Here is a 72,089-nt window from a genome sequence, read left to right as displayed (position 1 = left end):
CATTTTTTTAGAAAGAATACTTGATTAGTAATGTTGGGTAGGTCATATTGCTTCATTGTTAAGCACATAATTTCACGTCGTCTCACTATTAGTGATACTAAAAATTTGGTCACCTGGTTAAAATGGTGACCTTCCAGTCTCAGCATGGAAAAAGATACATTTCCCTTTGCAGTTTGCAAATAATCTACAACCTGTTCTCAAAAACTTTTCATCTGATGGTTTCAATACCCATTTTAGTCCTTGCCTGAATAAGTTATTTCACTGGGACCTGCAAAAATGCTGCCCCAGCTATTATACTCTACATTCATTAGCTGGCATTCTTCTGTAAAAAGAACTTTCTTTTAAGAAAACTATTTTAATGAATCTCTCGGTGGCCAGTTGGATAGTGGTTTGCTTTCAGTTTTGTTGAAAGCCATTAGAAAACTCACGATTTTTAATAGGGTTTGTCACTCATTATTGGGGCTGGTCACTGGTATCTCAAGAGCATCCCCAGTATTTCCAGGTGTTCCTTTGATTCCCAGGAGCTTTTTAAATTCAGGCTGTGTACCACTGTAGGATAAAGGTGAGTGAGAGTTCACCTTCTATGGTAGAACGGAAGGAAAACTAGTAGGTGGGAACCAAGAATCAGTATGGCATCCTGACTGCACAGGTTTTCAGGAAAATCAGTTTTAGAAAACGTACTTGTGGGGTACCTGGGTGGCTCAGTGGGTTAAGCCTCTGCCTTCGGCTCAGATCATAGTCTCCGGTCCTGGGATTGATTGAGCCCACATCAGTCTCTGCTCAGCAGGGAGCCTGCTTCCCCCTCACTCTCTGCCTGCCTCTCTGCCTACTTGTGATCTCTCTCTCTGTGAAATTAAATTTAAAATGATCTTAAAAAAAAAATCATACTTGTGGAAGTTGAGGATCTAGAAATTAGTTCCCATAAAACTGTGTACTTTGGGACCTCTTGGAAAGTTTTTGTCTGCCCCAGTCTGAAGACCTCTCTAGAGTGCCAAACACTCTAAGCAAATTCTCTCATGTTTGGTTGATGACAAGTAAAGGCATAAATAAAGGAATTTCAAGAATGACTTTCAAAAGAACAGCCTGGATTTCAAGGCTTTTGTCTTGCTGCACACTCCTGTTTTGAATTTCAGAAGCTGAATATATTAATTCCTTCTTTCTTTCCATTCTTTTTGCAACTTGAAATAGTGCCATACTCCCTATTTCCAAGGCAAATTGATTCCCAGGCAAAGGAGAAAAAAAATCACATAAATCATTTTCAAAATATTACCCCAATTACAGGTATTGTGGAGTTTTAGGAGTTTGGATGGAGGACACTGTCCTTTTATTTTCTTCCAAATGACCAGGAATAAGATTGGTGATTACAAATTTAAGATTTTTTTAAAGCAGAGTTAGTATATTATACCACATGTTTTATAAAAATCCTTAATAATATTCTAGATTATGATTCTTTGAAAAATTATTATTTATCATTAAGCTGTGATGTACACATTCAATCATCCTAAAAGGAATGAATAATTTGGTCTTTTTTTTTTTTTGTCTCAAGTAATTTGAAACAATCTTTTTGATTTCTTCTATCGGAGGCCCTTAGTAGTGAACCACATCACATTACACTGACAAGTTATTTTAGTCTACTCCATTTAGTCTAGTCTAGTCCATTATTAACGATGCAGAATAGTATTGTATAGTGTGCCTGCTCTGCAGTCAGGTTAAATAGTTCCAAAGTCTTGTTCCACACTAACTAGCTGTGCAGTTCAGAGTATCTTCCTTATCCTCTGGAAGCTTCAGTCTCATTTATAAAACAGGAGAGCTCCTTATAGTATCTGTCTCACAGTTTGGTAGGAGGACTGACTGACATGTGCTAAACACCTGGGACATGTTACATATTAGCTGTTTGTGTTGTTCTTGTCAATACTACTGGCAAAGAAAAGGGAGAGGACATTGAAGTCACCATCCTGCTGGCTTTCTAAGAATTTCTTCAGACACCTCTCCATCTTTCCTGATAAATGAATTTTCTGAAAGCACCAAGCATCAGAATTAGCAGAGTTGAAGTCCTCTATGAGTCTTATATAGAAAAACTGGAATTAATCTGACTTTTCTTCTAAAATAAAAGAAGTAAATATGTCTTAAGATGTGAATGTTGAGCGAGGAAGGAACTTTGATTTCTTGAAATTATACTCCAGCTCCCCTGTGAAATCTCCCTTTTTTTTTTTTAACAGAATTTGCATTCCTGCATATTGAAAGTATTTTTGCTCCCCAAAAATAATATTTAGAATTGCCATGGTAAGGACTCTGAGTTAGAAACAATCGGTTTTATGCCAGCCTAATGAGACAAACGTAGAGCTTAAATCCTGATTTGGGGGAGTCCAAAATCTATCCAAAGGATTGACCTTAAACTAATCAAATTTATTTTTATTCAAAATAATTCAGCAGCTCACATTAAAAAATATTTGTCCTTTCTCCCATAACATTGTAACATTGTAAAGCATTCGCAAATTGTTCCTTGCATCAGCAGTCAGGTGTGGTTCTAAAGCATCTCCCAATTAAGGCTGTTGGGACTTGGGTAAATGGTGTCATAAAAGTCAGAAGCCCTAACGTGAGGGGAAATTGGTTGCTATGTCCTTTCCTCCTACTCTGGGATGGCACTCCACAGTCTTTCTGTGAAGCTGGCATATTCATTCAGTTGCACCTAAATAGACCTTTAGGGGAAAGAAGCAGTGGAATATGGGGGAGTGACCATCGCAGTGTCCAAACTAATTTCCAGAATGCTTTTGAGATTTAGGGTCAGCAGCAATTCAGTAAGGAAAGGGCTTACTGAATTTTAGGTAAATTTGGCTCTGAAAATGCTAATTGAAAGCCCTCCTCAGCAATTCAGTCTTTTTCCCTCTCCCTTTCTTTAGTCAGCAGGGTCCCATGGTGACCGGTTCTGAAAGAAATCATCCCCTTCAGCAGTTACCTAGCACCATGGCAACAGGGACGTCAGCAAAGCAGGATAGACCCTGCACAAAACAGCTTCCACCAGACTCCCTCCCTGCCTCTCTAATTCAGCTCTGCCTGAGGCCTAGGAATGGGGCTAAGGACATCTTGACATATATACTAAAAAAAAAAAATCCTATGTGTTTCTGCATTTTGTTTTGTCCATAAGCATAGATATATGGGCATATAGTAAACTGTGTTGTGAGAATTTCCCCTTCCCCCAAAACATGGAGTATATCTAAGGGGTGGGGATGGGTGGTAGAATGGGGACTGGGAGGTAGATAGGCATGGGATTTGGGGTTTAATGATATGTAAAAATTATATTTATAAGGTAGCAATAAGTTGATAGTAGGGGCAGTCAGAGCCCTAATTATACAGCCTGATTTATATTTGGACACAAGACCTCAGAGAAATATTTTAAAAATATCTTTATTTACCTGAGGATGAAATAGACAAATGGTTTTAATGAATGCTGAAAGGGATGTAATGCTGTCCTTGGTGCTGAACACTCAGTTGTCTCAGACTTGCTAAGGGGGCTCCAGAGGGGAGTGAGGGAACACCTTATCGTGTTAGGGTGTTGATGATAAGAAAGAAAGAAAGAGGCTGGGAGGAAAGTAACATTTCACTTCCTACCAAGCAACCCTGAATGTCCAGAATAAAATGTTCAGATGAAAAATAAAACAAAAAAGAAAGTGGAGAATCCTTGAGGTTTGGTTTAATTTTCTCCTTTTCATATGGAGATTTTTGGTCAGAGCCAATCAGGTCAGAGATTTCTGCTGCTTTTGCTCCTGAAAGGAAAAGTGGGGGAAGGGAGATAGAAGATGGCCACATTCTCCCCTTGAGCCACATGATCCATTTCCCATGTGACACATTCCAGAGCCTTGGAAAGGAGAAGGGAGGGGCACCAAGAGAGTGGGGCTGGGGGCGGGAAGATGGTTTAACAGTCAACCCAGCACAGCGTCATCTTGTCTTCCTACCAGGAAGCAGGCAATGAGCCAAGGGGAAGGCAGAGGACAGAAATGAATGTGCTCCCAAGCTTTCCCGGTGGTGTATGGCATTCTCCAAACTCCTATGCAAGGACTATTCCTGACCGAGAAGACCCAAGGAGACCGTCTCTGAAATCAAGTCCAGATGAAGGTATGTGCCGAGGATCCCGTGGTATCGTGGCTGAAATTTGGCTTACAGGACATGATACCTTCTTTTTTCCAGGCAATTCGGAGATTTTTTATCCTGGCTTAGATTTGGTTAGGGGGCTTTAGATTTGTTACAGGTCTAGAAAAGATGCTTAGATAGTTCTGTAAAATGAATTGATTAAACAGAGTAAGTGCCCCTTGAAGAAAAATTGATGGAAATTATGTATAGTGATAATTAATAAAACAAAGCACTAATTGATGAAAATGATTTTTTTTCTTTGAGTCCTGGAAAGAGGAAACAAATAATATTACTGAAATCAACTAAATTTTTTTGTCACTGCCATAAAATCTTGTTTTCTCCATTTTTAGTTGCTTATTCTGTGCCGGTGTTCCCAGAGGTGATTGGCAGTGGCTTAGGGAGCCTGAGTGGGCAGGCATGCTGTTTCTTTGTGCTGTGCAATTGTCTGCCTTCTGATGTTCCTGATACCAGAAGAGCTTATGATTATTTCCGTCTCTGGTTTGGGATAGTAGAGTGCCACGGACTTCCAAATCTTACAGAGTAGCTCTCAAGAAGGCTCCCAGGAAGTTCTCAAAGGAATCTTCCAAAGTTACAGGCTAAAATAATCTGTCATGTACTCAAATCTTGGTATCTTTGACCATTTCTACCCAGCACAATGAGGGAAGCTAGCAAATTCAAATTTTATTTCATCTTTAACAAATACTTAACAAAGTTCTTGCTGTGTGTGAGACGTCATTATAAGCACAAATAATCCGTCATTTAATCCTTATAGTAACCCTCTGGGGGAGGTATTAGTACTCACATTTTGGTAATGAAAAAACTAAGGCACAGAGAAGTTAGGGAATATTCCCAAGATCACACAGCTAGCAAATACTAGAAACAGTATTTGGACCCGAGAAACTTGACCTGAGTCCATGAGTTTAACTCCTAACCTAACCTATGCTTCTTCCCTGTTTGTGTTATTTCAAATGATGTCAGCAGTTGATTTGGCTACAGATTTTGTTCAGCTGACGCTACTAGAAGATCAAATCAGCTTGCCTGGCTGAAACAGAGCTCCAGTGGAATCTATATTTATATATTAAATTATCCCAATAGTCATCTTCTGTACCCCCAAATACCCCAGTAAGTAATTGCCTGTTCTTCTCTTCCCTTTGAGCTGTATAGATGTCTAGTAGTAAAATACTGTGTTACTATGGTGACCAGATGATGTCCAAAGGCAAAAAAGAAATCTAGAATTACATCATGGTTGATTTTTTTAAAATTGAACTTAACATTCTTTCATCCGCTGAACCTAGTAACAATACCAGCCTAAACATACTATCTTTAAAAAGCACTTACTTGGTTTTCACAATAAAATAAATAGATTAACAACTTCTAAAAATTATGAATATGAACTGTGGCATTGAATGGACTAGATTTGTTGCTTTAAAATAATATTACCATACTTCAAGGGAATAGATTACTCTCTTTGCAAATTATTTTAGGTTTTAAGGGAAAAAGAACTTTTTTTTTCTTAACTTCTAGAAATTTCTGAAATACAGAGATTTCTTCCATGCTCTGTGTAGTTTCCCTTCTTGACAATAAATGATGACTGATCTCATTCTTAAATGCTATAGGAAAACTAAGGGAAGTTACTAGGTTAAAGGTATAAGTAGAAAAAAAAGGGATAGAAATCTAAAATTTGTGAGATTCTTTACTAAATGAGGTATTTCCCTTCACGGTTTCACTGAAGAATACTTTGAAGAGTGGTTAGGTCCCCTACAATACTGAACTTGGGTCCTTTATATTAAACCCTGGATCCCTGCTGAAATCTGTTTCCCTGGGACAAGTACCACATTTACACAATTATAGTCTCCTGAAGTGAGCTTCTTGAGCAAAGGGACCATAGCTTCTATCATCAGGTTTCTAGCACTTAGCACTAGGCCTGGTTTATGGTAAGCTCTCAATACCCATTTGTGGAAGTTCTGTAAAGCATTCTGCCGGGGCCTGTATAGGGGCCCATGCCTGTTTTGTTCTGCATGTGCTCATAGAGAGGACAGTGTAGTAGGAGAGACCTGGGCAACAACCAGAATTATGTCTGAAATTTATATATGCTAGTCTGACTGACTCTGGAGCAGTAGCACACTAGAGTTCAAGAAGTATCCATAAATTCTTTCCTGGGGATTATGAATCCCCCTGACATTTTATTTATCTTTAGAATGAAGTTCTCCTGGTATTTGTATTTATATCTGGATGTAGAGGCACCCTAACAATCTCATTTTCTTGTGGCGTTTGCCTGGCACCATCTCCCAACACTTGAAATAGTTCACCTTGGGTTGAGATTGAACGTGTGGAGGTCAGTTCTTGCCCCAGGCAGGCCTCTCCTAATCAGCTGTGGCTCCCAGTCCTCAGAATGATGAACCAAGAGCTCACAGGACTATAGGACTCCTCCCCAGAGAACCCTGGGATCCTTAGTATTAGAGTAGATTGGAGCCAGGCTGCCTTTCCCAAACCATGGCAGCTAGGACTTGAGTGTTAAAGATTGTCTCAAGGTATCTGGAAATGTTGCTTAGGATTTGAATTCAAGTTAGCAGGCTAACTGGGGTTAGAGTAGTCCTCTCTCTTGGAGCTCCTGTGTAACTCTTGATCTTGGGCTCATGAATCCGAGCCCCACACTGGGTGTAGAGATTATGTTAAAAAATATTGGAGAAAAAAAAGTCACTTCTCTTGATAATCACAAACATACCTGTTATATTATTCCTGTCTAATTAAGTCACTAAGGAGAGGAAGAATAGGGTTTGTAGATAAGGTATGGGTCCTTAAATCCTATCCACTCATCCTCCTTACCTCCAGTGTTACCTGCTCAGTGAGTTGTGCAGAAGAAACAGCTCTGCAGGCAACCCAGTACAGCTGGGCACGAGCTGCATGCCCACCACGCTCCTGCAGGGCTACCCAAAGAAGCCAGCCTGGTGTCCTCTACAGGCTGAGGTCTGGAAGCCTTGCTGGGCTTCCTACTCTTCTCTCTCAAATATCCCAGCTCTGCTCAACCAGCTGAACAGGAGAAGATCCAACAGAGAGAGAAAGTAGAGAGGTGTCCCTTTACAGAGAGGCCTTGCCAAGTGTGCTTTCCACTTGGAGACTTGGAATGAAAGACAAGATAGAAAGGGGGGCAGTGAGCATGGGGAGCAGATACGAGAAAGTGAGGCCTGGGTCCTGCCTTTCAGGCACAGTCATTTGCCCACTGCCAGTAAACTCTGCCACCCGAGTCAGGCCTTGCCAGCCCACTGACTGGATCATTTCCTAGCATATGCGTACATAGGGAAGGAGGAGGGGATAGACAGAAGAACTAGAGTATGGACTCAACTTCTCCTTTATGAACCAAGGCAAAAAAATGACATGAGCTGAGAGGTGGTCTCTCCAAGAGGACAGTTTCAAAAGTAAAATAGGGGTACCATAATAAATATATTTTCCTGTTTATGGGGTCATATTCCCTCAGCTAAACTTTTGAAGCCATCATCTCATGGAGCCTCTCATTTGGCATACTTTCCTAGGCACTAGATGTCTGCATGTGAAATCCTGATAGAGATTCTGCGGTATAGGTTATTAGCCCCAATTTCTGATCAGAAAACTGAAGCTCAGAGACATTAACCAACCTGCCTGAAGTCCCACACAACAAATAGAGCCAGGATCTGAATTCTGTACTCTTTCTGCTCTGTGACAAGTAAAGTTCTTTCCTCTGCACTCTTTAAAAATATATACATTTTTGGATATTAGGTTAATATAAATACAGTTCTAGAAAATTTGGGAAATGAAGAGAAATGGAGAGGTGTGATGAAATTAGGGGCACCTGGATGGCTCAGTTAAGTGTCTGGCTCTTGCTTTCAGCTCAAGTCATGATCTCATGGTTGTGGGATTGAACTGCACGGGTTCTGTGTTCAGTGTGGAATCTGTTTCAGATTCTTTCTTCCTCCCTCTTCCGCCCTTCCCCATTCGAGTTCTGTCTCGCTCTCAAATAAATGAAAATCCTAAATAAAACAAAAACAAACACACACAAAAACACAAGGACCCAGTCAGTTGTGCGACTGCTTCGGCTCAGGTCATGATCCCAGGGTCCTGGGATCTAGCCCCACGTCAGGCTCCTTACTCATTGGGGAGTTTGCTTCTCCCCTGCCTGCTGCTCCCCCTGCTTGTGCTCAGTCGCTCCCTCTCTCTCTTTGTGTCAAATAAACAAAAAAAATATTTAAAAAAAACAAAAACAAGAAGTGTAATAAAAATCAGTCATGATCTTGCCACCTAGAAACCACCACTGTTAAAATTTTGGTATATTTCTTTCTCAGTCTTTCTCAGTGCATTCAGTGATAAGGAAAGTAAATATTTGTTGAGCACTCCTTTTATTTCAGACATTGTTCTTTCTTGCTTCATTTCTTGCATCATTTCTTGCATCATTTGTTTTATTCTCACAACAAATCAATGAGGTGGGTACCATTATTATCCTAATTTCATTGGTAAAGACAATAAGGACAAAGATGTTAAGTAACTTGGTAGAGGTTACACAAGTATTAAGTGACCTGAAACCCAGGCAGGCTGCTTTACAGGAGAGTTTCTCAACCTCAGCACTGTTAGTACTGGGGCCAGCTACATCTGTGTTGCAGGAGGCTATCTGACTTCACTCTAGAATGGTTAGCAGCGTCCCTGGCCTCTACCTACTGGATGTCAGTAACACCCTCCTTCCCCAGGTGTGACATCAAGAATGTCTTCAGACATTGCCAGATGTCCCCTGGGAGGCAGAACGACCTGTGAACCACAGCTCTAAGAGCCCATGCTCCTAATCACTGCATTATATAACCTCTTCATGTTTAAGATCTGCAAAAAGTTATTTTCTTCCACATCTAAAGAAGGAAGCATGCCTTCAAGTTTGGGTGCAGCCTATGAAACCTTCTGGAATTGATCTTTATAGATCATAGGTAGGAGATTAGTTACTTCCAGAAAAATGCTCCTTAATAGACTTTTATAATAGGTTCATAGTATCCCATCATTGCCCAGTTTGAAAAATAACAATATTTCTGTCTCTTACAGTCTCTTCCTCCGTTCTCTGTGATAGGCACCCTTAGCCTTCAAGAATTCAGATTTCAGGGACACCAGGGTGGTTCAGTCAGTTAAGTGTCTGACTCTTGATTTCGGCTCAAGTCATGATCTCAGGGTTCTGAGATTGAGCCCTGCTTCAGCCTCCATACACAGTGGGGAGTCTGCTTAAGATTCTCCCTCTCCTGCTGCCCTTCCCCTAGCTTGTGCTCTTTCTCATGTTTTCTCTCTCAAATAAATAAATAATTCTTAAAAAAAAAAAAAGAATTCAGACTTCAGGTGTATACTGTACACTTACAGTATAGTGTACTGTGCTTATCAATCATGGTGTCAAAATATGTCCCAAACAAAGGATGTCTGTTGCAAATAATTGCTTGCTAATAAATCAGGTACCAAGATTTGCTAGTGATTTTTTTAATTAATTAGGACAAAGTTAAGGATATTTACATAATAATGTTCTTTTCCACATGCTTTCTTAGGTTGAGGACCTGGTGTTGGAGTTACAGGTCAAGCTCCTAGAGTTGCACATAATTCTGGGTATATCTGTAGGAGTGTGTTCCATGTATGAACACATTTGTCACATCTGTCTCTGAGGAAGAAAGGCTAAAAATGCCTGGTGTTGATGATTTGGGTCAACCATGACTGATGCGCAGAGGGGATTAAAGTAAGAAGCCCTGAGAGAAGAGAGCAATATCATTTTAACTGAATGGATGTCTAAAAATATACAGTACTAAAATATATATTAACCATGTGAAACATGCAAATACACATTCAACATTTTTTTTTTAAAGATTCTGATTTGTTTATTTGAGAGAGAGAAAAAGAGCTAGAGAGAGCATGAGAGGGGAGAAGGTCAGAGGGAGAAGCAGACTTGCTGCAGAACGGGGAGCCTGATGCGGGACTTGATCCCGGGACCCCGGAATCATGACCTGAGCCTAAGGCAATGGCTTAACCAACTGAGCCACCCAGGCACCCCACATTCAACATATTTTCAATGACAACTGACTACATACAGTTGCATAATTTGTCCATGAAAAATGCACATGAAAGCAAATTCAAATCTAACTTCTGCTCTATGAACTTAAAGGTTTGCTTTCTCAGAACACCCTGATTGACCATAGTGGTGAGGATCAAAATTTACCCTGAGTGTTGCTGTGAATTTGCTGTGAGACAGAATATATTTCTGAAAATCAGAGTTCTTAGTAACTCTCTGTGTAGTGTTTGTACTCCGTGCTTAACAACTTCACCTTCTTTTCAAATTCCTATAAATTGCATCTCTGTAGTTCTTTGCTTTGAGTGTGACGTGTCTGGTCTTTGCCTCCTTGCTTCTTTCTTATTTAAGTTGCGCAACTAGAGATGTTGATACTGAAATCCGAGCTTGAAAAATGAAACTAAATGCTTACCTCCAAAACAGCTGTTTGCCTCTACTTTAGACTCAGCACACAGCTATTAAAAAAATGTCTGTGGTAATGAATTAAATTGAATTTGGGGAGGTGCATATGCCTTGGCCAAACTGTCTGCTTCTGAATTCGAAAGACTCCATACTGGAAAGAGAGGTATGGGAAATAGGTAGAGGATAGCCAGGGGTTCTAGTAAGTGTCTCTCCCCTCAGAGAAGCTTGGTAGTAGATAGGAAGGCAGACAGACACAGCTGGCAAGTCCTCTTTGACCAGACCACTTCTTGCAGGGAATCTTCAGTAAGAGATTGTTGGCACTTCCAGAATAATTACTGGGGTTGTTGGGGAGGGCTGCTTAGCTGGCCTCTAGGGAAAATTCATCCCTCCTTTGGAGACCCATACTCTTGATCTTGGATATCAGAAGCTCACAGAAGCCCCAGCAGCCCTAACTAGCTTCCCTCTCCTCCCACCAAAATGCACTCTAGGGGTGAGCTCTCTGCCAGGTGAAAGTAGTGAATTATAAATTAAACAAATGTGTGTTGCTCATCACAATGTCTGCCTATCAGTTTTAGTTCATAATGCTAAAAGGACTTCAGAAATCATCTAGACCAACTCACATATGTTATAGCCATGGAAATGGAGATTCTGAGAGGTTGATTTACTTAAGGTCCTTACTGTGATACAGAAGCAAGACCTGTGTCTCTTGTCTTGCTATTTAGTACTTATATTCAGAATTAGAGCCTAGGTTTCTTAGCCCCCAGTCCCATGTTTAAGGTAAACCAGAAAGCACTATACTGTTCGAGCTTCTCAAGGTTTCTGATATTCCAGATGCTGGTGGGGTAGTGGAAGGTAGTGGTAGGATGGCTGGTATGAATTTTAATGTTCACACTGAATTATCAAAGAAATGGCTATATCGAATTAGTTTTTATTACTGCAGAACAAAGTAGCACAAATTTAATGGCTTAAAATAACAGTTATTTCTTATATCACAGTTCTACAGGTCAGAAGTCTGGGTGGGTTGGCTGGTTTCTCTGCTTTGAGTCTCATAGGCTGAAATCAAGGTTTTGGCTGACTGTGTTCCTTCTCAGAGGATGATTGCAGGCTCTTTGCAGTGGTTGGCAGAATCCAGTGCCTTGTGGTTGTAGGACTAAGGTCGCATTTTCTGGATGGCTCTCCGTTGAGGCCATCTGTAACAACTAGTGGCCTCTCCCTGGTTATTGCATCGGAGCTCCTGGATCTCAGAGCCAGCATGTCTGCTCCTTCTCATGCTTGAAATCATTCTCTGACTTCTTTTGCCTCATCTCTCTGCTTCTAACCAGAGGATCCTGGTTAGAAGCAGAGGATCCTCTGTTTTAGAAGAGAGGATCCTCTGTTTTTAAGGGCTTGTTAGTTTGTGGCCACCTGGATAGTCCAGGATAATCTTCCCATTTTAAGTTTCATAACCTTAATTATATATGCAGAGTCCCTTTTGCTGTGTGGCATGGACATCTTTAGGAGGCCAGTCTGCCTACTACATACATTACTTCCTTTAAATAACAGCAGGGTTCCATCCTTTCAGGCTACTGGGAAAGTCAGTGACAAGCATTTCTGGGATTCTCTTCCTCTTCCTAGGTCCTGGGGCTTGCAAACCCAGCAAAATATATGGGTGGTCCCTCTAACCTTGGATCCCCTCTGATCGTGGCAGGGTGTAATTATGGTCTGAGATGGCGTGTATCCTTGAAAGCTGGGAGATCATGGCTTTGGTACCTGCCCTGGGGCAGTGGACTCTACTTTCTGCCAGGAAGTCTTTGGATCCAGCCCCTCTGCTGCACTCCTCCATTATCACTTGTCACTTACCTGGAGTGCAGTGGGGAAGTGAGGCAAGGGTCCCAGGCCTACCTTTTTCTTCTTCTTTTTTTTAACAACTCTATTTGTATAGCATAACACCCACTCATAATAGTGTACAAGGCAGTGATTTTTGTTATATTTACAGAGTTGCACAACCATAATCGAATTTCAGAACCTTTTCATCATCCCCAAAAAGATCTCTCGTGACCATCCAGGCCTGCCTTTTGCATGACTCCAGGGGCCACAGCCACATCCTGGTTCTAACATCCTTGTTTCTTCCTCCTACACTCTGTAGAAATCCCCCTCAGAGAACTCAGCCTCCAGAAAATGAAAGCCAAGGAAACGGTTGTCTTGGGCCCAGCGATATGACTCTCCTCCAAGACAAGGCAGCATTTAGGGTCTGGGTTCATTCTCAGAAGGGAATAGGGAAGAATCTCAACAAGAAGCACAGCACAGATCAATACCCCCAGTGACTTATCTCGCTTCTGTACGATGTGCGGGAGTCATCCAGTTGCAGTTATTATTGGACAGCCCTGACTCCGTGAAGCAGTGACCTGCAGGGGAGTGAGTCAGACCTCCTCCTTTCCCCCCGCTTCCTTCCTCCTCTAAGCAGAAACGAAGGCATTCTTTGCTTCCTGCTTAAATGACCCAATGGTGATGCAGTGTGAGTGGGATGGGAGAATAGAGGAACACATCTTATACAAGAGTGCAAGGAAGTTTCCAGAGGCACTTTGTCCCTCCGGGGCCCACTTGCCCCTTTTTTTCTCTTCCCCACCCCGTCCCCCACCATGTGATGGGTTCTTTGGACTGCAGAGAAGTCTGAGTTGCCTCAAGGGAAGCAGCCTATAACAAGCCCTAAGGCCAGGCCTCAAGGAGTCTGAAACTTTGTTCAGGATCTGAAAGCTGGCTGGGGATCCAAGGCAGCTTGGTAACTTGGTTTCCTTGTCCTGTCATCTGTCTGCAGGAGGAGTCCTAGAGAGTCTACCATAGATGGCCCTGTTCTTCTCTGTCTTGGCTCCTACTGCTCCCATTGCTTCCTTGACCATCCAGCCCCAAAGCAGGCCCTCCTGCCATGCTCTGCTCTTCAGCTCTTTTCTGCTCATTACAACTTACTGTCTTTATTTATACTTATTTATTACTCTTCTCCACATCCCTCCACAATAGTCATAATTAGACTGTGATCTTCATGAAGGGAGGGGCACAGTTTTATTGGCCATTGTATACATGGTTCTTATTAGCACAGTACATTCTGGCACAGGGTAGAATCTTAAAATGTATTTATGGAATGATGAATGAATTAATGAAAATGAGCAAATAATCTGAATAGACATTTTTCCAAACTTTGATATTCATCTGCCAACTGGATAGCTCTACTTGGGTATCTAATAAGAATGCAACTCACCCAAAATAGAATTATTGATTTCCAGCTCCCCAAACTTTCCCCCCATCTCAGAACCTCAAGCCCAGGGAGTCATCCCTGCCCCCAAACCCTGTCACACATCAGCAAATCTTGTTGGCTGTCCCCAAAATATTTTCAGTATTGATCTACTTTTCTCCACCTACATCGCTACTAGGTCTAAGCCATCATTATCACTTACTTAGGTTATTGTAATAGCATCTTAACTGATGCCCCCCACTTCTCTTAGCCACTTACACAGCAATTAAAGTTGTATTTTTAAAACAAATCAGGTCATACTCCTTTCACGCCTTTGCATAAAACCTGCAATGGATTTCACTGCAGTAGGACTAATACCTGTGCCCGACAATGCCGTGTGATCTGATTCCCTGCCCAGCTTTCTGATGATTATCAGGAGCCATTTCCTTCCACATTCATCTGCTCCAGCTTATAGCTTATTCCTGCCCCAGGGTCTTTGCACACATTGCTTCTGCACAGAATGCTCTTCCAGTTTTCATATGGCTGACTTCTCATCACTGGGGTTTCAGCTCTAGTATCACTTCTTCAGAGAACCTTTCTCTGGCCACTCCATCTGAAATAAGACCCTGCATCAGTCTGGATGGTTTTAGAGGCAAATAACAGAAAACTCAGAGGGGCTTAAAACCATAACATATTGCTTATTTAATGAGTCTAGTGATGGATGCACCACAGTGTCAGGACACTGGGTAGTATCTTTGTGAGTCCCAGGATTTCCTTGACCTTCTAAGATACCACCCAGTGCCCTGACATCATCACATGACAAGTTTACAAAGGTGAGAAGCAAGGGGCAGCCAGACCCACAAGAGAGAACACTCTGCATGCCTCTTTCCTCTTACCAAGAAAGAGACATTTTTCCAAGAGCTTCCCAACACCCTTCTAGAGATTTCCTCTTGTCTTTCCAGAAGCAGAGGATGTTGATGTGACCATCCCTAGCTGCAAGGGATGGCGGAAAGTGGTTATGTTGCCTTTTCAGCCACTTGACAGAGGAAGGTAAGGGAGAAGTTGGGAATGGCCATTAGGTGACCAACCAGTCACCTATCATTCCATTTCCCATGGACCCTTGGTACCTCATCCTGCTTTATTTTCCTCCATAGCACCAGCCATTTCTTTACTGTGCATGTATTTGTTTGTTTTGCTGTTATTTCTCTACTCCCCTTCCCCAGAGATAAGCTCCATAAAAGCAGGAACCTTGTCTATCTTGTTAACTTCTGTATTTCCAGTAGTTAGCACAATCCTGTTCATACTATGTATGAAAAGAATATTAGGTAAATGTGAAATAGAAGATGATTTTACATATACCGTTGTAACAACATAGTCATTTCTTAGGGTGAAGTTTCTTAGTGTTTATTTCTCTTTTTTCCCCACCTTATTTGACTTTACAGATTTTGTGGGAACAGTAGAGAGAGGGACAAGTTTAGTATTATTAGGTCTGGAGCTGCATTCCTCCTATGCACGACTCTACTAAGTGGCAATAGGGTAAGAAATACTGGCCAGTGTCCTTTATACATACCCACGTTGGGGTGCCAGTATGACCTAACATTTTCTCCTGCAACACTGTTTGTAACGAATTTGGAGAGGCCTGCAGCTTGCAGCCAGCAGAAACTTTGCAGAGTAAAGCTTGGACTCCCAAGCATTACATTTTACATAGGAATTACGTACATATTACATTTTAATTGGGACCTTGACCTTAAAAGAGTGATATTCTTTTTTTTTTTTTTAAAGATTTTATTTATTCATTTGACAGAGAATAGGCAGAATCAGACAGAGGGAGAGGGGGAAGCAGGCTCCCCGCTGAGCAGAGAGCCCGATGTGGGGCTCAATACCAGGACCCTGAGATCATGACCTGAGCCAAAGGCAGAGGCTTTAACCCACTGAGCCACCCAGGCGCCCCAAAGAGTGATATTCTAATGGTAAGAGGAGTTGGGATAGAAGCCTTCCTTGTTTCCAGAAATCACTCCTATGATGCTGACTTTTTATTTCTGATACTTTAAAATTCGCGTGAAGGACAAAGAAAGGTAAATGTTGTAGAAGAGTAAATGTAGTTCCTTAGACAACCAGTCTCCAAACACAAAGATGGTGTACCCGGTCTGATCTCAGGAAACTGAGCTTAATCCCAGTTGGGAAACAGATTGAAAGGCACAGATCTGGAAATACTATGGAAGAATATTTGTATATATTTCATAATCTATAATAGGAAAGGGGAAAATAGCATTCAAGAAAATTCTAGGCTTATTAACCTGTGATACTAAGAGTCTCAAATGGTGGAGGGAAGTTCTTTTCATTGGAAATACGAGGTTTTTAGCAAGTATTCAAAATTACCTAATGGAAGTAATTTAGCAGAGTAGATTTTAGATGCTTTTGAAAAACATTCAACTCATTATATTACATGTTTTGGTTTAGGGTATAGAAAAAAGTTTTATGGGCTAATATGTCACTAAAAGAAATCATGCCCAACTTGGGGAAAGGTTGTGTTGATTTATTTGGACCTTAGTGATTTTCCCCTTAAAACCAACAATGTGAATGATGATTAGTTACTAGGCTCCTCCCCCAAAGCCACTGGCTCTTAACATAGTTAAATTATGTGACTCATGTTAATATTATCACTATAGTACGTGATGTGTGATGTGGTTACTAAAATTTGCTTGTCATAGGGCTTTTAAGACTTTTATGGGCTAACAATAGTAAGAGGGCTAAGTTTAAAAATTTTTTAATAAGTTTTAATTTAAATTCCAGTTAGTTAACATAGAGTATAATGTTAGTTTCAGGTGTACAGTATAGTGATTCAGCACTTCCATACATAACCCCGTGCTCATCACAAGCGCATGCCCTAATCCCCATCACACATTTCACCCATCGGCCACTCCCCTCCCCTCTGGTAACCATTAGTTTGTTCTCTATAGTTAAGGGTCTCTTTCTTGATTTGTCTCTTTTTTTCCTGTGCTTATATGTTTCTTAAATTTTACATATATGTAAAATCATACGGCATTTGTCTTTCTCTGACTGACTTATTTTGCTTAGCATAACACTCTCTAGCTCCGTCCATGTCATTGTAAATGGCAAAAATCCATTCTTTTTTATGGCTGCTGTTCCATTACACACACATGCACACACACACACCCCACATCTTTTTTTATCCATTCATCAGGTGATGGACTTGGGCTGTTTGCATAGTTTGGCCATTGTTGATAATGCTGCTGTAAATATTGGGATGCGTGTTTCCCTTTGAATCAGTATCTTTTTATTCTTCGGGTAAATACCTAGAAGTGCAATTGCTGGATTATGAGGTAGTTCTATTTTTAACTTTCTGAAGACCCTCCATAAGAGTGCTAATTTTTTTAAAAAAAGATTTTGCGAGCTAGAGAGCGCGTGTGTGCATGCGCGAGCACAAGCGGGGCCAGGGGTGGGAGGAGAGGGAGAAGCAGACTCCCTGCTGAGCAGGGACACCTATGTGGGTCTGGATCCCAGCACCCTAAGATCATGACCCGAACCAAAGTCAGACTTATCCAACTAAGCCACCCAGGTGCCCCAAGAGTGCTAATTGTTTAAGCACGTGCTCATAAATTATCTAACACTGTGTTATCTAACACAATAAGTGTTATCCCTGTACAGGGATATAATTATCTATAATTTATCTAACACTGTGTTAGATAATTTATAGAACTCTACAGGTATAACACTTATTGAGTATTTTCCTCGTACCAGGCAGACTGACTTGTGTTAACTCATTTAACTCCTATGCACATATTATCTCATGTAAACTTCACAATAATCAAGTGAGATAGGGACTAATTATCCTCGTTTCACAGATAAGAAAACTGGAGCTCAAGAGGGTTAGAAAATGTGCCCTGGGTGACACAAATAGTGTGTGACACTAGTGTGTCACACTTCAGCTGTCTGACTTCAAAGCCTGTGTACATATCCACTTCACAATATCCCTGTGTTGTAAGATGAAGAATAGATGTTTTTTAGCACAGGATTACGTTCTGGGTGTAAGTTTGCTAGATTTAGCTAATAAAAATAGAAGACACCAGTTGAATATTGTATGGTCCATATCTATGCTAAGAAAGTGTCATTGATCTGGAATTTGCCTTGAACCGGGCATCCTGTATTTCATCTGGCAGCTGTACCTGGGCGGCCCATTGTGAGAATGTGTCTTATCCTCCCTGGTTTTCCTGTGCCCCCACCAAAGTCATGAAGCACTTGGCTCAACGTGTACCCTAGAGCCGCAGCTCAGGGCCAGAGAGCAAGAGAGCCACTCGGGAAGCTTCTGATGCCTTCTGTGGCCTCCTTTGATGTTTGTAAATTCAGGGTTCTGGGAGAGGTCGCCCTGTAAATCGCATCCTACTGGAAGTGGTAGGCTGGTAAATGTGGGACAGCTGGGTGCACAGGGAGCAAAAAACCTCATTTGTGGTGTTTGTCCATTTCCATGGTGTGACTGTTCCAACCGTGGCTGATTTATGCCAACAGGATGTCATTGGAGTTGGGAAGAAATGCACACAGCTGGTTCTGGGGAGCTCAGGCAAGCCAGTCACCCACCCCTGTTCTGGGCATTTCTTCTTTTCACATATACGCAGAGCCTCCATCGTCATGAAATGTTTAAGAGAAAATCTCTACCACCGTGGTATTCTCTAAGTCATATCAATTAAAATTTAAAGGAGGCAATTTCTTACCTGGGCTAGTACCACTGATCAAACTTCTCCTCCCTTCAGTTCACACTGGTTTAGTTCGGCTTTTATCCTGCGTTTAAAGGCTATAAGAGTTCATCTGTCATAATGAATTTCCTGTAGTTTCAGGGGCTATTCTGAAGAAAGGCTGTATTTCCAGACCAACATGTCTACTGCACTTTTGATGCCAAGCCTCTGTGCAGTATGTGGTGGGAGTGATTTTTTTCCCCAAATGTTCACTATGTCACATATTTCTGAGCTAGCATATTGAACAGATGTATCTGTGGGTAGGCAAGAGGCTGTGGCAGAATAATTTTACATTCCTCTCTTTGATTGAAGAGTCAAGAAAGACCTATCCCCGTACAACCGTTTGACCCTCTGAATTCAGATCCTGCCTTTTGTGGCCTCCTCACACATGAAGCCCCAGGGGTGATTAAGTGCATGGACTTTGGAGTGAGGCAGTCTGGGGTGACTCCTTTATAACTGTATGATCTTGGGGAGGAACTTAGTTTATTCCATCTATGAAATAGAGCTAATAATATTACCTACCTCAAAGATACCTGACATAAGATAAGCACAAAATATCTATCAATTCTCCATAGTGTTAATGTTATAACTGCTGTCCTTGTAATTAGTCTTATTGGTCATTAGTAAACAGCCTTATCATAGGTGTTGGCTTCGGTCCAGCAGATGCTTACTGTTTTACAGAAAATGCTACAGTTTTCTTTTTTCCAACCAAATCATATAAAAATTCAACATTATAAAAATTCTAGTTTGACATTAAATTTTTGAACAAATGTCAGAAATGAAAATGGTCTTCCTATGTTGTGAGAATGTCTGTGAATCTTTATAATTTCATGAGGGAAAAGACATTCGTTGTTAGGATTCTTGGACTCAAGAATAAGCCTAAACACCAGTTGATATGCTTGGCCAAGAATCGCCTCAGGCAGATATGTGATGTACCTGGAGTCTGTCAGCCGAGCCCCTCTGTACCTCCTTGTGGTCCTTTCATGTGCGTCTCATCATTCATACATTTATCCACCTCTCAGGGTGATTTTCAGAAAGCTAGGGTCATACTCCTGGGGTGCTTGGGTGGCTGAGTTGATTAAGCATCTGGCTCTTGATTTCAGCTCAGTTCACAATTTCAGAGTCATAGAGTCAACTCCGCACTGGGCGTGGAGTCTGCTTAAGATTCACTCTCTCTCCTTCTGTCCCCCCTTAAGGGAATGAGTAAATGAATGAATAAATGAATGAATGAATAATAAAATAATGGGTCTTATACAAACAGAGGATGAATGCATGCCAGAGATTTGTGAACTTACTCCTGAAGGAATCGGTGACATCATTAGGCTGGTTCCGAGAGCATTCGAATAAATAGGTATTTATAGGGTTTTGTTACTGTCTTTTTTTTTTTTTTTTTAAAGAAGGTGGACATAAGATTGCTAGGTAGACACAAAATCAGTTAATGTCCTACAGAGCAATAAGTTCATAAATTTGGGGGTTATTTTTTCTGCTGGACAGAAATCTGCACGTTAACACGTACCTTCACATGTCTGGGCTCTCGTCATATAGTAAATAGCAAAGTCAAGCATGGATGCTTTCTCCCAGAGAATTAAATAATTCTTGGGGGAAGCCAATTTAACAATATCTTAGCATGGCATTAGGAAGATCTGCTATACTCTCTTTGCCTTATTTTCAAGTATTAGATACTTAAAAAAAATTTTTTTTGAAAGAGAAAAAGTTGGTGGAGGGGTTGGGGGAAGGGAGCGAGAGAATCTTAGGCAGGTTCCACGCCTGTGCAGAGCCTGCTGTGGGGTTCAATCTCATGATACTGAGATCACGACCTGAGCCAAAACCAAGAGTTGGACGCTTAACCAACTGAGCCACCCAGGTGCCCCTGTATAGAGATATATTTTAATAAGGGTCTTCAGTCCGTGGGGTGTGTCATGTGGCAGTCACAGAACTGGATGGGAAAACATAGGTTGAGCAGGAAACAGGTCTTTCCTGTTGCTGTTAAAATTCCTGCATATGGACGACCCAGACATAAAAATCAGTTAAGCAGCCCTTGTATTTCAGAAACTCTACTCTGAAGAGGGATTTATTTCCAAATCAATGAAGCAGGGAAACCTTTCTGAAATTTTACTTTGGGACCCTAGAACTTACTTATAATATGACATACTATTTTTTTCTGGAGTGGGGATTGTAGAAACCTGTCTGAGGACCCCCTCAGCTACCTTCACTCTCCTTCAATGGGAATTCTTCTGCAGGTAAGAGTTGTCCAGGGGGACTTCAGTTTCGCCTGCCCTGCTCTGCTCAGGATTCGTTTTCCCTGTCTCCATGGTCATCAGTGTTTCAGCTCCAGAGAAGACACAGTCACTCTATCTCTGGTTTAATTCTCCTAGCAGAGCCCCCTAGAGCAGGAGTCACGCATTTCAGTTCTTTGTCATGGATTTGATTCAGTAAATACTTAATAAAAAATTATTAATGTAAAGAAGAAGAATAACATTCTTCCTCTGGGAGCCCCCAGCTTGGTGGGGGAAAGGCAGAAACATGGGAACGGTTCTAAAGCAGGAATTCCTTATCTTGGCTGCACGTCAGGGTCACCTGGGGAACCCTGAAATTTCCCACTGCCCAGGCTGCTCTCTGGACCAATTCAGTTAGACTCTCTGGGGGTAGGACTAGAGCAGGGGTATTTTTTTTAAAGCTCTCTCGGGGCACCTGGGTGGCTCAGTGGGTTAAGCCTCTGTCTTCATTGAGCTCAGGTCATGATCCCAGGGTCCTGGGATCGAGCCCCGCATCGGACTCTCTGCTCATCAGGGAGCCTGCTTCCCTCTCTCTCTCTCTCTGCCTTTCTGCCTACTTGTGATCTCTGTCAAATAAATACATAAAATCTTAAAAAAACAAAAAAAGATAAAGCTCTCTGGGAGGGTCCACTGCGTTGCTGAGCTAGAGAACCATTGCTGTAAAGCAAAACACACTTGGAAAATGCTGAAGTGCTGTGTGAACAAAGATACCACAACCGTTCTGGATATGTTAATATTCTCATCCACTGTCTGATCACATCGCAGCCCATGAATACAGAAAATATAACCTCTCATTGTAACCTTGGGGGAAAATTAGGCCAGTCTGATTGTCAGGCATTTAAAAACGATAAATTCTGGAAGGTATGATTGGCAGAAAATGAGGTCTCTAAAGGGAAAAGGGCCCGAAAAAGATCAACCCAGAAAGATGACCTCCTCCAACACCCAAATCATTCCATGTTCTTACTCTCTCCCTTGGAATGTTTTTCCATTCCCTTGTCTTCCTGAAGAAGTCCTGGTCTCCTTGCCCCAACTCGGACCTCACCTCCTTTGTGAAATCTTTCCTTCTCCTATCCTGTGCAAAATCGGGACCTTGTTTTCCTCTGCCACTTAGCTCCTTGTCTTGTTGTGTCAGTTTTAATTATTTTAGGATTTAGTTATAATATGATCAAACAGCTTGTGTATACATTTGCCTTCTTCTTGGCCTTACTTACCTTTGTTTCCCTAGTACCTAGCATAGTGTCTTGATTTATGGAATGAATAAACAGAGCTGCAGCGATTTTGCGTAGAGTCAGAACATCTGTGCCATCATCAGGGGGAGATGTGGACTCAGGAGCTCCTCAAGGCTCCCTTGTCCAGTTTCTGAGGAGCGGGACCCTCTGCTCCCAGTGGTGGGGCTAGAAGAGTGGGTAGACACACTCGCTGGTGACATGCAGCTGGAGGAAGTAATGGCGGATGGGAGGCCTCACGGTGCCCAAGTTGTGGTGGTAAACTTGAGTTTCATCTTTAATGTTTAGCTATAAGAAGAAGAGAGAAACAAGTCAGTTCACAGGTTTCAAAATAATGGGTATTGAATACAGAATAGTGCCTGTGGCACCAACTCCTGTTTTATTTAGGCCGCAGATATCCAAAATATTTAGAACAGCCCTTTTTGCCTGGGAGACTTGCTCGTCTCCTTTAAACTTTAAATCTTTATTTTATTTTAAGATTTAATTTGTAAGTAATCTCTACACCCAACATGGGGCTTGAACTCATAACCCTGAGATCAGGTTGCATGCTCTACTGACTGAGCCAGCCATGTACCCCTAAATTTTAAATCTTTAAAAAAATTTGGGGGACATTTTGTAGGCTTTACACAAATGAAGGTGAAGCGATTACTTCAATTTTATAAGTACAAGGGTCATGCATTCCAGATTTTCTAGGACAATGCTAATTTTAGATCTCATGTTCTGTTTTCAGACTGCATATCCTGATTTTTTTTATAAGGAAAGTATGGTTGCTATTCTTACAACTGACTCTCAACCAGCCAGACATGCTTAAAGGACTTCTAATAGTCAAATGTCTAATTATCTTACATTTCTTTTGAGAAATCAAGTAGGGCTGCCTCATGGACAAAACAAACAAAACCCTGAAGATAATATGGGACTGCCCTGAGCTCCAGATTTTCGTTGAATGTGGCTTCTTGGTGAGGACAGTATATATTAACACTCCTCTCCTTGCTACAAATAAGCGCAAAAGTCCTTCGAGGAAAAGCAGGCCAGTAGGAACTGTTCTTTCATTAAGAACTGTCCTCAGGGCACCTGGCTGGCCCAGTGGGTGAAGCATGCAACTCTTGATCCTGGGGTTGTGAGTTTGAGCCCCACATTGGGTGTAGAGATTACTTAAAAAAAAATGAAATCTTAAAAAAACCCCAGAAAATGTGTTCCTTAATCCCACCTCTAAAACTTCAGAAATGTTTCTTTGTGAGGCTAGTCACAGTAACCCACCAGGGGGGACCCTGGGCCCTGATGCTGGATGCTGTCCTCTTATCCACAGCCCCCATGGAATTGCTCTGGTTATTTTGGATTTAGGGGCCGTGCTTTCTCTTTTCTGCTTAAGAGATTCAGACCAAGTTAGACCTTAATATTCCAACTGCGACCCAAGTCACCCCAATTTTAACTGAAAAGCTCACAAGTATATAATCATTTTACCTATTCAAAAGGATAATTTTTTCTCTCACCAAGTAGCTCCCCCCAAAATTAAAATAAAGGCTAGGCTTTATAATATTCTTCTATATCTAAGGATCATAAGCTTTTGAAAAGCTAACTGTTAATAGTTGGTTGCTTTTAGTCATCTGGAGACCATAAGCTTCCCAGTAACCTGGTTACATTCTTTAGAGGATACCTTGTATGTTCTCCTGTCAATATGTCCTTTTATGAAACAGTAACAAGCAGACGGGCCTCAAGATATGTCATGGATAAGTGGCAAAGCTATTAGAACATGAAGCACATCCTCTTTGGGAAAAAAGTAAGCCATTTTCAGAGGTCATTAAATTAGGCGCTATTCTGGCTCCTGTAAGGGTTACATACGGTGGCTCTGTGTACTTCCCTCATGCTTCTGTACTGGAAACTCTGCAGAAGGAAGAACGGGGCCCCTTCCAGGAGCCAGCCAGTCTGTATGCACAGATTCCCGGAAGCCATTTCCAGAGCTGACATCTGTGTGTTTCCATCTCCTCATGTTTTCCACTCACAGCCCCATTGCTTCAGTGTCACGACCTTTAAAAACTTCTCATCTACTGACCCCCCATTCCAGCGGCTCTTCATTTGGGGGGTGGTGCCCTCGCCGTGAGCCAGATCCGAGCATCTTCACCCTTCGTGGTCCCTGGTGAGTGAGGGCGACATGGGTATGTTCAGGGGTGGGGCTTGGCACGAGTTCTACCCCGTTTGACGAAGGGTCAAAAGAGGGGGAGTCCAGAGAGAGCCTGAGCTGGGATCAGCTAAAACAGCTCCTGAAACGAAAGAGAGACGGAGCCCGAGCTGTTTCTGGATAGTAGTCCTGTTTTCCTGCCAAGGCATAAGTCCTCCTCCCTGGTGAATGACAACCCACCGAAGTGTCCGTTAAGATTGGTAGGCTTGGGGGTCACTCTGTATGACACCATTTTAACAGGAGGCCTCCTCCTTCTTTTCTTATCCAGAACTGAGAGGAAGCAAGTGAGTATGGTTTTTGCTTCCAGAATGGAGAACAGCAAGCCACCCTTGGTTATGCCCACACTGCTGGTGCCCCTGCAAAACCACAGCTGCACAGAGGTCGCCTCCTCCCTGCCACGCCGTGACCTGACGGAATTCCATGAGGCGCGTGGCTGGACGAGCAACAGAACAGACGTGGAGCCGGGGCTGAAACCTGGCGAGGTGGCCACGGCCAGCATTTTCTTTGGGGCCCTGTGGTTGTTTTCTGTCTTCGGCAATTCCCTGGTTTGTGTGGTCATCCACCGGAGCAGGAGGACTCAGTCCACCACCAACTACTTTGTGGTCTCCATGGCATGCGCGGACCTCCTCGTCAGCATGGCCAGCACGCCTTTCGTCTTGCTGCAGTTTGCCACCGGCAGGTGGACGCTCGGCAGCATCATGTGCAAGGTCGTGCGGTATTTCCAGTACCTCACCCCAGGCGTCCAGATCTATGTTCTCCTCTCCATCTGCATAGACCGGTTCTACACCATTGTCTACCCCCTGAGCTTCAAGGTGTCCAGAGAGAAGGCCAAGAAAATGATCGTGGCCTCGTGGGTCTTCGATGCTGCCTTTGTGACCCCCGTGTTCTTTTTCTTTGGCTCGAGCTGGGACAATCACTGCAACTATTTCTTCCCTTCCTCCTGGGAAGGAACTGCCTATAGCGTCATCCATTTCTTGGTGAGCTTTGTGATCCCGTCTGTCCTCATCATCTTGTTTTACCAGAAGGTTGTGAAATACATTTGGAGAATAGGCACTGATGGCCGAACAGTGAGGAGGACCATGAACATTGTCCCAAGGACCAAAGTGAAAACGATCAAGATGTTCCTCATTTTAAATCTGTTGTTTTTGCTCTCCTGGCTGCCTTTCCATGTGGCTCAGCTGTGGCACCCCCACGAACGAGACTTGAAGAAAAGTTCCCTTGTTTTCACAGCTATCACGTGGATATCCTTTAGTTCTTCAGCCTCTAAACCTACGCTGTATTCCATCTATAATGCCAACTTTAGGAGAGGAATGAAAGAGACATTTTGCATGTCCTCGATGAAATGTTACCGAAGCAATGCCTATACTATCACAACCAGTTCAAGGATGGCCAAAAAAAACTACGTTGGCATTTCAGAAATTCCTCCCACGGCCAAAACTATAACCAAAGACTCGATATATGATTCATTTGACAGAGAAGCCAAGGAAAAAAAGCTCGCTTGGCCCATTAATTCAAATCCGCCAAATACTTTTGTGTAATTTCGCAGAATTCTTTCAATTATTGTTATGTGCCAGAGATTAAAAAGCTTTAACTCTAAAAACAGGAGCTTTTTATATGTTTTTTTTTTTTCCCCAATCAACTTTCTGAGGGAAATGTTTTATTTTGTAAACTGTGGTTTTATTTTGGCTGCTTTTTGTTGTAGAGGAAGCTTTCACCTTGAGCTATGGTCAGTAGTCCCTTTACTGTATTAGTTACATTCATAAAAAAAAGGTAATGCTTTCCTACTTTTTACTTACCCTTATTAGGTCCAAAAAGCATAAACCATACACACAGTCTTTGATTCATGACTCAACTTAGTTTTATTCTGTCTGCTTTTTCTCCTCCCTTCTGAAATTTTTTAACTGTGGGTTTCTGGTTCCAAATACAATCTTCTGTGTCACACATTTCAGAGACTAGCATTACTCTAAGTAACACTGAGGGAGTGTTAATATTGTATATATTTTTACATTACCTTCTTCCGAGAAACCACTGTCCATATCTCCTATAGAATGTACTCCATAGGATGAAATAGGTTGGAACTTGCTGGGAAGTTTGTGATTGAATTTCAGTCAGGATTCTTAGGGAAAGAAAATTGATAATCAAGTTACCTAATTTCCCACTTTCTTTCTCTCTCTCTCTCTTTTTTCCATTCCCCCTTAACCTAAGCAACTGATGATGCCCTGAAAATTCTGAAGTCATAATGTTTTTTTCTCACATCTGTATCCCATCTAGGCTCTGTCTGGGATGTTTACTTGTCTTCTTTGAGTTAAACTCAAGCCAATGAGTAGGTGTCCTTGCTAGACAAGCCCAGAAAATGCCAACAGGAGAAACAACAGGTGGTATTTCTCTGGGCTCTGCAGTTCAGGCAGAGGTCTTTGGGTGCCCAGCCTACCCTACACTGAAGACAGCAAGAACAAGGAGCACCTTCTTCACTGTCCTAGAGACTCAGACATGAGGCCATTTCCCCAGCCAGCACCTCTTTCCCCCCATCTCTCTCCAGGTTACATCATCACACCCTTGCCAAGCCCAGACTTTTCTTTGCCTGTGGTATCTTGAGGTTTTCTTCTCTGCTTGTTGGGTTTTGGGTTATTTCAAATGTAGGGCCAACACATTTTAAAAACGTTCTTATTTAAACAATAGGAGGCTTATAGACAAGACTCAAAGTATGCATTTTCACATCCCAGTTAAGAGCTGCAAATAATAATTCCAGTTGTTCAGTGATTTTACCAACACTATCCCCTTTTATCCTCTCAAAAGAATTCTGTGACACACTTGGCATCTCTGCTTCACAGATGAGATGTTGTGTGAGTCGCCCGCATTAGAGTGTGACAGGGCTGGTCATCACACACACACTCGGGTCCTCTAACTGCCAGTATGTCACTCTTCCCATGACATTACAGAAGTCTCTCTAAGGAGCATGTGAGTGACCAACCCCAGCCAGGCCTCACCGGGCCTCCTGGGTGCCACCTTGGTGGAAATCTAAAGAAGGTCTAAGAAAATCCGGCCAGTTTAAAAGGAGCGTCTAGGCAAAATTTGACAAGCTGGTCCTCACCTTTTCTTTGGCCATGAATAAGTTGATAGGTTCTTGGACTTGTGGTGTTGAGCGTCAGAGATACAATCACAGAGAAATGAGACAAGACTAGATTTGGTATTCAGGGCCAGGAACAACCTCCATGAAAGAGCTCACGTACAAAACGTCTGCAGAGCCGATGTTTTTAAGTGGAGGTGCTTCCTTCAGTCAACAGATTCAAGAGATAAAAAGAACATCTCGAATTTTTCTTCCTTCTCTTTTTCCTCCTCATCTTCTCACTTACCGCATCAGCAGATGGCACTCTAAAATGACAGACTGAGCTAGACAGTTATTTCATTGGCTCTTGGATTCTGAGGTTCAGACCTGTTAAAAAAGAAGACCCTTGTATTTTTGTCCATTTTTGGGTGCATACTTTTATTTTGGTCCCTTCAGATGGCATATTTTTTGAAGTTAGATTGTAAAAAGTTAAATTTAATTCATCTCAATTTTATTTTGATATATATTTTTAGGTCTCAGGTTAAACTAAAAGATGAGTACTACGGTCCATTCTGTCTTGATTTTTTTTTTTTTTTGAGATTTTATTTATTTATTTGACAGACAGAGATCACAGAGAACCAGGCAGAGAGAGTGGAGGAAGCAGGCTCCCTGCTGAGCAGAGAGCCCGATGCAGGGCTTGATTCCAGAACCCTGGGATCATGGCCTGAGCCGAAGGCAGAGGCTTTAATCCACTGAGCCACCCAGGCGCCCCTCCATTCTGTCTTGAATGTTCTGTGAGTTTACCCCAGTAGGTGGAAATTCAGTGACACAGTCTCATAAGAACTCTTATTATAGAAAGTAGTTTTTTTTTAAATAGAATCCCCCAAATAATGACAAAAGTGTCAACCAAATCATATTCAGCTGCACTCTCTTAGCATGTTGGTAATTCGCTGTATTTTGGTTCAGGCTGGCTTAATATTCAGGATTCCTGTTGTGGGCACGGTCCTTCCTGCCCCCGCCCCCGCCACCCCGCCGCCCCGCCACCCTTGCTGCCACCTGCTCAAACTCACCGTGAAGCCACAGGTCTGTGGGAGCTCCTTGACCAGGATCAGCCACAAGGATAAGCTCTGGAACAACTGCATGTAAAAGCAGCAAAGAATTAAGGATTTGGGGATAGAAAGGACATTGAGAGACCTTGTCTATGCCCTTCCTTGTTTAGGGGAAGAAATTATAACCAAGAAAGGTCAGGGTAAGGGCGAACTAAAATGCTGTCTACCAACCCATCCAACATTCTTTTAACTTCACCCTCATGCTTGCTGTGGCATCATTCATTTATGGAAGGAAAAAAAACCCTTACTGTGTGCAGAAGAGGATGGAGAGAATACACAATTCCCTGAGGTTCAGCTAATTCGTCTGGAACAGAGACAACCTGAGTGGTCTAATTAGAGAACAGGGGACACAAACCCACTCTGTCAAACTGTTTTGCAGAGTGACCACTTGATGGCACTGTGGCTCATCGGCAGAACCCACCACCTCCTCACTATGCCCGTCACACAGGCGGGTTTGGAGCAGTCCTGGTCTCCTAGCAACAAGACAGGGACAATTGCTGAGCACCAGGAACAGCTGTAGATTAACTAATCAATCAGTGTGTTCAAAAGATGGAGCATCTAAACATTGGAGGTAGTCCCAAAATAATTAATACTCTTTACGAACATGCAATCACCAGTCAAAATAGTATTTGAAACCCTTTTTACAAATGGTGTCATTTTAGAAAATCAGGCCCCACCCCAAAGTGGTGATTGTGCTGCCCACACTTACCCAGGCCTTTCTCTCATTTCTGCTTCTTGTACCATTCTGCTCCAAGAATTCATGGCCCTTTTCACAGCAGTGCAATCCAGACTTGCCCTAAAATTAAAGGTTCCTATGCTCCTGGTAAGGAGGCAGTTAAATTTATTTGAGGCCTCTCTCATTTCCCTCAGATCGTCTTTAATTTCTTGGTTTCCTACAATCTGGACCATTCTGAACTTTTTTGTTTAGCTGAACACTTGTGTTCAAAAGTTCTATATTCTTTTCTAGAAAAAGTCTCTTTCAAAGATTGCTTTTAAAAACTGCCCATCAACCCTGAGTTAGGGGCTCTATGACTAGGAGTCACCTATAATCTGAAGAATGTACGATTTTAGTTCTGCAGGAAAAGACTGCCAACAGTCTCTGGGCTCTGCAGTGATGGGTGTATCTGGCTTCAGGATCAGGATGTAGTTCTGGGAGCTTGAGAACATCATCTGGTTTTCAGCAGGCAGTCTATAGAGTAGTTCCGGCTATTTGCCCACAGCAGCTAGATATAGATTAAAACTCCTCTAAGGGAATTTTGAATGCATCCCCTCTAGTCTGCTTCCCCGTTGTGTCTTCCAAAGCATAGTCTCTTAAAGAATAAAGACTGGATTCTGCTAGTGGGACCCTGAGGGTGCTAAGATGAGGACATGCCAAAGACAGCAGGGCAGCGGAGTAGGCGTGAGGAGCTGTATGGGAGAGAGACGGGCTGCGCCATAGCTGAGAAGAATAGATGTATATTCTGTCCATCTGTCTAGATTCATTTACACTGCTGGGCTCTCCGATTCTCCGGGCAGATGCATTCTCCTTGAGTGACTCTTTAAACACGAGTGAAAATTATGGGGCGCCTGGGTGGCTCAGTCAGTGAAGCACCCAACTCTTGATTTTGGCTCAGGTCGTGATCTCAGGGTCCTGGGACTGAATCCCGTGTGGGTTCCACACTCAGCAGGGAGTCTGCTGGAGATTCTCTGTCCCTCTGTCTCTACCCCCTCCCCACTCCTGCTCTCTTTCTAAAATAAATAAGTCTTTAAAAAAGAAACATTAGTGAAAATTAGGCACAACCTTCCAGTGTATATCCAGACAGCAAAGTTTTCCTTAATCACAAATAGTATGATGGTCACTTTCAAAGTTTCCGAAGTCAACTTCTGTGTTGAAGTTCAGGTTCTGCTTAACCCTGTTTAACCCAGCAAATTATTCTCAAACCACAGCTTTCCCATTTTTAAGATGGGGAACATGGCAGTGCCCACCTGTCTGAGGGATCACTGGAACCCTAATCATGGGATGATGATAATATTTGGAGGAGGAAGTGGCTTAGGCCATTGAAGGGACTGACAAGCCTGAAATGTATAGGGCAGGCAGGCAGGCTGGAAACTCAGGTACTTGGTGTTGTCGTTTATGAAATCCATAGGATGGGCCAGCAGGCAGGATTTGAAGCTGTAGTCTTGAGGCAGAATTTCTTCTCTAGGAAACCTCATTTTTTGTTCTTAACACCTTTAACTGATTGGATAAGGCCCACCCATACTATCAAGGATACTCTTTATTTAAAGTCAATTGATTGTAGATGTTAATCACATCGACAAAGTACCTTCACAACAACATCTAAATTAGTGTTTGATAAATAACTAGGTAGTACAGCTAGATAAGTTGACATGTAAGAATAACGTATCTAACTTGTCTAATTCTAACAACTAGAATTGTTGTAGTGACAAAATGAGCCCAAATTCATGTAAATCATTCAGTGGGTTACTGAATACATGAGAAACCCTTAACAAAGGTTTTCTATGGTTATTTTACTTTAGCCATTGCTAACCCAATGAATTTTTCCATCTTTCAAGTTACTTGGCACCTATTGCCATGTGTTAACAGTAGAAACAGGTTTTTAATACTACTCTCAAATTGTGGCATTGTTTTTCTCCTTTAGCTTTTTTTTGTTGTTGTTGTTAATTCTGCTAAGATCTTACAGACTCAATGGAGAAGGAACAATTGAAAGCAGGGACTTGAATGGAAGGGACGTAGGTGGTAAAGCTGCTTCTCTACTCACCCCAAAGGGAATTATTCGCCCTTCAAATATTTCTTAGGAAGGAATGGTCTAAAAACAGGAGACACGAAATACTTCAGAATGTAGACTTTTTTTTTTTTAAGATTATTTATTTATTTATTTATTTATTTGACAGACAGAGATCACAAGCAGGCAGGGAGGCAGGCAGAGAGAGGAGGAAGCAGGCTCCCCGCAGAGCAGAGAGCCCGATGCGGGGCTCCATCCCAGGACGCTGGGATCATGACCTGAGCCGAAGGCAGAGGCTTTAACCCACTGAGCCACCCAGGCGCCCCAGAATGTAGACTTTTATCATCACTCTTCTGTTGGGGTTTCCACTTACACGGAAAAGAAAACTGACGGTTGAAAATTAGTTTGTTAATTTAAGTATTCATTCTAGCAGAATATGAAAAATCAATGAAATGGGACCTAAGTCACTGTGGGCCATGGTTAGTCAGAAGCAACTGTGTAGCTAAGCCATGTAACAACTGTCTATTTTCAGTTAAACCATAAATGGACTATTACTATGACTACCCATGAATCTCAGTGAAATCAAGTGAAACGGGAGTGAAGGTATTAAAAAAAAAAAAACCAGCTACTTGGTAATTGGAGTCGAAGGCGAAAGAAACATAATGAAAAGCCAAAGACTCACACTTGGGAACACAAATAATATAAGGTACATTTAAGTTTATTTTGAAGAAAAATTTAACAGAATGGTTTGTGGCTTTTTAATTTTTTTTTTTTTTCAAACGAGTTTACTGTTTGGGATATTTATGAGAGGATAAGCCAAGGGCAAAAGCCAACCTACTGAGGATGGTAGAGCAGAAGGAAGGAAGCATTCTGTCTTCAATGACTTTAAATGTCTTTAATGACATTGTCAAGCCCCCATAGCTTTCTCTCTCATGATTCTTTACACCAGTTTTACTTGGGTATTTACTCTCACCTGAAAGGCTCCTAACAGATTGCCTATTCTTGTTCTATACAGATTACCCAGTGGTGTGAAGGTGGCTCGTATGTGTTGTAAGAGCCAATTTTTAAATTTTCAAAAATGTTGGTTGCCTAAATCAACCACGGTGGGAGTTTTTCTACCCCGGAAATTGTTGAACACTGCAAACAGACTTCCCCCAACCAGGAGTCGGTTGTTAAACATCTACCAGCACAGCTGCCTACTTCTTTTTGCTCAACAAAAATGTCCTAAACAGCCACCTGACTCAAAATGCCATGGGTACCTAGTATACTTGTAGAGATACTTGATTTTCACTGTATCTGGAACAAACTGATGAGCACACTTTAGCCTGATGTTGTTCTGTCACCCCCAGGTACAGAATGATGTGGTTAATGATCTCTAAGACATTTTTTTATTAACATATAACGTATTATTTGTCCCAGGGGTACAGGTCTGGATCATCAGGCTTACACATTTCACAGCACTCTCCATAGCACATACCCTCCTCAGTGTCCATAACCCAGTCACCCCATCCCTCCCACCCACCCCCCAGCAACCCTCAGTTTGTTTTGTGAGATTAAGAGTCTCTTACGGTTTTTCTCCCTCCCGATCCTATCTTGTTTCATTTTCCCCCTCTCTTTCCCCCACAACCCCCTGCCCTGCCTCTCAAATTCCTCATATCAGGGAGATCGTATGATAATTGTCTTTCTCTGGTTGACTTATTTCGCTTAGGATTACCCTCTAGTTCCATCTACATCATTGCAAATGGCAAGATTTCATTTCTTTTGGTGGCTGCATAGTATTCCATTGTATATATATATCACATCTTCTTTATCCATTCATCTGTTGATGGACACCTAGGTTCTTTCCATAGTTTGGCTATTGCGGACTTTACTGTTATAAACATTCGGGTGCATGTGCCCCTTCGGATCACTACATTTTTATCTTTAGGGTAAATACCCAGTAGTGCGATTGCTGGGTCATAGGGTAGCTCTATTTTCAACTTTTTGAGGAATCTCCATGCTGTTTTCCAGAGTGGCTGCACCAGCTTGCATTCCCACCAACAGTGTAGGAGGGTTCCCCTTTCTCCGCATCCTCGCCAACATCTGTCGTTTCCTGACTTGTTAATTTTAGCCATTCTGACTGGCGTGAGTGGTTTTGATTTGCATTTCCCTGATGCCGAGTGATGTTGAGCACTTTTTCATGTGTCTCTTGGCCATTTGGATGTCTTTTGCAGAAATATCTTCATGTCTTCTATAAGACATTTAATTTCCCTAATGGAGGGATAATAGAAAGGACCTGTGTGATGAGCCCTTTGTAAAATTTGAAAAAGGACTTTCTCCTATGTTATATTTGCAGTCTGTCTGGCTGGGCACTGAGTCAGCATCTCCTGAGCGCCATTGTGCTACGATTTTTCCTCAAGCCTCCCTTGCCCCACCACTTCTGGCTCTCTCCACTCTGCTGGGTGCCAGGAAGAGCACATAGTTCTGCTTTAAAGACACTGCACTCGTGCCTGCTGGGTAGGCTTCTTCCTCTGCCTCCCTAAAAAGCTCAAGGGCATGTGGGTTTTCCTTTTTTTCTCTGGAGTGGTAAAAACGCAGGGCTCCTCTCACAAGGGAAGAGGCACTGCCGGCATTCATTTTGTATTTTGACACCTACGTGAAGGCCTCCTTTGGGGAGAAGGCTTGGCCATCTTTCCCCCCCCCCTTTCTTCCTTCCTTTTCCAATGCTCTTCTCCTTATGTGACAGTTGTAGCCTAGGGCTGCCCTGGCTTGACATTGAGGGGAATTTTGTATATACATTTATTTATTTCGCCACAAATCCTATACTTTCTTTCCTTGTAGTGCTGGCAGGCATAGTCTTCATCCCACTGAGGTGGTGCAATCCAAAACTCTGTGTAGGCCTGGGATGGCCTTTTGGCCTGTTTGGTTCTGGACTATCCAAGTCTACCCGGTGCAGGCCAAGTTGTCATTTTAGCCTGCTAACTTGGTTCCATGTTGGGTTTGGGGCTATAAAGTGCTTAGCAGGCATTGCTTTCCTTCTCAGCACAGGGGCATTGAGGCATGGAATCAGTTCTGTTGAACCACAGGACATTTTTCCTGCTCAAATATGTGTTTTTCCTCAGAGTCAAAAATGGCCTGCAAGCCAAAGTTCACTGTCCACCTCCAGCCCAATACCCAGCCCAGGGGTATTTGAGGGACCTGTCCCAGCTCACTAGGGGAATAAGTCTGTCCACTTGGACCCTAGGGCTTACTTTAAGAAGTCAACTGATTTACCTCTTAGTCACTTCTAGAGTTGGGCTGAGTATCTCTCCACTGTCCTGAACAGTTTCTAAGTCACAACTATCAATAGAGCTGACCCTTGAACAATGCAAGGGGCAGGGGTGCCAACACCCCACAAAGTCAGAGATCCACATAGAACTTTTGACTCCCCTAGAAATTAACTACTAATAGCCTACAGTTGACTAGAAACCTTATTATTAACAGTCAACACATATTTTGTATGTCGTATGTATTATTTTCTCTATTCTTGCAATATAGTAAGCTAGAAAAAAGGAAATTAAGAAAATTGTAAGAAAAATACAGGGTCGAGGTGCCTGGGTGACACAGTTGGTTGAGTACCTGACTCTTGGTTTCAGCTCAGGTCATGATCTCAGGGTTGTGGGATCCAATCCTGCGTCGGGCTCTGAGCTCAGCGTGGAGTCTACTTGTAACTCTCTCTCCCTCTCCCTCAGCCCCTCCCCCCACACTCTAATATATTTTTAAAAATTATTTTAAAAATACAGTGTTGTGCTGTATGTATTGGAGAAGATATGTGTAAGTGGACTTGTGCACTTCAAACCTGTGTTGTCCAAGAGTCAACTGCAATCTCATTTTGATACGGACATCTCCAAGCTGCCTACACTTAGCAAAAGAGCACTTCCAGCTCCATGGGTCTTCCAATCATACATTGTTGAGGCCTCTACTATGCGTGCTCTGGTCAGGGCCATTCTAGCCTACACTAGGTCTTTTTCAGTGGTGTGCTGGAAATTAGGTCTGGCAGGGCATGGTGGGGGGAGGAATCCCTGATTTGTAGCATTTACTGACGTCTATGGTGTCAGTACTCCAAGTGTTGCCAATTAAAAGCGACCAACTGGATGTCACTCAATGTGGAGTTGAGAAGAGATGCACACAATTGGCTTTCCTTCGGGGAGCCAGCCATAAGCCAGCTGCAGCAAAACACGGTTTCTTGTTTTTAAAAAGGCACCCTCTGGGTGGAGGAATTAAGAAAGGTACTCCTTTAGGGCAAATTTTTAAAAAGGCACCTCTCTGGACAGATCTGTGCCACAGGTGCTCTGGTGAGGAGACAGCAGGTGTCCTCTCCACCGCACATGGCCTGTTGCAGGAAATGTGAGCCAGATTTTAGGTCCATTCACCTCCTCAACTGGGTGCCTTTGTGCAGTGCACAATTGGCACAACCTTACATGGCAGTCTTGGCTCTGATTCATGACTACTCTATAGTTAAGTAAAATGGATGGAATAAGGGAAAAGAGAACCAAGTTACCTAGCAGCCTGAAAACCTGCTTTATGCAGATTATAGGATTATTACCAGTTAGAACACTAATTATTCTTAAAATTAGCTTAATTAACAGAAGGCTATTATTGCTAAAAATGGCTTCCAACTATAACAGTCCAGGGATAGACATAATGATGAAGCTAAAAAAAAACTTCAGAAATGTGATAAGTACAACCCTCCATGTTTAAATTCCAGCTCATTAAATAAAATAATTACCTTCAGTGATTTAAATTCTAACAATAGACAAACCCAGGCATATGTAACTATTTTAAATTTAATATAGTTCTTTACTAATTAAGAAGCAGTTGCTCATAACTCCTATTTAGCCTGCCAATTACTCTGTCAAAGTTATCTTCCCCTTTTTTAAAGATGAGAAACAGGCTAAGAGGTAAATGATTTCAAGGTGACTCAGAAAATGACCCCAAGACCAGTTATGCTTAAATCTCACTCTTTTTACTACACTGTGCTAACATGGACATTACTTCAATATTGTAAAACAGACCATTTGAGATGTCTCTGGTGAAGATATTTTATTTTTCATAAAAATATAATTGTACAATGCTCTTCAGAGAAAGAAGAATTCCCTCAACACCCCCAAATACCACATGGATTAATAATCTTCCTCTCTTTTAAAACTAAATATGTAATTGATAATATGTAACTGATTTCTGGTGAAATATAGTATTTATGTTTTTAAATTTTCTTTGCCTTTATTTTAACTAAAGCTAGCTCCAGTTTAAACCTATGCTTTTTGCAATAAGCCAAATCAAGTCTATCATAATTCAAAGATGATGAAGTAAAATGCTAAACAGTAATGCTGATAAATACTGTCAATTAGCTGGTACACGGTGATATGAATTTGCTGCAGTAAGACAGATTCTGATTTAGATGCAACAGACAGCTTTTAGATAAAATAGGAAAAAAAATTTTAAGAATGTCAGCTATATTCTAAAACTTGACCTGGTCAAACTTATTCCCTATTATGTTCAGTTGTTCTACTATGTGGCAGGTCTATGCTAAGTTGATGACAGAATATGACTGGTCTGAATACACAAATGTGTATTTTCCCCTTACCTTCCTTTCTTTGGGGGGGGAAAAAGAAAGAAAAAGAAAACATTACTCTCTTTACTCAGGGAGCACAGAGAATAGCACTGATGCCAGAGGGACAGAGCTTACCGATTCTCTCACCCTCCTCTGTTCTCTCTCAGCCTGGGTGCTGTCATTACAAAGAGGGAGAGATGCTATGGTTTCAGTATGCTGCTTCCTAACTGGAATGGGAAAAGAAATGCTCCAGCTGTTTGAATCAGTGACATTTATTAACATGCTTCAAGTGGCCAAAGCGTGCAGCCAGCACAATACCCAAAGCAATCAAAACATCCCTTTTTAAGACCAAGGAACTTTCTCTTGGTATGATCTACTTTAAAATACCAAAAAGATCAGTTTAGGAATAAACTCAGTAAGCTGTAATTTACTGTCATCCAAAATTACACATCCTCTACCTGAGGACAAAGTCACTGCTCTTATAAAGATACTGGGGGTGAGGGTGGACCTTGTAATTTAACGTTACAACCAGAGAAGAAATACTTCAAGCACAATGGAGACATTCCATTGAAGAGCCACATTCATTTTGGAATGTTTGCTTTGAAAACAACTCTTCTGGGGAATTCAAAAGGTATTGAACAAAGCAACACAAAGTAAATCTTGGGCTGTTTTGCTAAATAAAAATATACACTTGAGTAGACCAGATGGCAAAAACATACCCATTACAATCTGAACACTATATTTAAAACACTTAAATTCTGAAGGTCTGAATATTAACAATCTTTAATCTATCTATATTTGTGATCCTAAAAAGACATTAAATACTCTTAAACCCCCAGTCCTCCAAAACACAGAGAGACCCAACAGGCTGGGCTAGTGGTATATCAGTAGTCACATAGGACTAGACTAGATCTGAGTTTGCAATCTACACACAAGAGATCTTCAGGAACTCAGGCTAAAGGGAAGCACTTCATTCAAACGTGTGGCCTAAGAGAAGGGGGGAGAGTACCTTGTAATCTGACACTACGTGGTCCATCTCTTGTTCCACCCCACAGTCTAGACGATGATGCCTCCTCTTAGACTGCCATTTCATAACAAAACATACTGTTTAGAAGCCAGATATTTGCTTCATTAGAGCTAAGAACAATTATAATTTAGCAGCAACAGAGAACACAGTTCCTGATTTAACTATGGGAAAGAGAAGAGAGTGATAAAGTGTCTCAGTGGGGAAAATGAAAGATTCCTATCTACTTGCAAGTAGAATATGATGAGCTTGATTCCTCAACCATCACTCTGGTAGTCAGGAAGAAAGTAAATGGAGCTGTGACGGGAACTGGAAAGAACCACTCTGGCCTTGTGCCCCTCCTGCCTGGCCCACCAGCCGCCTGCTGTGCACAACTCCAGCTCACGGCTTCACTCCAGAGCGGAGGTACCGTCAGGGCCGAACCAGATGCACATCCACAGTGTGTTTCTTCCTGGCTCAGAACATTTTCCTATGGAAACTCATGTCAGGGAAGAAACTAAGTGTTCTGGTTATGCCTACAGCCATTAGATCTACTAAGAATTTCTCCCTCAGTTTGTTCCAGATCTCTTGAGGCAGAAACTCGATCTCAGCAGCTAATTTCATCCTATTTTCTTTAGGAAAATTCTCCGAGTTAGTTGACTACACAAGGCAATGTGTGTGAACATTCACTCCTACCCTCCCCACATACATATACAGACATACGATAGAAACACATACATATATACGTACATACATACATATTCTAGGTTGTCAAGAGGATGTCTGCTGCTGAAATGCCTAAAAGGTTACTTCTTGCTTAAAAATAAAATTTGACTAATTATTCTCCAAGTATGGACTAGGCCCTACCAAACTTTTATAAATATAGTTTGAGAAGACAGCAACAAAAGTTTTAAACAGACGCTGTCTTGGGGGCTTTCCTGATGGATTTTGTTAACATGTACGTTATTTAAAACAGGCATATCATTATGGATTATAAAAATAGAAATGTATATATTTGTTAATACATATTCACAGCTTATGCTGGAATGGCTCACAGGAGAAATCATGGTTCATGCAGAAAATAAACATTACTCAAGTAAATAGAAACAAATAAGATTAGGTCCATAAAGGCTGAGAACTTGGTAATCAGCCCATTTGGTTTCTCTTTGTAGGGCAATCAAAAACATAAAAGAAGGTGACACACCTACACACACATACACATACATGACATGAAATACATGGAAAGAATATAAATTAACCAATAAAGCAATGTAGAGTTAAGGTGCAAAAATACAATCTTCACCCACTTCTCTCTACTCCTGTGTTTTCAAGCATTGCAACATGTTCAATGCCATGGGTGGCAAGGGCAACCAGAACAGGTCTGAATGTTTATAAATTTTCTAAGTGTTGAAAGTTAAAGCAAAATCCTTTGGAATCTATGATCACACATTTTGGTAGAAATTGCAGATTTATAGAGATGACTACTGAGCAGTAGGTAGTAAATGGAGCCAAGAAGTACAATCTTGCCCATTCGTCCTCCATAGGATAAAGTATTGGCTTCAGTCAGTGACTCATCATTTTATAAAATCTTCACCCTGAAAGATAAAGTTACCAATGTAAGAATGCTTGCAAGTCAATGAAGCTTGGTTAATCTATTTTAAAATACATTTTGTTTGTTTAGTATCTATGGAGAAAGGCTTTTTAAAAATAGGTATTGAAAGGAAACTGAGCTGATCTGGTTTTTTTTTTCATTAATTCAATTTAGATTAAGGCAAATGTTACCTCATCTAAGAAAGGCTATCAAAAAGCAAACCCTTCAATTTTATAAAAATATTTTAAAAGAGGGGCATCTGGGTGGCTTAGTTGGTTGGGTGGCCGACTCTTAGTTTGGCTCAAGTGGTGATCTCAGGGTCTTGAGACTGAGCCCTGCATCAGGCTCTGCACTGAATTCAGGGTCTGCTTGTCCCACTTCCTCCCTCCTCCCCCTCCCCCCATTCTCTCTCTCTCAAAAAAAAAAAATCTTTAAAAAAATTTTAAAAGACAAAAAGTTTATAACATACTTTTATGACTGTTACAAGTGCTCCCAAAGCAGTCACAATGACAAAGAAACCAGTCTATTACATCTTCATTACAAAATCTTCCTGGTCTCTTCAACAAATAGTGTTGGAACTACTGGATATTTGCATGTAAAAGAATTAAACTGGACCTCTACCTCACACCATATAGAAAATAAACTCAAAAATAGATCAATGAGCTAAAATATAAGAGCTAAAACCATAAAACTCTTAGAAGAAAACATAAGGGTAAGTCTTCATGACCTTGGATTTAGCAATGGATTATTACACATGACAAAGCATGAACAACAAAAGAAAAAAACAGATAAAGTGGACTTCAACAAAATTTCGATGTTTCGTGCATTCTTAATAGGACACTATCAAGAATGTTAAAAGACAACCTACACAATGCGAGAAATATCTGCAAAATATTTCTGATAAAGGTCTAGAACCTAGAATATATAAAGAACTCTTACAACTCAACAACAAAATGAAAAACAACTCAATTAAAATGTGGGCAAGGGACTTAAGACATTTCTTTAGAGAAGATATACAAATGGCCACGAAGCACAAGAGATGCTCGGCACCATTAGTCTTCAGGGAAATGCAAATCAATACCACAATCAGATACTACTTCACATCTGAGGAAGGCTATAGTTTTTAAAATGGAAAATAAAAGGCACAGGCAAGATGTAGAGAAATGGAAAGCTTCCTATCTTACTGGTAGGAATGCAGCATATTTCAGCTATTGTGGAAAACAGTTAGTGGTTCCTCTAAAAGTTAAATGTGGAATTACCATATGACCCAGCAATTCTACTTCTAGGTGTATAACCCAAAGAATTGAAAACAAGTACTCAAACACATACTTGTATGCTCATGTTTCAAAGCATACTGTTCACAATAGCCAAAAGGGAGAATCAAATGTCAATAGACCAATGGATAAATCAATTATTATATACATACACACTGGAGTATTATATAGCCACAAAATGTAAAAAGTACAAGTATATGCTATAATGTGGATGAAGCATGAAAACATCATGCTACCTGAAAGAGGCCAGACACAGAAAATCACATGCTGTATGTTTCCATTTACACGAAATTTACCCAGAATAGGTAACTCCACAGAGACAGAAGGTAAATTCACAGTTGCCAAGGGTGGGAGGGATGGAATAAGAACAAGTAACTGTTTAATGAATTCGGGATTTTCTTTGGGGGTGATAAAATGCTTTGTAACATAGAAGTGGTGACTGTACAACACTGTGAATGTACCAAATGCCTCTGAACTATTACTTTAAAATGTTTGTTATGTAAATTTCACCATAATTAAAAAAAAATCCTACAGTGATGGGCTACTGTACTAGATAAGAGTTTGAACTAGGTGAAGACAGGTTTTCCCATTAGAGCTGTGTGACTTTGGGTGCCTTATCCAACTCCTCTGTTGTTGTTTTTTTTTAAGATTTTATTTGAGGGACGCCTGGGTGGCTCAGTTGGTTAAGCCGCTGCCTTCAGCTCAGGTCATGATCCCAGGGTCCTGGGACTGAGTCCCGCATTGGGCTCCTTGCTCGGTGGGGAGCCTGCTTCTCTCTCTGCCTCTGCCTGCCGCTCTTCCTGCTTGTGTTCTCCCGCGCTTGCTCGCGCTCTCTCTCTCTCTCTGACGAATAAATAAATAAAATCTTAAAAAAAAAAAAAAAGATTTTATTTGAGAGAGAATGAGAGGGGGAAGGTCAGAGAAGAAGAAGACACCCTGCCGACCAGGGAGCCCAATGTGGGACTTGATCCTGGGACTCCAGGATCATGACCTGAGCTGAAGGCAGTAGCTCAACCAACTGAGCCACCCAGGCGCCCTCCTCTGCTTTCTTCATCTATAAAATAAAAAGTAGGGGCACCTGGGTGGCTCAGTGGGTTAAAGCCTCTGCCTTCGGCTCAGGTCATGATCCCAGGGTCCTGGGATCAAGCCCCACATCGGGCTCTCTGCTCGGTAGGGAGCCTGCTTCCTCCTGTCTCTCTCTCTCTGCCTGCCTCTCTGCCTACTTGCGATCTCTGTCAAATAAATGGGTAAAATCTTAAAAAAGTAAATAAATAAATAAATAAATAAATAAACAAAAATAAAAAGTATAATTCCTTAACACAAACATTGGAGGAAAAGCAAGGTAAGTATAAGTGAAAGTGTTTTGTAAGCTGTAAATCAAAATACAAATAAAAGGCATTATTACCAACAATAACTAGAATGGTATACTCCCATTTATGGGCTAAGTCTTCTTTAAAATTCTTCCATACATTTAGCAGTTGCTCTTCATAGATACCATGTAAAATTCACTTCAGTATTTAGAATCTAACACTATTTCACTTGCTTATTAGTGTATAACAAATGACATCAACATTTTATTTAATGACATACCAAGGAAAGAGGTCAATGGAAACCCGACCTTAAGATGCTCCTCTAAATATAAACTCTCCCTCTCATTGTACTCACAGGAATTGCTATTAGCGTCTGTCTTCCCAGCTTTTGTGTGCCTGCTTGAGTTCTGCTGAGATTTGCTTTGCTCTTCTCCAGTGAGTAGGGCCTTGATTTCAGAAGGGATTTTTCCTTGGTCCATTGCCATGCACCACTGCTTGTACTGAAATATGTAAAATATATTTAAGTAAAATTTTACTAGTCAGAGCTCAGGAACCACTGGTGGAAATCCTAGAAGTAGTAACTTCCATAACGAGAGGTCAAACTGGCTGCTGGGAATCCTGCCCTCCACCATATTTCCTGTTTCCCTCGGAGGACATGTATAAGGCTTGCCATCTTTCAGGAGAGGGTAGGAAACCGCTGATGATTCTTCTTGTGATACACTGGAGTAGCGTTCAGATTTAGAAGGCCCCTCTAGTGAAAAGAACATCTCCCCACAGTGTGCCACTAATTAGGATCCTTCTCTTTTTGCTAACTATCACATTATCATTTCCATTCCTAAAATAAATAATTCTGTAATTTCCATTCTCTTTCATAAACATTCACTGAATGTCTACTTTCTACCAAATGTATACTATGGGCTTAGGGGGTATACAAAGATTAGTCAGTTCAAAGGCTATGCCCTCAAGTGGTTTACACTGCAGAGCGTGAGAAATAATTTACAGCATAAGTCAAATTCAATATACATATATTTTTAAAATCTACTGAATAGTATATATCTGGATTCTCTTCAGGCCCCAACCTTATGTCTTGCCTTTTAAAATGCTGAGATAGTAGCCTGTCCCAGTTTTGTAATGATCATGGTAGTATTCTCTCTTCTCCAACCTGTCACCTGCTCCCTTGAGGTCATAGTAATGAGATTTCCATTCTCTTTAACATTTCTACAGCCATCACCCAAAGTCTTAATGAATGAATGAAACATGGTGAATAAATATGAAATACAAATGGTATACAATGCATATTGTTACATACTGCTATATTGCCTTTTCCACTTAGCAATATATTGTGAATGCCTTTCTACAACAGTAAATATATATGTACATCGGGGTTTTTTTTTAATGGCTGCAAAGCAGTCCAATATCTGAATGTTGGCTACTTTGCAGCCATTAAAAAATCTCCTATTGTTGTATATTTGGGTTATTTTCCATTTTTTTCTTTCATGAACAGTCCCTCAGCAAAATAGTCATGTACATTCTGCTTCCACCAGCACTGTGCAAAAATGCTTATTTGCCTACATCCTGGCTAACAGATTTCTTTCCCATATTTGTCAAGTGAATACATGAAAATTGGTATCTTCATACTTTAATTTGCTAAGCTTAGGTTGATTTTTTCATGTGTTTATTGGGAGACTTTCTTACCATTTCCAGTTCCTCTCTGAGGGCACATATGGCTCTTTCCCGACTGGATACCAACTCTTCCAAATACTGATATCTTAGTTTTTTCCTAGCTCGGCATTCTCTTGCACTCTGCCGGCTCCTCTCAAGTTTTGCCTTCAAGTCGATTTTGGCTGGCTTCCGACCACGTTTGCCGGGCTTCTTTACTTTCCCTCCAACCACCTTCAGTAAGAGAGAAAAGAAACCATTTTTATCCTCTTAGTTCTGTTTCTAGGAAAGTGACTATGGCTGCATATTATTAGTAAGGAAAACATTTACAAGTAATAAATGAAACCTATGAAACTTAGAAAGCATAATCCCATGAAATGCCTTAAGAGGCATTTCAAGCAAAGGCTTCCTGTTTTTTTTTTTCTGATACTCTTGATACCATGAGTGTGAGAGAAGAAATACTCTAAGTTTTCATTATTTCTTCAATAACAATCTTTAAGTAGTTTAACAGTAAACTTTATGAACCATATGTAGCTGGATACTAAAATCTAAAAGACTGTCACTAAATACTTTGTTTACATGGAATTTTTATTGACTTGAGAAAATAGTAAGTAAAAAAAAATCAATATTTAAAATTCAATATTCAATTCAATATTAAAAATCAATATTTAAAATTCTAAGTTCAGTGTGATCTCGACATTAAAAAACAACACATAGAAGAGACGATATTTGTTAAAACACCAATGGGGAGGGCGCCTGTGTGGCTCAATTGTTAAGCATCTGCCCTCGGCTCAGGTCATGATCCTAGGGTCTTGGGATGGAGCCCCCATCCTGTGCTCCCTGCTTGGTGGGAAGCCTGCTTCTCTGAGCAGAGAGTTAGATGTGGGATTTGACCCCGGGACCCTGAAATCATGACCTGAGCCTAAGGCAGACCCTTAACCAACTGAGCTACCCAAGTGCCCTATGTTTTATATATATATATATATATATGTGTGTGTGTGTGTGTATGTGTGTATGTGTATTTATTCATTTACTTATTTATAAATATGTATCCTAAGCAATTTGGCTATGACTTCCCTCTTCAAGTTTACCAAGTCCAAAGGAACACATGGAAAGTCCCTGACATCTTCAGGATAATTCTCTCCTGCCTTTAGAAGCCTGTAATTATAACCCTAGACTGTCTCAGGAGATCTCTACCTGCTCCCACTAGTCATATGACATCTTTTCAATATCTCTGTTACTCATTTTCCTGCATAGGCACAATTTTTTGGTGACAAAGTAATTTAATCTTCCTTGTTTAGTTTTGGAACCTCCCTAAGTTCTTATACAACACTTAACTATGAGCTAAATGTGATGAATTTTTAAATACATCAACCTGAACTTGAACATCAAATAAATTTTCTTGAAAGCAATTACCTTGAAAGGGGTTACATTTATTACAATGAACAAGCTTTTCGGTAAAGTGCTTTTAGAACTAGTTTCTTAGAAGCTACAACACAGTCTGCCTCAGATTATCTACTTTATCTGACGAGGTTCTGAATGACGCCTAGTTCTTTCTGAAAATTACCCTCAGGAAATAAAAATGTCACAACTTCAGTATTCTGAAAGGAATATTGCTGAGGCTTTAAAAGGCAATTGTTAAAGAGAAGATGCAAAACTCAAACACTGACAAATCATTGCAATAAAGTAGCAACTTCATCAGGTAATGAAACTCAAATTCAATATTCACGTGGCTATAAAAACTCTTAGTTTGTTTGAAAATCACTATTACTATCAGACACCAACAACATCCAGTACCCTATAAAGATCAGATCATTACTAAGTATAATGGTTAGGTGGAAAACCAAACTGTACGTATGAATCAGCCACATTTACCAGACACTGGGTGGTAACATGACGGATGGTCAACCACTTCAGCATGCGTTTTTACAGGGCGGCTCTGAAATGACGCTGAATACTCCAGGGCTCTGGGGAAAAAATCTTCCTTTCCACCACTGTGGTAAAGCTAGCTGCTTCAGTACTACTCCCAAATCAGTTTCAACTTTTCAAAAACAGGTCTTTTAGGGGTGCCCGGGTGGCTCAGTTGATTAAGTGTTCAACTCTTGATTTCAGCTCAGGTCATGATCTCAGGGTCCTGGAATTGAGCATGGGCTCTGCGCTCAGCAAGGAGTCTGCTTCTCTCTCTCTCTCCCTTTGCCACTCCCTCTCGCCCCCCAACCCCCAAGCATTCTCTCTCTTAAAAAAAAAAAAAAATACAGTTCTCTTAAAGCTTTTTATACTATGCATTATCATGTTTTTATTCCAATATAATAATATACGCTTCAGGAAACTGAAGTTTTAATGAAATATTTTGAAATCATCTCACGTTGAAATAAAGTATATTTGCTATTACTACAGTTTTTAAAAAGGAACATATTTACAGCATAAATTCAGGTCTATAGGAAAATAAATGGTAAACACATCTATTCTCTACATAGTGAACTCAATCATCAATAACACAACACTGTAATCTAATACCTCATATATTTGTTTTTAATTAAATCAGGAGAGGCTGCCTTTGAGAAACCAGAAAGAGGACACAGTGTACTTTAGAGACTTGACTGATTTTGTAAACCTCACACAGTCATTAAAACCCAACAACAGTTATAACCCTTTGTTTAGTTTTCATGGTAGTAATATTATTTTATTCCTTTCTTTTTTAATTAGAAAGGCATAGTGAATAAATCCAGGGTTCCTGTATTTTATGTCCCCTCCTGTAAAAGTACATTAAAACCACATAACCACCACTTCCCTAGTTTAATTTTCCTCAATGGTAGACTGAATTTTTGGCTTTGGATGCCAACTAAAATCTGATTAGTGTACCAGTTTTCAAGACTCAGGTACATTAAAGGATTACGGGGAATCTATTTTTTTTTTTAATATTTTATTTATTCATTTGTCACAGAGAGATATTACAAGTAGGCAGAGAGGCAGGGGGAGAGAAAGGGGGAAGCAGGCTCCCTGCTGAGCAGAGAGCCTGATGCAGGGCTTGATCCCAGGATCCCAAGATCATGATCTGAGCTGAAGGCAGAGGCTTAACCCACTGAGCCACCCAGGCGCCCTGGATTACTGGGAATCTTAAGCCTAAGAGCATTTTATAAAGAAAAAGGTATTAAACAGGGGCACATGGGTGGCTCAGTTGATTAAGTGCCCAACTCTTGATCTCAGCTCAGGTCATGATCTCACAGTTGTGGGATCAAGCCCCACATCAGGCTCCATGCTCAGCACAGAGTCTGCTTGAGATTCTCTCTCTCTCTCTCTCTCTCTCTCTCTGCCCCTCCCCCCACTCATACCCTCTCTTGCTCAAAATACATAATTTTTTTTTTTTTTTTTTTAATGAGCACCTGGGTGGTTCAGTAGGTTAAAGCCTCTGCCTTCGGCTCGGGTCATGATCCCAGAGTCCTGGGATAGAGCCCCGCATCGGGCTCTCTGCTCCGCAGGGAGCCTGCTTCCTCCTCTCACTCTGCCTGCCTCTCTAACCTACTTGCAATCTCTGTCAAATAAATAAATAAAATCTTAAGAAAAAAAAAAAAAGGAAAAGAAAAAGGTATTATACAAATGTGGATTGGTATACTAGTTGCTTTAACAACTTAATTTCATATATTTCACAAGCCATAATGATTAGGGGACAGCTAGGAGAAATTAATAGAAGGAACCAGAAACTAAAACTGAAATCAACCTCATGAATTCCTCCCAAATGTCTCTGGGCCAAAAATCATCCTAGCCAATGTTTCATAAAGTTTTCACAAATTCAGTGATTACCACATTGTCCCCTTGCTCTATCGTATTTCTTTTGTAAGCAAGTGTATTAATGTGGCTAAGTAAATGTACTGATTTTTATGCTCCAACACAAATGCCAAAGAAAACTATGAAAGTAATATAAAATTTAGCTTTTTCTATTCTAGTTTTATTTCTATCCACATACTAGCCACATGAAATTTTAAATAGCTATCTTTAAAACAGTGGTATCTTTATCTACTACCCCTTTTACTTCTCCCCCACCCCCAAACACATTTGTGAGCCAGAAATAGAAAGCCCCAAGGGAAACACTCAGCAAGCTTGTATCCCTAGCCCTCACCATGAACAAACTTATTAGCCATTGATTTTTTTCTTACTCTCCACAGAGAATTTATTACACAAAGGAGGATAGCAGAGATGTTAAATTTCAGTAGGGCTTTTGCAATACCAAGTTTGTCTTCATTATTTGTTAAAAAGGTTCAAGTCTATTTATTATAAGCAAGTAAGAGTGAAGAGCCTACTTTTCTGTTAACTACTTGTGTTTGTTGTTGTTGTTTTAATATTTCCTCCATTCAGACAAGCTAAAACTAGATGTTATTTTTAGAAAGTAAGCACTAGGGACCATCATATAATTCTATCTCAGTATACAACAATTATTATTTAATAAATACAGCAGATAAAAAACCTAAAGATGTCCCTAAATAATAACTGGATCAAAGAAGAGATCACAAGGGGCGCTGGGGTGGCTGAGTGGGTTAAAGCCTCTGCCTTTGGCTCAGGTCCTGGGATCCAGCGGCCGCATTGGGCTCTCTGCTCAGCAGGGAGCCTGCTTCCCCACCCCCAACCGCCCCTCTCTCTGCCTGCCTCTCTGCCTACTTGTGATCTCTGTCAAATAAATAAATAAAAATCTTAAAAAAAAAAGAAGAAGCGATCACAAGGGAAATGAGAAAACTACTTTGAAGTGAATGAAAAGGAAAACCCAATATACCAAAATGTGATGAGATCCAGCTAACGCAGTGCTCAAAGGGAGCTCTAAATGCCTAAACTAAAAAAGAAGAATTGAAATCAATAGCCTAACTTTCCACCTTAAGAAACTAGAAAAAGAAGAGCAAGTTAACCCCAAAGCAAGCTGATGGAAGGAAATAACAAATATCGGAGCAGACATAAACAAAATTGAGGATGGCAAAACAATAGAGAAAATCAATGAAACCAAAAGTTGGTTCTTCAAAAAGATCAGCAAAATCAACAAAACTTGGGCTAAACTGGTCAAGAGAAAACATTCAAAATACTAAAATCAAGGGGTGCTTGGGTGGCTCAGGCAGTTAAGTGTCTGCCTTTGGCTTGGGTCATGGTCCCAGGGTCCTGGGATTGGGCCCCGAATCTGGGTCCCTGCTTAGCAGGGACCCTTCTGACCCCCCTGCTTGTGCTCTCTCTCTCGAATAAATAAATAAAAGTTAAAAAAAAAAAAAAACCAAAATACTAAAATCAAGACAGATTTTAGAAGACATCATCCCTACCAACTTTACAGAAATAAAAATGGTTACATGGTTTAGCATGAAAAATTATAGGCCCAAATCTAGATAACCTAGAAGAAATGGACAAATTCCTAGAAAGATACAAAGTAGCAAAACTGACTTGAGAGAAAAAATAGAAAATCTGAAAAGACCTATAACAAATAAAGAGATTGAATTAGTAATTGGAAAATCTCCCACAAAGAAAAGACCAGGTCCAAGTGACTTCACTGGTGAATTCTACCAAACATTTAAAGAACTAACACTAATTCTTTACAAACTCTTCCAAAAAACCAGAAAATAACATTTCCCGTTATTATTAGCCTGATACCAAAAGTGAGACTTATACACTGAAAACCACAAAACAGCATTATAAGAAACTAATGATCTAATAAAAAGAAAGACATCCCATGTTAATGGATTGAAAGACTTTATATTGTTAAGATGACAATACTCCCCAAATTGATCTACAGATTCAACATGATCCCTATCAAAATCCCAGCTGGGGGCAGCTGGCTAGCTCATTTGGTATAGCATTTGACTCTTGATCTCGCAGTCCTGAGTTTGAGCACTATGTCGGGTGTAGAGATTACTTTAAAAAAATCCCAGCTGCCTTTTTGCAGAAATTGACAAGATAATAAAAAAAATTCATATGGAAATGCAGGGACCCAAAACAGCCAATCTTAAAAAACAACAAAAGTGGAATGGCTTATGCTTTCTGATTTCAAAATTTATTAGAAAGCTACAGTAATCAAGATAGTGTGGCAATGGCACAGGGGTAAACATACATATCAATGAAAAAGAACTGAGAATCCAGAAATAACCCCTTACGTTTATGATCAATTGATTTTCAGTAAGGTGCCACAGCAATAGAGAAATGGGAAAAGAATAGTCTTTTCAATAAATGGTGCTGGAACAACTGGGATCTACAAGCAAAAGAATTAAGCTGGACTCCTACAACACGACATATATAAAAATTAACTCAAAATAAAACAAAGCCCTAAATGTAACCTATAAAACTTGTAGAGGAAAACAGAAATAAATTTGTGCCCTTGGATTAGGCCATGAATTCTTAGATATGACATCACAAGTATATACAACAAAAGAAAAAATAAACTGGACTTCAAAATTAAAAATTTTATGCTTAAAAAAAAACACCATTAGGGGCAACTGGGTGGCTCAGTGGGACAAGCCTCTGCCTTTGGCTCAGGTCATGATCTCAGGATCCTGGGATAGAGCCCCGCATCAGGCTCTGTGCTCAGCAGGGAGCCTGCTTCCCCCCCTCTCTCTCTGCCTGCCTCTTTGCCTACTTGTGATCTCTCTGTCAAATAAGTAAATAAAATCTTTAAAACAAACAAACAAAAAAACACCATTAAGGTCAACCCATAGAATGGGAGAAAATATTTGTAAATCAAACATATGATAAGGGACTTGTATCCAGAATATGTAAAGAACTTTGACAATTCAACAAAGACAAAAAATCCTATTAAAGTGTGGGCAAAGTATATGAATAGACATTTCTCCAAAGAAAATATACAAATGACCAATAAACATATGAAAAAACATTCAACATCATTATTTGTTTTGGAAATGTGAATCAAAACCAAGAAACAACACTTTATACCCACTAGGATGGCTATATAATAAAAACAGCCAATAATGTGAAGATGTGAAGAAATGGAACTCTCATACATTGCTGGGGGCGGTTTAAAATGGTGGCCATTCCCCAAAATATTAAACACAGAATTACCATATGACCCAGCAATTCTACTCCTAGGTAATCCCAAAAAGAAATGAAAACATATGTCCACTTAAGAACTTGTACAATGGATGTTCACAGCACTGTATTTCATGATAGCTAAAAAGTGGGAACAACCCAAATGTCCTCCAACTGATGAGTAGATAGCAAAATGTAGTGTGTTTATACAATGGAACATTATAAAACATTATTCAGGCATTAACTGATTCAGGCATTAACTGATACATGGTTCAACATAGATGAACACTGGAAACATTATACCAAGTAAAATAAGCCAAACACAAATGGCCACACACTGTATGATTCCATTTATATAAAATGCCCAGAAGAGGCAAATTTATAGAGATTAAAAAGTAGATTATTGATGTTTTAGGGGGTGGGGAGGAGACACTGGGAAGTGGCTGCTAAATTTTTTTTTTTTAATTAATATACTTTGCTTTTTGTTTTTTTGGTTTTTTTTTTTGACAGAGAGCACCAGTAGGCAGAGAGGCAGGCAGAGAGAGAGAGGGGGAAGCAGGCTCCCTGCTAAAGCAGAGAGCCAGATGCGAGACTCGATCCTACGACCCCCGGATCAGGACCCGAGCCGAGGGCAGCAGCTTAACCCACTGAGCCACCCAGGTGCCCTATACTTTGCTTTTTAAAGCTCTTTTAGGTTTACAAAAAATTAAGCAGAAAAGTACAGAGTTCCCATATATCCCCTTTTCCTCCACCCTTCCAGCGTCCCCTATTATTAACATCCTGCATTAGTGTAGTACATTCATTACAATTGATGAACCAATGTTATTAATAAATCCAAAGTCTACATTAGGGTTCACTCTTTGTGTTATACAGTTCTATGGGTTTGACAAATGCATATATCATGTATCCACCATTACAGTGTCATACAGAATATTTTCACTGCCCTAAAAATCCCATGTTCCACCTATTCCTCCCTCCCTCGCTCCCAAAATGTTGGCAACCACTGACCTTTTTACTACCTCTATAGTTTTACTACCTTTATAGGATCCTGGCATCATGACTGGAGCCAAAGACAGACACTAAACTGAGCCACTAAGGAGCCCCAACAAGATCAACTTTCATAGAAAGAGGAGTTATGTGCTCTGTAGGGCCTTCTTAAAATGAGGAAGGCTCCAGTGTCCCGATTAAATCCTATTCCAGAGACTCTTGGGTCATTCTACTTCTAGCTTTTCAGGAGCTAACAACAAGCACTTAAATTCAAGGCAATGGATACCTGGGTGGCTCAGTCTGCTGAGCATCTGCCTTCGGCTCAGGTCATGATCCCAGGGGTCCTTGTATTGAGACCCACAAAGGGCTCCTTGCTCAGTGGGGAGCCTGCTTCTCCCTCTGCCTGTCGCTCTCCCAGCTTGTGCTCTCTCTCTGGCATATAAATAAAATCTTTAAAAACATATTTTTAAAAATTCAAGGCTAAATCAAGGTGTGTAGGGAGAGAGCACTCACTATGGGACAAGGTCTTGAGCTGGGCACTCTACATGTTATCTCGTTATTTCACACCATTTCAGGTGAGGGAAACAGCACTATGCTCATCTTTTTCAGGTAAAGCGGGGAAAATTAATTCCTTTATTTGACAACCATTTATTAAATACCACCATACCCCAAACAGCATGAAACTCCAAGAATATTAATGTAAGAAGATGGGGGTCCTAAATTGTAAGGAATATGGACTGATGAAACACAGCAGACATGAAATAAACAATAACATCATAAGGGGCAGGATATCAGTGTATACAGGAGTGGAGGGAGGCATGTATATACACACCAGAGATGCATAGTGGTCTTTTTATTTTATAGATGACAAAATTTTAGTCCAGAGAATTTCAGTATCAGAGCGGGATCTAGAACCTAAGCATCATAGCAACTTGTCACGAATTAACTCACTATCGTCAAGTACGACTGTTTCCCCCAAATTTCATGGTAGGACTCACTGCCTTGATCATATCATGCCCTGAAAAGGCTCTAAAACCGACAGGTGCTTTATATGCACTTCAGTATTAATGCTATATAGTCATTCATTTACTCCAGCTCACTGTGACCTCAGGCACCTGATGGATGATGGTGGTGAGGTTAACTAAAAAGCTTTTTCATTTTATGCCTCCTTGAAATTTCCCTCTACTATTGTGGCTCTCCATGCCCACCAGCTGAAGTCATGCCAATCTATTCCTTAAAATATTCTGATTTACCTTTCCTCTCTACTCTTACTACCCATATCAGTCTGAGCCCCACTCACAGGTTATTACAGTAGTTTCTCAGTGGGTCTTCCTACCATCTCTCCTTTTCCATTCCCACTTTCCCAGCTAATCTATCCTGCAAAGAGGGGCCAAGTTAACCTTTCTTTTCAGCTTATTAAAATAACTTTGCTGTATTTCCACTCATTGTAAAACAGTGGTATCTAATCACTATACAAAGAAGAAACTTTAACGGCCCTGTAGCCATGTTACTCTCCAGCACAAGAGAAGACTCTGACTCAGCACTGATTCCAGGGTCACCATCTCCCGTCTATCAGTTTGCTATTGGCTGCTGTGACAATTACCACAAACCTGGTGGTGATGAAAACAACACAAATGTTCTGGAGGCCGAAGTTCGGCAGGGTTGCATTCCCTTCAGAAACCACAGGGGAGAGAATCCATCCTTTGCCTCTTCCAGCGTCTAGTAGCTATCAGCATGCCTTGATCTTTGGCCCTATCAGTCGAACCTCTACCTCTGTGGTCTTACTGCCTCCATACCTGTCTGCCAAATCTCCCTTGGCCTCATTCTCATGAGGACACTTGTCATTGGATTGAGGGCCCACCCAGATAATCTAGGATAAATTCTTCCTCTCAAAATCATTAACTTAATCTTTTTTTTTTTTGCCAAATAAGGTACTTTTACCATATAAGGTGATATTCACAGGTTCCAGGGATTAGGACATCAATGCATCTTTTTAGGGGCCACCATTCAGCCCACTACATCCAGGCTCCTGCTCACCAAGCCAGTCTTCTCTTTCTTACTCCTAACAGGGGCATCATATGAAGTCATGCCCCCTCAGGACCTGACCCCGTCCCCTGCATTCCCACCTAATCTTCACCATTTCTCTAAATGTTCCCTCCATCTCCCCAACATCTGCAATAGCAAATGTTATGCTTTCTTTGGTTAGGGTACGCTCTAGCCCTCTTTCTCTGAAGCTCTCCCTGACAGTTACCCTCTTCCCATGTCATTTTTCTTCTCCTAATGCCTGGAACATACAGTGAACACACTGAATTTATACATCACATTATTTTTTTCTAGTGGCCTCACAGATTTAGGTCCCATCTCCTCCAAGTAACGTGAGCTCCTCATGCGCCAAAGCCATCCGTGTTTTCTACTTCCGTAACCTCAACTGTAACTGGGCCGTATGCAGCCCGGAGCCAGGCATTTGGGAGGCATTTATTAAATGACTGATTGAATAAATAAATGCAAAGAAAAATTAGGAATATTCTAAAACAGACTTAAGTTGATATCACTACTATGACTGCCAACTTATAGAAGTTATTAAAAAAAAAAAAACTCCCTCATAAGGGATATAAAATCTGAAAAACCAGTTAAGAACTCTTAACTAGGGACGCCTGGGTGGCTCAGTTGGTTAAGCGGCTGCCTTCGGCTCAGGTCATGATCCCAGTGTCCTGGGATCGAGTCCCACATCGGGCTCCTTGCTCGGCAGGGAACCTGCTTCTCTCTCTGCCTCTGCCTGCCTCTCTGTCTGCCTGTGCTCGCTCGCTCTCTCCCTCTGTCCCTGACAAATAAATAAAAAAAATAAAAATAAAAAAAAAAACCTCTTAACTATTTTACCACCCTTTTTGCACTTATTTACATCCTAATGCTCTAATTCTTAAGGCAACTCATAAAAGTTTCAAGCTGTTAAGTCTAACAGAATTATCGCATTTACACATTTACTCGAAAGGGTAGGGAGCAACAGCTCCAGCTAAAAACAAAATAAGAGCAGGAGGGCTTGTTTTGCTCTTTTCAAAAACATGAAGTGAAAAGTTACCTCCAACTGTTTAAAGAAAAATAAAGATAGATGTGAATGTTCCCAGCTAGTGCTCTTTACCACTTTAAAGAAAAAACAAGTAGCTGCATTTTCATTTGGTGTTAAGACTCCCAAAACTTCCTTCACAGCTGTGGGTTAGGCCTTTTATTTACCAGATCTTCAGAAAGAAAGTCTAATCACATCTTCCTGCTGCTAACCTTTCTGCCAGTTCATTCTTCTAGTCCACGGAAGGAGAATGCAGATAAAGTAGGCCTCTCTGAACTGAGAGTTAACTCCTGCCTCTCCTCTCCCAACACCTATGCCTGCTCCGGCCCCCAGCTATGTCTGGGAAGCCCATCCTACATATACCTGAGGATTGCCTGAAACTGTTAAAAACCGACTAAGAGTGGTCTATACCTAACTGTCTTCGCTTCATTCCTGCCCACCTCTTTCTCAACCGCCACATTCTGGCTTCTACCCTATCACTCCAGGGAAAATTCTCTTGCTAGGTTCATAAACAATCTCCTATTTTCCAAGTCCAGCAGGTACTTTTTCACTGTTTACTTGACACTTTTTTTTTGGTAGCATCTCATATCGTAGACTAAGCCCGTTCTTTAAAATTCTCTGCTCCCTTTGATAAATGGCATAATAGCCCTTTTTGTTCTCATTCTCCTGTATCACTAACCTCTCCGTTCCCGTTTATGTTGCTGAGTCCTGTTCTTCAGCCCCTTTGGATCATTTTGTTTTCTAGGGTTTTGTCTCTTTAGCTCTCTTTTCTGTCCACACTCTTCACCCCAAAGGATTTTATGCATACTCCATCAACTACAACCACTGTAATAGTCTCAATATGGTCTTCAGCTCAGGCCTTTCTCATGAGCAATTAACCGAGCTGGTACAGGGTCAGAAAGCACTTGCAATTATTGAGAACCCATGATGTACTAAGTTCTTTTGATATGGGTTCACATATTACAGCTAACTCTTGAACAACATGAGGGTAATGGGTGCCAACCCCCAAGCACTCAAAAAACCGTAACTTTTCACTTCCTCCAAAACTTGACTACTACTGGCCTATTGTTGAAGCTTTACCAATCACATAGTCAATTGTTGCATATGTTGTATATGTGTTATATATTGTAATCCTACAGTCAAGCTAGAGAAGAGAATCAAAAGGATGAGAAAATATATTTACAGTACTGTACTATATTTATTTTTTAAAAAGTCATGTATAAGTGGGTCGGTGCAGTTCAAACCTGCATTGGTCAATGGTCAACTGATTTTTTTTTTTTTTTTAAGTTCTATGCCCAACATGGGGCCTGAATTCGTGACCTGAGATCAAGAGTCACATGCTCTACTGACTGAGCCAGCCAGACGCCCCAAGGGTCAACTATTACTACCTTTAGTTCTCACAATAACTCATTAGTTTTATTAACCCATCCAATGAAGAAATTCAGTTTGGAAGAGATAAAAGACAGCTTGAAAGTAGTAGAAAGGAGATCTGAACTTTGGTTATATGTCAAAATCCATGTTCTTTACTAATTGGACCACCTGCTTCTAGTCTTATCCAAGTTCCTACATCTTTACCCTAATCCATTCTCCACATAGCCATTGGCATTTTTTCCTTCAAAGACGCACATCCAATATTGTCATGTCTGCTTTAAAATCCTTCCGTGGCTCCCAACATGCATGGCCTTGGTTTTCAAACTTTGGTAGGCATATTCCCCACTCAATTGGGGAGCCTAATTAAAATTAAAATTCCCAAGCCCCATTCCCAAGATTCTGGGTCAGCAGGTGTTTCCTCTATTCCACACTTTGAAAAATACAGACCATGGGGCACCTGGGTGGCTTAAAATCTCTGCCTTTGGCTCAGGTCATGATCCCAGGGTCCTGGGATCGAGCCCCACATCAAGCCCCACATTGGGCTCTCTGCTCAGCAGCGAGCCTGCTTCCCCCTCTCTCTCCCTCTGCCTGCCTCTCTGCCTACTTGTGATCTCTCTCTGTCAAATACATAAATAAAATTAAAAAAAGAAAAATACAGACCAAAATTTGAGAGCTTAACTTGCCAGGCATATCGTGATCTGGCCCCGGCTTACTTTTCCATCCTCATCTCTGCCATGCCTCTACTAGTACTTTAAGCTCTAGCTCAGGGGTCAGCAAACTACAGCCCTGCTGGCCAAGCCTGTTCCCAGTTTTGGTAAATAGAAGGTTTATTAGAACACAGCCACACCCAGTCATTAAGTTTTGCCTATGGTTACTTTGTGCTAAATTGGCAGGGTTGAGTAATAGCAACAGAGATCAAAATGGCCGGCAAATAGTTACTATCTGGCCCTTTACTGAAAATTTGCCAATTCCTGATCTAACTTGTAGCATAATACTTGTTAATCAGTGCAGTATGCTTTAGTGCAAGGTCCTCCTTCTTTTCCACTTTCTGGAGGACTCCTATTCTTCCTCACAGATTCACTCCTACTGTGTGAACCAGTGTCTGACATGCCTAGAGAGGCACCCGTTCTTACTGCTCCAAAAAAAAGCACTTTGCCTCTATTGCCCTTATTTTTTACCTCACTCTATTGTACTGACTATTCTATACGTCTGCCGAGCCCACTGAAATGTAAGCTCCCAAGAATAGTTACAAACTTTTCCGCCTTTCTCTGTCTAGCATAATGCATGTACATATTAGGTGACCAACAAATATTTAAGGAATTAATGAATAAATACACTTTCCTGAAAACCTTAAAAGAACTAATCATTCTGAATAAGAATATGTAAACTTAGATTTCAACTGGTTTCTGTATTATTGAAATTACTCCTTAGGGGTAAACTATCTTGTGAGGTACCCTATGTAAAATATGCATGTAACGTATACAGGAAGGGAAGGCACATTAAATCTGTCACAGATTTGTTTAGTAGAGGAGCTGGCTCTTCTGTTTTGGTCTTGTGGATAGCACTGATGAAGAGGAGGACAAGAAAAACATAAAATGTCTGGGTTTTATGGCACTGTTCAAGACAGGTAGGGGCCAAAGGACAGATCTGGGAGTGTCAAAGACATTTTGGGGCCAAGTTAAAATTTTTGCAAGAACCAACACTACTCAGAAAAATGGAATGGAACAGAAGATCCTATCTTCTTACGTAAGAGGTAAGGAAGGTGTGAGAAACCTTATTTTCCGATAATCGTGTGTAATACAGGTAGACAGGAAGTCTATGAAGTCTATGAAGGAGAATAGCGTCCACATTACCATACTGTGGCCAGCGTCTGAGCCAATCTCCTGTCAGTCATTCAACTGAAACTTGATGCCCTATAGTGCCAGGCAATACAGTATGGCAGTCTTTTACCAGCTTAGCCTGTGGCAGGAACACGTCTGGTCAAGGATATTTCAATTTATAACAGTCATTGATTCAATAAACAGAAAATTCAAATATAAAATAAAAAAATAAAAACCTTCTGCCTATGATCAAAGCCTCTGAAAATAACACACTTTTATTTTCTTTGTAACTGAATGCAACAGGTGAGGAAGAAGCAGCTTTCATAAAAATAAGCACTTCTTCCTAGTGGTGGGCATGCAGGTAGGCTCACGAGACTACCTTTCTCACACAATCTGAGAGTTAAATACACAGCTTAAGTTAATTTCTTCTTTTTTTTTTAATTTTTTTTTTAAGATTTTATTTATTTGACACAGAGAGAGAGAGAGATCACAAGTAGGCAAAGAGGCAGGCAGAGAGAAAGAGAAGGAAACGGGCTCCCTGCTGAACAGAGAGCCCGATGCAGGGCTCAATCCCAAGACCCTGAGATCATGACCTGAGCCAAAGGCAGAGGCTTAACCCACTGAGCCACCCAGGCGCCCTTAAGTTCATCTCGTGCTTCATCCCATTGCCCCGTCCCATCTGGGGACACAGGAGCAAAAGGAAGTGTAAGTATAAACATGGCTGCAAATATTAGGAATAACACACAATTAATAATTACTAAAATGAGCATCTCAGATACCTAAGGACCAAAGAAGTCACTCTGAGTAACAACAGTTACTAGTAACTATAGTAACTAGTAACAATAACATTTTTTGTGTGTGTTTACTATGTGTTAGACTCTGTACTCAATGCTTTATAGTAATGCATTATCCCTAATCCTCAACAAAGCCTGTGTAAACGATATTAACCATTTAGAAGATAAAATGGAAACTCAGAAAGTTTAATGAACTCAGCCAAGATTTTTCTTTCCCAATTAGTAGAGATCTACTCAGTCAGTGTTTGAGCTCTGCTGCTTAGCACTTTCCCAAGCCCCTACTTTTAGGTGCCCATCTACCTCTTGCTTTATTTTTGCCATTTGCCATTGACTATATATTCTGCCTGGGTGGCTCAGTGGAGCACAATGATTCATAAAGCCCAGGCACATCAGGGCAATCTTCTTTTTTAAAAAAGATTTTATTTATTTATTTGACAGAGAGAGATCACAAGTAGGCAGAGAGGCAGGCAGAGAGAGAGAGAGGAGGAAGCAGGCTCCCTGCCAAGCAGAGAGCCTGATGCAGGACTCCATCCCAGGACCCCGAGATCATGACCTGAGCTGAAGGCAGAGGCTTAACCCACTGAGCCACCCAGGCGCCCTCAGGACAATCTCCTTAATGCCACTCTGTTCCAACCCAGTCACTATTAGTGAGTATTCGATGCTGTATCAGGCACATTGCTAGATGGTAGAAAGGTAAAGGTGCACTCCCATTCAAATCTATCCTACTCTGACTCCAGAAAAGTAGGTGACAGAATGTGGAGAGCTCCTGGCAAACTCACTCATCACCACTGCTGAAAAGAACTCAGAAGGGGCGCCCAGTCAGTTAAGCATCTACCTTCAACTCAGGTCCTGATCTCCAGGCACTGGGATCAAGCCCCGCCCCTTATGGGGCTCCTACTCAGCTGGAAGTCTGCTTCTCCCTCCAACCTGCACCCCTCTCGTGCTCTCTCCCTCTGTCAAATAAACAATAAAATCTTTAAAAAATTATTTTAAAAAACCCAACTCAGAATACAGAATCTTTATACAGGGAAGTCCTCACATCATCATCACCTGTTTCCCTGACCTGCTGATTCAAATACTATCTCTCTACAACTGCTACTCCTGCCCTCTTCATCCTCTTCCTATTCCCCTGGCTTTGCTGTCAGCCAGTTTGTCAGCCTTTATGCTCTCTGATCATACTTTATGCACAACCACCATAATTCCAAGCCCCAACTCTCACCTCCCCTTATACAGGAGAAAATGGAACCTGAGACTCTATCGCCGATACATAATGTGAGGAGAAAATGTGTTTTGTGTGTATGTGTGTCTATGCTAGGAGGACAATATAATTCTGTGGGACTGTAACAACTAGAGCACAGAGAAAGGCCAGGCTGGGAGATGCAAAAGACTTCAGGGCTGCTTCATACTGCCTGACTGCTGGAAGAGCAGTCTGATCTTGCTGTACACGGCATTTAAATATTACTCATCCACAACTACGACGTGTATTCAAAGTGAAAGTAGTGTATTCGCAGAGGCACTATCCATCCACAGACATGTGGAGTAGATTTCCTTTTCCATAATCATTAAAGATTTAAGAAACTGCTGGTTTCTAAAAACAATGAATTAAAAAGAATGAGAACTGAGTTCATTTTGCTTTCTACCACCCAGATTTAACTTCACTCTTTTAGGGAAAACAATAAAATTTTATACCCTCCTACAGTTTGCTAGTTTTAGAAATAGCTCCTATGTGATTTTACAGCTAAGTAAAATAACTCCAAATCCTATGTATTTTTCTTGGACTTGAGACTAGTGAAGACTTTCAGAAAGTTATTAAATGTTTCAAAAGTCTGAAAAGGAAACTAAAAATTTTATAGAATATACTGTGAGAGCTTCAAATTAAGGAAATTAAAAAACAATGTTATTTTAGCATCTTAAAGAGCCATAACATTATTCTGAAAAAGGTAATGGATATAGTATTCAGATTTTCTTTCAAAATTAATACTGAGCAATCAAGCTAGCAAGACTTTCATGGAAAAATTATTTTCTGATGTTTCTGGAAAACTTTCAGAACTCCCCCTTTCTGTCTCGGAAACACCGCTTCCTGTTAGGGTTTGCTACTTCACAAGCAAACTGTTTCTCCAGGTGAGTCTCAATTCCAAAGTACTGCGACGGGCTTTCCCTTCTGCCTACCTCTTTGCTCAGAGCCTTCTGTGAGAACAGGAGGAGGAGATAATGCAGAATAACCCAAGTAGCATGGAGAATCTAGAAATTTTTTCACTCTAAGGATGAGTGAAACAAAAAAGTGACAGCAGCAGAGTATTACTGGTTTGGTGGAGGGTGAAAGGGCACCCAAACGAAGGAAAAAGCTAGCATGAGCAGTATGCCAAAAATTGTGGAAAGTAAGACCTCTTAAAGGCATAAAGAAGGAATGATTTCTACTTCAAAACTGCCAAAGTCTATTAGTCTGACTCCTTAAAAAAAAAAAAAAGTCCAATTTCCTAAACATTCAAAAACATCAATAAGCTGACCTCATCCCTATCTTCATGAGCTAAAACTAGACAACATTAATGTGGATAGACATAAAGACAGAAATAGGTTATACATACACTCTATGAATTAGCCAATTATGAACAATGTCCTTTAGAATCATAGGGATAACTGATTTGGATGGCAAAAGGTGTTAGGATATTAAGACAGATTAACAGGAAGGAATTCACTACTTCTCTTAGAGAAGGCTTTCTACAGGAGGTTAGATTCTGGACGAATAGCAACAGGAGCTTAGCAGAGTGTTCCAACCAACCACAGGAAAATATCTCAGAGGGGGAGTGAACTGATTATATGAATGGGGCATTGAGTAAAGGAGCCTGAGAGAAGAAAGGGGAACCTTCAAGGGGAATAGGGCTGGTTCAGGGTGCCCTAATTAAGGTCTCCAAACTGGAGAAAGTCTGGGAGGGGGGGCAGGGGAAGGCAAAAAGAAAAAGCACCGTGGTTTCTTCACTTATTTCGCTAGGCAAGTTAAGGACTAGGCTTTGCACTACCTGGAAAAGCTGACAAACAGGCTTGTCCTGGGAGTGAAAAATTCCCAGAGGAGAGAGCCCTTTCTGGAAAGACGCAGCCCCCTGTTCCCTGAATTCCTGGCTGGGCACCATGGGGTAATAACTGGAGGCGCAGGGATGTCTATGGCAGGTGTTTCCTGGGTGTTGGCGTGGCTACCAGGCTGAGGTTCAGCGGCGGGTCTAGCACTTAGCGACAAGCAGGCGGCGGCGGCGGCAGCTGCGCGTGCAAACCACAGGACTTACCTTACTGTCATCCATCTCGGCGGACAGGCCGGCCTGGCCAGGCGCTCCCTCCCACCGCCCTCCCCCGGCTCAGCCGGCCTGGCCCGGCCCGGCCCCCGCCCCGGGGGAAGAAGGGGATATGGTTCTGACTGTCTCCTCCTTTCGCCTAATAGTTCGATTCCCTGATGCCACAGTCACGGGGACGAGGGACCAGTTCAGGAATGACAGAGCGGACCCTGGAGGCGGCCCAAAACGCCTCCTTTCGCCGCCGCCGCCTCCTCCTCCCCCTCCATGACAGTCTCGGGGTGTGTTTACAGACGCCCTGGAGAGCGGCCCGGACGGGAGGGTGGGCGGGAGCACTGCACGCGGAATGGCCTCTTCGGTTGCCGTATTCAGGGCGCATTCTGGGGATTGTAGTTTTCCCTAACGCACTATCTGCAGGGCTGACTAGGAAGAAAACTACAATGTCCACATACCCTCAGCAAGGCGTCTGTTTTCCTCCTGCCGGCGAGCGCTGCGGGGGAGGAGCCAGTCAGGAGGCCAGACTACGTTTCCAGCAGAGCGGTCTCTTGGACTTCCAGCGCTCTGGGCACTGGTGGGATGACTTTGGGGCCCCACAGAAGCCCGCCCCAAGGAGGAGCCCTGGGAGCAGGCACTCCTCCGGGACACCGAGGAAACCCTGAAGAGTCTTTATTACACACACAGACCAAAGGGGAAAAAAAATTAAGAAAGAAAGAAAGAAAAAACTAAGAATGCTGCAGCTGTTTTGAGAAACAGTTGGGCAGTTCTCACAGTATTAGACATAAAGTTACCATATCGCCAACAATTCCAAAGAAATGAAAACACACTTCCATGTGAAAACCTGTACAAGGATGTTCTATCCTAGAAGCATTATTCATAATAGTCAAAAAGTGGAAACAACCCAAATGTCCCATCAGTGGATGAATGGATAGGATAAATGTGGTATGTATTTGCAGAGGAATGTTATTGATATAAAGTACTGATAGATGCTACAGAATGGATGAGCCTTGACAACATACAAAATTAAGAGCCTCATTTTGTAGATTCCATTTATAATGGAAGGTCCAGAACAGGTAATTGAAAGAAAAAAGTTAACAAGTGGTTGACAGGGGGTTCGGTTGGGAACGGCGAGGAAGTGAGAGAGGAATGGGGAGGGATTGTTAATGGGCCCTGGTTTTCTTTTTTTGAGGTGCTGAAAATGTTAAAAAATTAAGGGTGCCTGTCTGGCTAAGTGAATAGAACATGGGACTCTTGATCTGGAGTTATGAGTTAAAGATGTATTTGCAGCCAAATACAGTTAATACATTAACTAAAAATTTTAAAAGAAATAGTGAATCTCTGGGCACCTGGATGGCTTGGTTGGTTAAGCATCCGCCTTCAGAGTGGGTCATGATGCCAGAGTCTTGGGATCAAGTCCCACCTCGGGCTCCCTACCTCAACAGGGAGTCTACTCTCTCTACCCTTCCCCACCTGCTCATGATCTCTCTTTCTCTCTACTTCTCTCTTGTAAATAAATTTTTAAAAATCTTTAAAAAATGAAAAAAAAGTGAATTTTACAGTATGTGACATATCAATAAAACCATAAAAAAATAAGATGGTCTTTGCATACTGCTGTTTTTTGTTGTTTTAGCCTAAATGAAACCATTGAGCATTTGATAAAGGTTCATTCATGTTCCTTAATGTTATTCTGGAGGACTCTTTGACCCAGTCTTTTTCAAAGACTACTAAAACCCTTCCGGAATTCAATGGAGGTAGAGTTGCCAGATTTAGCAGTAAATATACAGAACACTCACAACTGGTTTTAGGATAAACAAATAACTTGTTAGTAAAAGTATGTCCCATACAATATTTAAGACACACTTTTACTATAAAAAAAAAGTATATGTTGTTTATCTGAAAATCAAATTTAACTGGGTGCCTTCTATTTTATCTTTTAACTCCAAATTGAGGAAGGGTAATAGGGGCATACCTTGTTTTGCTGTACTTCACTTTATTGTGCTTTTTACAAATGGAAGGTTTGTGGCAACCCTGCCTTGAGCAAGTCTATTGATGCCATTTCCCAATAGCATTTTCTCACTTTGTATCTCTGTGTCACATTTTAATAATTCTCACTATATATATATATATATATATATATATATACACACACACACATATATATATTTATATATTTTTAATTTTATATATATTTATTTATTTAAGATTTATTTATTTGAGAGAGAAAAAGAGAGCAGGGAGGAGGGGCAGAAAGAGAAGGGAAGGGAGAGAAGCAGACCCCCTCCACTGAGCACGGAGTCTGTGGTGGGGCTTGTTCTTATGACCCTGAGATCATGACTTGAGCTGAAATCAAGAGTCAGTCCCTTAACCAACTGAGCCACACAGGTGCCCCAATTCTCACCGTATTTCAAACTTTTTCATCATTATTATGTTTGGTACAGTGATATGTGATTAGTGATTATGACTTGTTGAAAGCTCAGGTGATGGTTAGCATTTTTTAGGCATAAAGATTTTCTCATTAAGGATGTACACTTTTGTTTTAAAGAAATAATGCTTTGCACACTTAATAGACTGTAATATGGTATAAACATGACTTTTACATGCACTTGGAAACCAAAAAATTTATTTGACTTGTTTTATTGTAGTGGTCTGAGAACGGAACCCACAATATCTCCGAGGTATGCCTGTAACAGGAAAGTTGAATCATCTCCGACTGATCTGTATAATGCTTTAGAGGAACTAAAGCAGGTCACTTCCTCCAAGTAAAAGCCACGTAGCCAGGTCTTGTTGCTGGTAATGAGTCTGGCATGCTGGGGTTTCAGCAGTTGGGCCCACCTAGGGGCACAACTGTAACCCCAAAACTGCATTCACAGAGGTCTCAGGGACACCTAGCCACATCCTTTCTGATGATCAGAGGAGCAAAAGTGTGTGCTCATGGGAGTTCTCTTCCTCTGCCTCCCCTAATACCCTTTTTGTTCTAGACCTCCAGGGGCTGCTTTCCTCCCCCTTCTAGCTTCTTTCTACTGTGTCCAGCCTGGTGTCAGTTCTGCTTCCCTAGCTATGCCCTGGTTAGTAAGTCCTCTTCTCTGAGTGGAACTGCTTTTCCCCTGGGTTAATTCTCTACCACTCTCCCTTCCTGCATCCCAGCTGATGAAAGCACATCTCTATAATGGCACTTATCCACTCCATCCTTCCACAGAAGCTGTGTGTGAGAGGTTTGAAGACTCAGTCACCAGTCCCCCCAGGAAGGAGAACTAAGACCTTTTGAACCAAGTAGTAGAAATCTAAAAACATGCAGGAAAGAATGTACACCAGTTTCAGGAGAGAGGTTTTCTTAAGGGAGGGAGGGAGGGAGGGGATTGGGGTGAAGAGTGGTTAGGTGTATATTTAATTTTTATTTATTTATTTTTTTACATTTTTAAAAATTTATACTTAATTTTTAAAGAGATGAAACAAATATGTTAACTTTGGAAATGGAGTTGTATTATTGTCTTTGTATTTCTGTACGTTTGAAATACTATATATAACTAAAACAGAAATTCATTTTTTAATTAAAAAAAATTTTATTTATTAGAGAGAGTGCAGAACGAGAGAGAGAGGGATGAGCAGGGAGAGGGGCAGAGGGAGAAGCAGACTCCCTACTGGATCCCAGGATGCCAGGATCCTGACCTGAGCCAAAACAGACTGAGCCACCCAGGTACCCCTTAAAATAGAAATTTAAATTTAAGAATTATAAATATGCTCCCTTTAAGAAGTGTGGAACTACTTTTAAGTATTTTTTAGATTTCATTTATAAAAATAAACTTTAATCACATCATAAAGTAAGACTTTGTTAAGGACAGAGGATCTTATGAAGAAGTATTGCATAGTCATATGTTAAACATTTGCTGAGAAGTATCCAGAATTGGTAGAGGTGAGGAAGAACAAGAGAGAGCATAGTTCCTGTAAGTATAAATCCTTGAGGACTTTATAATCCAAGAAGAAGAAATTCACACATACAGGAGACTACGGACAATCACCAAACAAGGCATCTGGTGAAAATGATACCGACCAAACTTAATACTCATGTGCTAGATTGTTCAGAGTGGGTAGGGAGTGCCAAGCATCACACTGATCCCTGGAAAGGTAAAGCGAACACAGCAAACATACTTTTTTATTTTTAAGGAGTAGGCAGAAGTTTAGAAGAAGAATATTTTCTCAGGGTGCTGAGCACGCTTTATATTCATCATCTTCAATCTTTTCCTCCTTCTCCAAAGGAAACTCCCAGGCATGCAATTCCTTCTAAAAATGCATATAATTTTCTCCTCCCTCCACTCCTTTCTCCTCCCTCCGCAACACACACAAACACGTTTCATATACTCCCAGACACCCCACGTAGAGACACTGTTGCCCTACGAAGCATCAAGCCTCTGCTGCTGCTGTGGAGTTTCTGGTAGTGAATTCCTAAGCAGCCTGGCACACACCCACTCCCACTAGGTCTGCATGCCTTCCATGCCCTCATGTCTGTCTCCTGTTCCCCTTACCACTAGGGCTGCAAGAGCACAGGTGTCTAAACAGAGCCAAGATGATCATGTTACTCCCCAGGCCACATGGGTCTGCTTGGCACATATCCCCTGGGGAACATCAGAGAGAAAGGAAGCTCATTAAAATAACTTGTTAGGCTCCAGCTGGCTTCCCACTAAGTTTGACACACGAGTCTAAGAATTTAAAAATTACCCAGCCCTTTCCAAACTTTCCTTGGAAATGAAAATCGTTTCACTCAGTCCTGGCCCAGAGATTTTGGTTAGACCCATCTCCCATCTCGAACTAGCAATAATTAAAAACAAAGCCTACCAAGAAAGAAAACAAACGTGACCATGAAATCTACCATGGTAACTTCTGACCCACCCTAACACACACCATACATTTGGGGAAGAATGTACCCCCCCGGGTCAGCCCAGAAGTGACCTATCGTGTCTCTGCCTTGAGTTTTCTGAGAGCTGATCATCATCTGTGGCCGTGTGAGTGAAAAAGATTTTAAAAGGCAGCGCGGTTGTACAGTGAATTTGTGGGTAGCTCAAGTTATGACACACAGGCTGAGAGAGGATGGGAGGATAGCTATTCCAAGGGAAAAACAAACCCCTGATTGAAGAGAGGTAGGGGGTGGCATGCGATTAAGTGAAGAAGGCAAGGGAACAAAAAATTAACCTTGTTACAGAAACCACAAACAAGAGGAACAGTACGGTATTCTACATTCCGGAATGCCATGGCTACGTTGATATGTAAATCTGGCGCCGGAACAACAGAGTATTATTACGGCTGATATGGTAATCCGCAGAGGTACAGAGAGAAAGTGGGCGGGTCATGTGAAATTCATGAAATGCTTGAGGTGAACTCACTGCTCAAGTATTAGTCCTGTTTTGTGTGCGGATTTTTTTTTTTTTCTCCAACTTATTTTATAGATAAGTATTCCTCTGTACTGTTTGTTTCTGAAAAGTTGAGCTTCTTTTCATGAGGCTATCAGATATTCCACTGCAGAAGTTTCTTTCTGTTCTTCGGTCGTTTAGCAGAATGCCTCCCCTCCTTTGGCCTACACGGACAAATATGCCTGTATTTGCATACAGCACAGTACCTCTTGACTCTCTGCATTGGCCAGAGACCTTAGGGGCAAGAGCCTAAAGGAACATTTTAAGAGTGAGCACAGAACATAATTCAGCCTCCAGCTTGTCAGCAGGAGCAAAATAAATAAATAAGGCCAGAGAAGGACTGAAACAAGTCTGTCAAAAAGGAAGGGGGAAAAAAAAACCCTAATCAGCATAAAAATAAGGAAGAGAAAATGAACCTCAGGGAACCAAAACCTTCCGTGTTCAAACTTTCCCATATTCCTTCCCCTTCAGCAACATAAAGAACGTCTCTCCAACTCAACAACAGCTTTTCTTAATGTTGTCCTAACCTCCATTTCTTAAATGCTGTGGCTATTCCTAAGCCAAGTGGATACCTCATCCAGTAGGAAAGAACCAAGTGTACCCTTATTTGAGGAAATAATAGGATAAATATTTGGCCCGTAAGCAACTGTTTAAAACTGAACCACTCTTCATGAGAGGTGGCTTGCAAAGCATCACTCTTAGTTACTTACACTTTAGTATGAATGTGTTTGTTTCTTTTCTCTCTCCCATGCTTTTTTTTTTTTTTTTTTTTAAAGATTTTATTTATTTATTTTACAGAGAGAGATCACAAGCAGGCAGAGAGGCAGGCAGAGAGAGAGGAGGAAGCAGGCTCCCCGCTGAGCAGAGAGCCCGATGCGGGGCTCGATCCCAGGACCCTGAGATCATGACCTGAGCCGAAGGCAGCAGCTTAACCCACTGAGCCACCCAGGCGCCCCTCCCATGCTTCTTAAAGGTTAGTTTAACATGGGGTTGAGCAGTGGGAGAAAAGAGAAATACATGGTTTTGAAGGATAGGTGTTATAAGACGGGGAGAGATCTGGGTAAAGTTTGAGCATTGAAAAAGCAACAAATGGCTAATGAGGGTTGGGGTGGGAGGAGATAGGAGAGCCATAAACAATGAAGAACTGACCAGGTACCTTCTTTCATGTTCTCCTGAGGGCTTACCCAACAGACATACATAAGACAGGCACGTTTTATTCTATTGACTCAGACCTGTAAAAGTTTAAATTTACTATGGCACATGTTACGGAGTAAGTAAGAAAACTCAGCCTGCATTTAAATCTTAGTACCCACTTTTTTTAAAAAGCAGCTTTCTGGGACGCCTGGGTGGCTCGGTTGGTTGGACGACTGCCTTCGGCTCAGGTCATGGTCCCCAAGTCCCGGGATGGAGTCCCGCATCGGGCTCCCAGCTCCATGGGGAGTCTGCTTCTCCCTCTGACCTTATCCTTGCTCATGCTCTCTCTCACTGTCTCTCTCTCAAATAAATAAATAAAATCTTAAAAAAAAAAAAAAAGCAGCTTTCTGCCATCAAAGTTCACTTTTGAGGTTCTTGTTTCCAGTGTAAGCTTTAGTAAACTTAGAGTTGTTTGCTGAATGGACATTTAACAGGGCTCTTCTTGGGGATCTTGCATTTTTAAGGAACAAAAGGTGATTCCTGGGTTATCCAGGAGGAAGTGTGGTTTTGATACTTGGATATGTCAGGAGAGGAACAGGCAGGAATTACCTCTTGTTTCTTGGGTGTGTGTGTGTGTGTGTGTGTGTTTTAAGATTTTATTTATTTGAGAGAAAGGGAGAGCACGGACCAGGACGGGGAGAGGGGCAGAGTGAGAGAGAGAAGCAGACTCCCAGCTGAGCACAGAGCCCCAAATGGAGCTTGATCCCAGGACCATGAGATCATGACCTGAGCCAAGGCAAAGACGCTTAAGCAACTGAGCCACCGAGCCACCCCACCTCTGCTTTTATGAATAGCCTTAACTGCTCCAAATTTTGCTTTATTCTTCTCCATTTGTAAGGAAAAAAAACCCCACAAACGAAAATCTATTTTTGGGACCCTATCAGACCTACTGATGACCCTAAAGATATTTTCAAAAAAGCACAAACACTATTTATGAGTATGTAAGTGTTAGCATTATTTTGGGCATCTACTTAGGTGCTATCTATTGGTAATGTAAATACCTTTGACTCTTTCTTTCTATTATCTTTTAATATTATAGATATTCTGATTTTTGTTTAGTGTCACATATCTTCATTTATCTTTTGATTCATTTACAGATTTAGGTTAAGTTTTGTAAAGCATATTTTCCATCCTTTTGACTTGAAAGGCTTTTCTCATTTACATAAGAAGACTTCAATTCCAGGATATAGTTTTAAACCTTTTTGTTTATACATAGAATTGTTTTCAAAGACATTTAAGTCTGAAGGTGGTTAATGTCAGTCTTCTTGGGGGGTCAGTATACAATGTTACCTGATTGGTATGGTACCTGATAGTTTGTGTGATAACATATAATACCAGTTGTAGTAATAGCACCTGACAGTTTCCAAAAATGTCTGTGTGAATATTGTCTCGTAGGAGTGAAAGTATTGTCACGTGGAATCCAACCAGTCATGCCAACAGTATCTCTGTCATCAACAGCAGCCCTTTGGTGGAATGGCATGGTTGTTCTAGCTAAGGTTATCCTTAAAAGTTAGATAGCATCGTTCTGCTGAGTAGCCATTTCTGTCCCTGTCATTCATAAATGTGTCCAAATCATTTAAAGATTCTTTTTTGTGCTATGTGAAATAGTCCTTTTGAAATATGTATTCTAGGGTGCCTGGGTGGCTCAGAGGGTTAAGCCTCTGCCTTCAGCTCAGGTCACAGTCCTGGGGTCCTGGGGTCAAGTCCCACATTGGTCTCTGTGCTCAACGGGAGCCTGTTTCTTTCTCTCCTTCTGCCTGCCATTTCCTCTGTTTGTGTTCTTTCTCTCTCTGTCAAATAAATAAATAAAATCTTTGAAAAAAAATAAAAATAAAATACGTAATCTAGGGACACCTGGGTGACTCAGTTGATTAAGTGTCTGCCTTTGGGTCAGGTCATGATCCCCGGAGTCTGCTTCTTGCTCTACCCCTCCTCCCACTCAGTTCTCTCAATCTCTCTCTCTCTCTCAAATAAAATAAATAAAAATCTTTAAAAAAATAAAATAAAACATGTATTCTAGGGGCATTGGGCTGGCTAAGTTAGAAGAGTGTGTGAATCTTGATCTCAGGGTCATGAGTTTGACCCCACACTGGATGTAGAGATGACTTAAACAAACAAACAAACAAACTAGTTAATGAATAAACAAACTTTAAAAGAGGTATTCTAAGTTTATCTCAGCCAAGTTTCACAGGACACCTTTGATCCTCATATTGTAACAAGTCTGTATTGACTCTACCCTCCCTGTAGATTTACACCATGCTTATTTCTCAGTCTTTACCTATCCAAGAGGAAAGTCTTCCCCCATGCCTGACTTCTGAGCAGCTTCAGACACCATCACCTCTCCTTCCAGAGGCAAGACATCATTAACATCCCATGTGTGAGGATGTATGTGTGTAGAGGAACCATAGTTTTGCTTGTTTGTTTGTTCGTTCATGTTTTAATCTGAATGAAATAATTATTCTGTTTTCATTTCTGTTCTAGACTTGGTGCTGCCTGACATGTTCTGGGACTTTCTACTCGAAGTTTTGGGGCACAGAACCATATAACCGCAGGGATCTATGGGAACTTCGCATAGGCATATACATATTTTCTACACAAATACTAAACTTTTTGTTCCTTTTATTTTTTTTCCCTTTACATTAGACTTTTTAAAAAAGATTTCATTTATTTATTTGACAGATAGAGAGAATCATAAGCAAGCAGAAAGGCAAGCAGAGAGAAGGAAGCAGGCTCCCTCCTGAGCAGAGAGCCCGGTGTGGGGCTCCATTCCAGGACCCTGAGATCATGACCTGAGCTGAAGGCAGAGGCTTATCCCACTGAGCCACTCAGGCGCCCCTCCCTTTACATTAGACAAGGTAGTATTATCAGAACAGAGAGGTTATACAGTTAGCTATTCTCATTTTATCTTTCTCATTCCTCATTTTAGGAATGTAAACTTTTTTTTTTTTTTTAAGATTTTATTTATTTATTTGAGAGAGATACAGATAGTGAGAGGGAGCAGGAGCAGAGAGGAGAGAGAAGCAGACTCTCCCCGGGGCTGGGAGCCCGATACAGGGCTGGATCCCAAGACCCTGATATCATGACCCGAGCTAAAAGGCAGATGCCTAACGACTGAGCCACCCAGGCCCCCCAGGAATATAAAAGTCTTAAGAGTTTGGTGCTCCAGCCTCTCCCGACACCCCTGGTGCCCTGACTCAGAACACGAGCACCCTCTTCCCACTTTTTACCAGGAGTATATCCATGTCTTTGCAAATTTTATAGATTTACTTTACATTTAAGCTGTGACCTCTAGGTGGTTTCCTAAACCAGAATAGAGAGTCATTGTGCCTTAAGTGTTGCTGCCTTCCCCAAATAAGCTTCTCGAGTTGCACTGCGGACAGTTCAAGATGGCCTCGCACGGGCTGAGGTTCTGGGTGGGGCAAGACATGTTGATCTTTTGCTGTAGTGCGTTTGGACCTTTGTTGTCAACCTGGACTCTTACCCTCTCCTTGGCACTTTGCCCTTTCCCTCCATCCCGCACCCCCACATGGTTCTTGTGCTGTGTTGTTTTTGCCCTTCTGTATTTGCAGACAGCAGGTCCTGGAAGGGGATTATCCTTTCTCTAATCCTGTAAGATTTTCTCCAGTTTGTTTTGCTGGAAAACTTCAGGCTTTCTGTTTCCCTTAGATAACCTC

General features: G+C 41.2%; 2 protein-coding genes across 4 annotated transcripts; one reads left to right on the top strand and one right to left on the bottom strand.

The window, feature by feature from the left end:
• The first annotated feature begins 1,949 nt into the window (after nt 1-1,949).
• On the top strand, nt 1,950-25,816 carry GPR19 (G protein-coupled receptor 19). 3 transcript variants are annotated; one of them, XM_032855025.1, is made up of 3 exons: nt 1,950-2,115; nt 3,957-4,113; nt 24,485-25,816. In XM_032855025.1, the coding sequence occupies exon 3, from the start codon at nt 24,507-24,509 to the stop codon at nt 25,752-25,754; it is 1,248 nt and encodes a 415-aa protein (XP_032710916.1). In that variant the 5' UTR covers nt 1,950-2,115; nt 3,957-4,113; nt 24,485-24,506; the 3' UTR covers nt 25,755-25,816. The 3 variants fall into 3 exon arrangements, with proteins under 3 accessions (XP_032710916.1, XP_032710917.1, XP_032710918.1); XM_032855026.1 differs by lacking the exon at nt 1,950-2,115 and adding an exon at nt 24,043-24,174 and having other exon boundaries at nt 3,732-4,113; XM_032855027.1 differs by lacking the exons at nt 1,950-2,115; nt 3,957-4,113 and adding an exon at nt 5,121-5,250.
• An 11,360-nt stretch (nt 25,817-37,176) lies between these two features.
• CREBL2 (cAMP responsive element binding protein like 2) lies at nt 37,177-62,152 on the bottom strand. The gene is made up of 4 exons (XM_032855028.1): nt 61,820-62,152; nt 43,540-43,737; nt 42,200-42,344; nt 37,177-39,264 (listed from the first exon to the last, which is right to left on the bottom strand). The coding sequence occupies exons 1-4, from the start codon at nt 61,832-61,834 to the stop codon at nt 39,260-39,262; spliced, it is 363 nt and encodes a 120-aa protein (XP_032710919.1). The 5' UTR covers nt 61,835-62,152; the 3' UTR covers nt 37,177-39,259.
• Nucleotides 62,153-72,089: the final 9,937 nt, after the last annotated feature.

Source organism: Lontra canadensis, unplaced genomic scaffold (genome assembly GCF_010015895.1).
Source record: "Lontra canadensis isolate GAN:19392208 unplaced genomic scaffold, GSC_riverotter_1.0 scaffold9, whole genome shotgun sequence".
In the NCBI taxonomy this organism is placed as follows: domain Eukaryota; kingdom Metazoa; phylum Chordata; class Mammalia; order Carnivora; family Mustelidae; genus Lontra; species Lontra canadensis.
The sequence above is the reverse complement of the archived record's forward strand: the minus strand, read 5'-3'. Positions and strand labels throughout refer to the sequence as shown.

Coding starts and splice junctions, on each gene's coding strand:
- GPR19 (XM_032855025.1), top strand. CDS start 24,507: ATGGTTTTTGCTTCCAGAATGGAGAACAGCAAGCCACCCTTGGTTATG.
- CREBL2 (XM_032855028.1), bottom strand. Junction 42,345..43,539: donor TCAGAGAGGAACTGGAAATG/GTAAGAAAGTCT, acceptor TACATATTTCAG/TACAAGCAGTGGTGCATGGC.